The 60,948-nt window shown below is 36.6% G+C and overlaps 4 protein-coding genes, 1 long non-coding RNA gene and 3 other non-coding genes across 8 annotated transcripts; 3 read left to right on the top strand and 5 right to left on the bottom strand.

Moving 5' to 3' along the window:
* Nucleotides 1-12,404: 12,404 nt before the first annotated feature.
* On the bottom strand, nucleotides 12,405-14,316 carry LOC141647098 (uncharacterized). Its single transcript, XM_074455140.1, has one exon. It carries the CDS (start codon nucleotides 14,003-14,005, stop codon nucleotides 12,800-12,802), a length of 1,206 nt encoding a protein of 401 aa, XP_074311241.1. The 5' UTR covers nucleotides 14,006-14,316; the 3' UTR covers nucleotides 12,405-12,799.
* A 9,924-nt stretch (nucleotides 14,317-24,240) lies between these two features.
* Nucleotides 24,241-26,624, top strand: LOC141645890 (uncharacterized). Its single transcript, XR_012545209.1, has 3 exons — nucleotides 24,241-24,382; nucleotides 24,494-24,566; nucleotides 26,501-26,624. It is a non-coding gene; the product is annotated as an uncharacterized LOC141645890 (long non-coding RNA).
* A 6,082-nt stretch (nucleotides 26,625-32,706) lies between these two features.
* On the bottom strand, nucleotides 32,707-36,570 carry LOC141647099 (putative aldo-keto reductase 4). The gene is made up of 5 exons (XM_074455141.1): nucleotides 36,103-36,570; nucleotides 34,325-34,525; nucleotides 33,956-34,128; nucleotides 33,755-33,857; nucleotides 32,707-33,213 (listed from the first exon to the last, which is right to left on the bottom strand). The coding sequence occupies exons 1-5, from the start codon at nucleotides 36,316-36,318 to the stop codon at nucleotides 32,869-32,871; spliced, it is 1,038 nt and encodes a 345-aa protein (XP_074311242.1). The 5' UTR covers nucleotides 36,319-36,570; the 3' UTR covers nucleotides 32,707-32,868.
* Nucleotides 36,571-41,216: 4,646 nt separating this feature from the next.
* On the bottom strand, nucleotides 41,217-41,305 carry LOC141650375 (small nucleolar RNA Z196/R39/R59 family). Its single transcript, XR_012546414.1, has one exon. It is a non-coding gene; the product is annotated as a small nucleolar RNA Z196/R39/R59 family (small nucleolar RNA).
* A 52-nt stretch (nucleotides 41,306-41,357) lies between these two features.
* On the bottom strand, nucleotides 41,358-41,444 carry LOC141650374 (small nucleolar RNA Z195/SNORD33/SNORD32 family). Its single transcript, XR_012546413.1, has one exon. It is a non-coding gene; the product is annotated as a small nucleolar RNA Z195/SNORD33/SNORD32 family (small nucleolar RNA).
* Nucleotides 41,445-41,533: 89 nt separating this feature from the next.
* Nucleotides 41,534-41,620, bottom strand: LOC141650396 (small nucleolar RNA U31b). The gene has a single exon (XR_012546434.1). It is a non-coding gene; the product is annotated as a small nucleolar RNA U31b (small nucleolar RNA).
* A 4,208-nt stretch (nucleotides 41,621-45,828) lies between these two features.
* On the top strand, nucleotides 45,829-52,147 carry LOC141647100 (uncharacterized). Its single transcript, XM_074455142.1, has 4 exons — nucleotides 45,829-46,192; nucleotides 49,502-49,666; nucleotides 50,099-50,151; nucleotides 51,887-52,147. The coding sequence occupies exons 1-3, from the start codon at nucleotides 45,943-45,945 to the stop codon at nucleotides 50,125-50,127; spliced, it is 444 nt and encodes a 147-aa protein (XP_074311243.1). The 5' UTR covers nucleotides 45,829-45,942; the 3' UTR covers nucleotides 50,128-50,151; nucleotides 51,887-52,147.
* Nucleotides 52,148-53,906: 1,759 nt separating this feature from the next.
* Nucleotides 53,907-60,720, top strand: LOC141645891 (SEED MATURATION PROTEIN 1). Its single transcript, XM_074454055.1, has 2 exons — nucleotides 53,907-54,133; nucleotides 60,220-60,720. The coding sequence occupies exons 1-2, from the start codon at nucleotides 54,028-54,030 to the stop codon at nucleotides 60,441-60,443; spliced, it is 330 nt and encodes a 109-aa protein (XP_074310156.1). The 5' UTR covers nucleotides 53,907-54,027; the 3' UTR covers nucleotides 60,444-60,720.
* Nucleotides 60,721-60,948: the final 228 nt, after the last annotated feature.

Below are 60,948 nucleotides of genomic sequence, written 5' to 3' on the forward strand. Positions count from 1 at the left end.
ATCGGGAATCATAGCTGGGTGGTATCGGGTTGGAACTTGATACCTCATACCTTATGTTTGGTTCAATTTTGGGGGTATGGGATTATGAATCAATCAAAGTTAAAAAAATCTTCAAAATACATTTTTTTTAATAATAATTTTTATACTATTAAATCATGTAGATAAAATTTAATCAAATAAAAATATAAAAAGATTTTTTTTACAAATTTTTGTATCACTTTTTAATCAATCAATATCTATCTATATTAATAAAGGAAGCTTTTTTCGAGCGATTAGAGAGAGTCCAACTTTAATGAACTACCTATATAATAAATTAAATAGCTATGCGATTAAGATATACTATCAATGTGTAACTAACATTTAAAATCAAAATAGTTGAGTCTTAGTGGGACTTGGTCACCTGGCCAGAAACAAATACACGAAGAGAAGAGTTTGAGGGTACCAGAATTTAACTAGGATGGAAACACAATCAGCCTATATAAATAGTATTGACTTCTACGTTTAATATTTTCATTGATTGGTTGATTTTATATAATATTTGCATATAACAAGCTTGTGTTATTAACTATTGAGAGCTAATCGTCTATTTTGTTTATTTGCAGGATGCATAGATATGAATTGACAAAAGGCAATAATAACATTAGGTAACAAATTCAGGTTTTTTTTAAATTTCATGTATACCTATTTTCTTTTTACGAAATTTTAGCAATTTATAGGATATGTTTCATGTTATCTTAATGTGAGACGGTTTTTTAGCGGTCTCTTAGATGACCTGCTCCTTTTGTAGAGGCGAATCATCAGCTTATTTCAAGCGTAGCCTTGATTGTTTAATCTGGGTACTTTTCTATTATGTGTTACTCCCTTCGTTCCGGACATTTGTTTACCTTTGGTTTTGACACAAATATCAGAAAAAGGGGAAGGGTCATTTGTGGTGGTTGTTAGTGAATGAAAAGTGGACATAATGAGTGTGTAATCAAATTAACCATAAAAAATCTACCCTAATATTGAAAGATAAACAAATAAATGAAACACCTTAATATGAAATAGATAAACAAATGACCGGGAATAAGGGAGTATAAATTTAGATAAGTTAATCAAGTACTAAACACATTGCCTTGTAGGAAAAATCAGCATACATATTGCTAGAAGGGAAAACGTACAGTTGTACATAATAATATGAATGTATTATTTGCATAACATTTGTAAGTTTGTTTATGGGTTTTTTGTCAAAAACTACCTTATATTTAGGGGTATTTGTAAAAATACTACCTTATATTATTTTTTTTGTTACAGACTACCTTTGTTTTCTCATTTTTTGTCAATAACTACCTACGCTAAGAGTCTAGACATATTTGGTCTGTTTTGCGGCTTTAAACTATCTCACATGACTCTTTTATGTTTTAATCTTACTTAAGCCTGATCTTGGTAAGTCATGATGTACTTAAGCTTAACTTTAGTAGATATTTAAGTTATTATTGAAATGTAAAATTCATAAATTTTTCTTATATGAAGTCAAATTGTGGTTTGAATGCGATTGATCATTGTTGTTTGATGTTAACAAAGACATATGAGATAGGTTAATGTCGCTAAATCGACCAGATCTTGCCATATTTTCGGCATAGGTAGTTATTGACCAAAAAATGAGAAAACAAAGGTAGTCTAAAACAAGAAAAATAATATAAGGTAGTATTTTTACAAATACCCCTAAATATAAGGTAGTTTTTGACAAAAAACCCTTTGTTTATAGAAGAAGATTTCTCTGATTTTGCTTAATTCTGTTCAGGTCTTTTGTTTTGACATGTAGATAAAGTAGATGTTTGTCTTAATTTTCGGTTTAATTTATGTAACAAAATCTGATTGTGGCAGATTTATTTGCAGATTATGCTCAAACTTGATTTTGGTCAGGATTAATCGGTATTGGATGCCATAGCAATGACTAAGATATATAGTGGATTGTTTCGACTTTCGAACTAAAGTATTTCATCCATTTGTATTACCATCCAGCTAGACTCCAAACAAGCATTGACCACCACACATAATGCAATGTTTTTTTTTTGATCGAACACATGATGCAATGTTAATATGACTTTTAATTACATACTCAATATGTTGAAGGACTCCAAAGAATCGTACATATATGATTATATAGCTATATATACATAGATGGAAGCAACTTAACAAAGATATTCAAGTTTGTATATGATACCATATTTTATTCTCCGTATTATAAATGAATATGCATAAAGCCATAAACTGTCTAATAACATGAGTATGACTGTTTTTATAAGTGGTTAGTAATATGACTGTTTTTAAAACTATATACTCTATATCTCGATCATATTATCATATTATCATTTACTCTTCACCTTTTACCCCCTAATATGTATAAACCTAGGTAGTATCGCTCGGCTGGGGAATTAGTCAATAACATGAGTATGACGCTGGCTTTTCCAAGTTTTAAAAAAAAAAAAAAAACCAAAACAATCATCTGTGTAGTTTTTTCATTATACAATTTATTGACAGCTTTAACAAAATTTAAATAAAATGATATTATTTCTAGGCCCGTGCATCGCACGGGCATTAAATCTAGTATATAACTAAAGGAGGCTTTTTTTTCTAATTATACTATTAGCATTAGAATTAGGAGATAATTAATTATTTATAATTTTCCTATTAGAAATAGGTTTTCCTACTTATACTATTAGCATTAGAATTGGGAGATAATTAATTATTTACAATTTTCCTATTAGAAATAGGAAATAAATTAATAATTTATTAAGGCTTTTTTTTTTTCCTAATTTACTATTAGAATTAGGAGATAATAATTATTTAAAATTTTCTATTATAATTAGGAATATGATTTTCCTATTAAAAATAAAAATGAATTAATTATTTTACAATTTTATTATTATTAGAAACAGAAAATAAAATAATTATCTATAATTTATTAATATTAAAAAATTATTCATTAGTATTTGTTCACTTTTTATTAAATTAGAAGGAAAAAAAAACTTTAGATATATTTATAATATCCAATTTTATAACAACTTCCGATTAAAAAAATGAGGGATTATAAAGTTAAAAGGCCTTAGGCCGAACTGGGTTGTGACAAATGTGCGTGCATAATACATACTACATGGAATTTACTCATGTAAAGAGTAAAATGAACGCTGAAATATGTCCCTACGTCTTTTATTATTGCTAATGTCATTTTTAATTATACATAATACGAAGTTTATTTTTCCAATGTCATATGTATTTCTCCTACTAATTTTAAAGTTATTTCCCTCAAAATACACTTCAACTTCTATTGATAATTTATTATATATTATTTACATTCATTTGTCATTATATAAAAGTATATATTAATCAAAATATAAATAAGATATTAACAAATTATTGATAAGTACAAGGTTTGATATCTATTTTTCAAGAAGTATTAAAAGATAAAGAAAGTTGCTGCTAATTTGCGAATCGAAATATCATATTATGACAAATGAGTAAATGTTTTGAAAAACTTTATTGTGCGATTGTTTTACAATTTAAAGTAAAAATGGTACCACGAGTAATAAAATAGATTTGAATGAGGCTTGAAGGTAAATTATATACACTTATTATAGAAATATGTATAAGGTTAAGATTCAATTCACGCAACGATCAACATTAAAAAAAAGTCATGAAAAACACATAAAAGGGTAAGAGTAGTCTTTCCCTAACATAGTGAAGACCGTCTCTCTCAAGCTTTTATTCTAACAAATTTACATGCAGAAAAAACGGTACTATTCAATTATATGGAGCAAACTAATTATTGTTGATGCTAATTTTTTTTGTGTGTGTAAATTGAGTACATCAACAATATAATTTAGGGAGAGATACAAATTGGGAAAGGGCGAGACATTTCGTCATGCATAATAAGATGCTTTAACCACCTTTAGGCAAAAATATAAAAATAAATGAAAAAAATTAAACCTAAAAAGGGGTCACGTACTTGCCAACTCTTCTATAGTTCTCTACCGCATTAATATTCTCATGAAATTTATGACATTCATTTCATATTAATAAAAAAAATGATTATACTGCTTCGTACAATTTGTGATTTATAACTTTTAGCTAACTTATTTGAACTTGCTTAAGTATATATATTTTAAGTGAAGAATATTAATTATAAATATGATAAATATAAAGTTTGATCTTTAATTTCCTCAAAGATAAAAAAAAAACTCAATTTTTATTTTCTTATAATATACTAATTAAAGGTCATAATGTAAAACATGAAATTACATCACAATCTACTATTTCAATATGTCGATGATCAACACTCAAAATAGTACATTTGTTATTTAAATAGTGTAAAAACTCTCAAAATACTAAAAAAATGTTCAATCTGTCGTTATCAAACAAAACCTAAGTTTCTACATTTTTTTGTCATGTTCAACTTAATCTTTACGGGATGTAAAAATGACGAAGTTCAGAAAGTAGCGGTTAGTTTTCTGTTAGTTAGATGGACTTTTCAAGAGAGAGATGAAAGCTTTGCATTTTAGACTGTTTTATGTGTGAACCGAAGGGATTAAGTAGTGGACTAAAGGTTGTTTCGAGTGGGAATGAGGTTGATTGCGACGAGTTGGTTGACTAAAGTTTTTCCTTACTAGATCTAGAAAGGGGATAATAATTATAAGATAATAAAATTTGAAGAAAAAAGGACAATAAAAATGAGATGAGAGTAGTAAGATTTATTTATGCAAAATGAAATAAATAGCAAAGTTCGTGTATATATATATATATATATATATATATATATATATATATATATATATATATATATATATATATATATATATATATATATATATATATAGAGGCAAGTTCTAATGAGTCCACCTAAAATGGTGAGTCCACTAAGTCCTAATCCTAGCCATTGATCTCCAAAATTGATGGTTGAGATTTTACAATTTTAAGATGAAAACTTTAATGTTTTAAAACTGAAACTTTAATTTATTAGTTTAACTTTAATTCTTTACAATTATAAGTTTAACTTTTATGAATGAAATTTTAATGCTAAAAATTAAAACTTTAATTTTTTTGGCCAATTTCTAATATTAAAATTTGAATTTATTTAAATTTATAGATTTATAAATATAACTTTAATGTTTTACGAATGAAACTTTAATGCTAAAAATTGAAACTTTAATTTTTTTTGCCAATTTCTAATATTAAAATTTGAATTTATTTAATTTTATAGATTTATAAATATAACTTTAATGTTTTACGAATGAAACTTTAATGCTAAAAATTGAAACTTTAATTTTTTTTGCTAATTTTTAATATTAAACTTTGAATTTATTTATTTTTACAGATTTATAAATATAACTTTAATGTTTTACGAGTGAAACTTTAATGCTAAAAATTGAAACTTTAATTTTTTTAAACAAATTTTAATATAGAAATTTGAATTTATTTAATTTTACTAATTTTTAAATATAACTTTAATGTTTTACGAATAAAACTTCAATGCCAAAAATTGAAACTTTAATTTTTATTTGCCAATTTCTAATATAAAAATTAAAATTTATTAAATTTTAATAATTTATAAATTTTATGTAAATATTATAATTTGATGAATGTAACTTTAATGTTTTACGATTGTAACTTTAGTCGTAATTTTTGAAACTTTATTTTTTTTATGTAATTTAGGTATTATAATTTGATGAATGTAACTTTAATGTTTTACGATTGTAACTTTAGTCATAATTTTTGAAACTTTAATTTTTTTTATGTAATTTAGGTCCTTGGCAAGTATAATTAATCAGCGAAACTTCAGTCCATATAAACGTAACTTTAGTCCATATGCCTTGTAACTTTAATCCAAGCCCCTAAAACTTGATATTAAAAACCACCCACAACCACCGCTACTTTCACCAACCACCATGACGTAACCCTGCAACCACCTCCACCACGAGCCACCATACGCGGAAGAGGGAAAAAAAAAAGATCTGAAACGAAAATAAAAATAACAAAGCTGGTGAATCTGAAAATGGAAAGAAAAAAAAACACCAAAAAACAACACCCAACATAGCAGCCACAACCGCGAAAAACACCCCCCACACGACCCACCAAAATACCACGACAACCACCAATGAAAACTGAAAAAAAAAAAAAAAGAGAAATGGGGAGGGATAGAGGCGGCGGCACCAACCACCCCCAAACACCCCAGATGCCGCACCACAACACCACCTCACAACCAACAATCAAAAATGAAAAAAAAAAAAAAAAAAAAAAAAAAAAAAAAAAAAGAGAAAGGAAGGTGGCAGCGACCCCACGACTGCTACTTCTCTTCCCTCTCACACCGTCGAACACACCACCACGCACACGCCACGGCCCCGGGGTTGCAGATTAGGAAAAAAAAAAAAAAAAAAAAAAAAGATTTCAACTGCGGTTGAGGAGGTGACGAGGGACGACAAAGGCAACACACACCACAACCTACTTTCTTGAAAAAAAAAAAAAAAGGCGGCAGAAGAGGAGCAGTAGTGGCGTCGGGGTGGTGGCCGAGGGAGGCACCGGAAAACAGGGAGGCCGGCATAGTCAGGAAAAAAAAAAGAGAAAAGAGTTGTGGTGGTGTCGGGGTTGTGGATTAGAGGGGCGGAGGGAGGGGCTACATGGAGTTAGAGAGAGAAGGTGGGGAGGAAGAGGGAGAAGTGAGAAATGTGTTTGTGAGGATTGAAATTGGAAAATTAGGGTTTTGTTGTGCTTTTATATGGGCCATTTATTTTGAGATTTAATCTAAGCCCTTGATTTTATTTAAATCTAATGGACAGAATTAGGACTCATGGACTCACCTAAGGGAGGTGGACTCATTTGATCCTAATTCTATATATATATATATATATATATATATATATAATATTCAAACTTATTCAGTTTACAAACATAGTACCCAAACACTTTGTTTGAGTATCTGGAAAGGAGGTAGGGGAGGGGACGAGAAAAAGACTAGGAAGGGAAATGGAGACAGATAAGAAGGAAGATTGCTTCTTAAACTTTTCTTTGTTGAAGGAGAAATAAATTCTCTTCGATAAGGGAGACGAGGATCCATATCATCTGGAGTAAAGATTGGTGTTTCATGGAGGTGAATGTGATTTATGACTTCTTAGATGTAAAACATGGCAGAAAGGTAGTGATAGTGGTAGTAGATTGGAGGTTGTTTCAAGTAGTAAGAACTAATCACAGTGGCTGATGTTTTATTTTACTGGTAAATTAGTGGGGTGGATGGATGGTGCATTTGTGGAGGTTGATGAGTTTAATGAGGACAGACTGACAGTGATAATAAATAAGGTTATTTATTTGCAAAATATCGCTTATATTAAAACATATAGGTAACATGAATAATAACAAGAAACCTCAAAAGATCATACTGATAAACATAATCTTGACCCCCATCCATCCACAAATTAAAGTAAAATCTTAATTCTAACAACATTGTCGAGAGCAAGGGTTAGTTTCCATTGGGTTGTAAATTTTTCTAGAAGTAGGGGCTTAGTTTTTCACTTGATTGGATAAGTTTGAGAGAAGTTTCGAAGAGAAGGATCGATCTTTTAAGGGATGAGATTGTTTTAGATCATGTGTGTGAACAAGGAAGAAAAATAGGGGTCTGCATGAAGGATTTTGTTTCAAATGAGAAGATGAGGGACAAGACTATTGTTATAAGGGGAGGGTCATAAGCAGCCTCAGCCATGTAGTATTGCATTAGAATTTGGTTCACATTCAAAGGTACGTCTATAGTTTGACCGGGTACATATAACATTTAACTACCTGTAAATGTTTATACGTAACTACCATTTGATCCAATAATGATTAAATTATGGCTGTTATTCTAAAGAAGGAGATTTTTTGCATCATTGAGTTGATTATGCAAAGTAGATATTATTGTTTTCCTTGGCCAATTAAAAAACAAACAGGTATTAATGAACAAAATCTAAAAACTCTCAGTCCAAGTATCATATATATAAACTTCATATTGGTTTTATTTTTCTAAAAAAAAAACAACATTGTCGAGAGGAATGGTTAATTTCCATTGGATGGTAGATTTTTCTAGACTTAAGGGTTTAATTTTTCACTTGGTTGGATAAATTTGAGATAAGTTTTGGAGACAAGGATCGATCTTTCAAGGGATGAGATTGTTTGAGATCATGTTTGTGAATAGGGAAGAAAAATAGGGGTCTGCGTGAAAGATTTTGTTTCAAATAAGAAGATGGGGACCAACACTATTGCTAGAGAGAGAGAGAGAGAGAGGGGTCGTGATAAGCAGCCCTAGCCATGTAATATTGCGTCGGAATTTGGTTTACATTCAAACGTACTTCTATAGTTTGACCGGGAGATATAACATTCTAACTACCTCTAAATGTTTTTTTATATAATTACAATTTGATCCAGCAATGAATAAATTATGGTTGTTATTCGAAAAAAGGGGATTTGTTGCATCATTGAGTTGATTATGCAGAGTAGATATTATTGTTTTCTTTGACCAATTGAAAAACAAACAGACATTAATGAACAAATTCTAAAAACTATCAGTCCAAGTATCATATATATATAAACTTTATATTGGTTTTATTTTCCTAAAAAGAAGTATTTTATTAATCAAACACTTTTTCATTCTTATGTCAATATTATGTTAACGAGAATTATTTATTGGTCATGCGGCATACATAAAATCTTAGACATAAACGATGTACTATATGTCTATATTCCATTATATGTGAAATTTATCACACATTATTTTAATATCCGTGCAACGCACGGGCAAGAAAACTAGTATTTCTAATTTGATACCATAGGTATCAATCTCATACCCACCCCTCTCCATGGGTATGAGAAACCCATACCTCATGGGGTTGAGGTATGGGTATGAAATCTTCATTTCCGTCAAACAAACACATGATATGGGTTTGGTTCATTCCAAACCCATACCTCATACCTATATTGGGTGAACCAAACACCCCCTAAAGATGGAGAGAAATGGAATGAAAGGGATCCATTTTCCCCCTTTAAACTTAGTCAAAATATCTCCAATATAGAAAGATTTGGAGAGAAATTTTATCAAAACACCTACTTTTCATTCCCTCTCCCTCTTTTCTCCTTCCCTCCCTTTCCTTTCCCTCCCCTTTCTCCTCCATTTTTGCTATCTAAAAACATTCTAATAATTTGCTTTACTTGATATTTCGAACAGGTAAAACTACATATGAATTCCTCCTTATACCACAATTTACGAGAGTTATTGAGTCATTAAGGTAATGTTACTATTGTTATCAAATAATCCAAAGGAAGGAAATTGTCGTCCAATCCAACATACACTAAAATGTTACATGATAGAGGTAATTTAAAAAGGGGGAAATAATACTCTAATTGTAAACAACTATTGTTTTCTTTTTACTTTAATATACCATTATGAAATTTTTCTTTTTAATGTTCTTTAAGAGAAAATTCAATAAAAGATACCTTCTCCCTCCGACCTTCTTTCTTTGACCTCTCACAATCGGTTAAACAAATATATATCGTGTGAGATAAAATGACAAGTAAATGAGATAAAATATAATATTTTAATCAATTGTAAGCGAAAAAGTTAAATTTAGTTTAATCTAATTGATTTGTAGACAAAAATGGACAATGTATTAGAGTAATAAAATAGTAATAAAAACATAAATGCAATTGACAAGAAATGAAGGACGTCAAATCCATACTGGGCAAAGGCGCTAGTCTATATGACAGGCATCTAGCTCAGTGGTTGGGCCATCACCTACCTTGACCACTCACTTTTTCGCCCTTAACTTTGATGCACCTCTTTTACCGTTTTCATGATACGTCGACTAATACACATTACACTTTCATTAACTTGTACTTCCTCCATTCAACTCCACTCTACCAAATTTATTTTTGTACACTATTCACGAGTGAGCATTCAATTTCAATTTTCTCTCGATACGTAAGTGAAAATATATTCATGCGGGATCTTGTTTGATTCGTGTTTACGAGTACATTAAAAATATCTAACTTTTATAATTTTTGCAAATACGTAGCTAACGATATTTAGCGCGCAAAACACGCGTTGACAAACGTGAAAAAAGAAAGTGGTAGAGTGGAGTTGAATAGAGGAAGTACTTACAACTAGACCGGGAAAAAAGTGCGGGCTAGTCCGACCGGCACTAGCCCGACCGGCTTCACGGGCTCCCTTCTCACCCACCAAGCTAACCCGCTATTCCAGCCCGCTCCTACATCCGGGTTGGGGTTGGGCTCACTCATTCCCAGCCCACTCTCAAGTGTAAGGTGAGTCTTGAGATTCGATATTTTGATTTAAAAGGCAACTTAAACTCTGAAGACTTTGCTATTGTCCAAAGTACTTACCTCCCAAGAGTTGGTTGCGGTTCAGCCAGATTTGAGGGGAGATCATTAAAAAATCTAAAGATAAAACTAGTCTAAAACTTATGGTTAAGCGGATTCAATAAATTTTATGACAAGCTTTTCCTTCCTAAGAATTTATGTTATGCTCTAATTAGCAATTGCTTTTTCCTCTACTTTGTTTGATTTTCTTTATTATGTATTCCTATTTGTTATTTTGCGGTTGAGTTTGAGTTAAAACTATTTACCGTGCATGAATGAATACATGTATAATTAAAAAAAATTGTTCAAAACAACGAGTATAGTGGATGAAGCTGGCTCAGCGAGTGCCTTAGTACCCTTATGGCGATTTTAGTGTCGATTCTAACTCAATTTTAAAACAATATGGAATAATAAATACTCAAATTGAAAACATTAAAAACAATGAAAATCCAATTCCCAAGGGGACATATATTGAGTAAACCTTTTTTTTTAAGGGTATTCGTCTCGGTGTTAATACAGGTCACTCCATATAAACATATATGACAAATCTTTTACTTTCTTCAACACATTCTGCTTTTATCCTATTCATTTCGATGAGTATATATATATTTGACTCGTTTTAAGTTTAAGACGAAACTTTTCCTCATAAACAAGAATTTGTATTTTTTTTAATAATTTCAAAATTGAACAAATTGTACTAGTTATTTTTCAAAGACGAAAGGAGATGGACAGATGGTGGTAGCGGTGCTGCGGGGTGGCAGGGAAGGTGCGGTAGTGCGTGGTGGTGGTGGTACCGATGGGTTTTGGTCTTTTCTTTTGAATAAACAAAAGAGAGGGAGAGAATAAGTGGGAGATAGAGGGTGTGTTAAGACTCAAGGGTAATGTTGATTTTTTTTAAAAAAAAAGGTCGACGATATTTTGTAATAGCTAGCCTTGCTATATCGTATATCCATCTATAGTTAAAAACGGGTCAAATAGTTTAAAAGTGGTGATATTTTTGGCCTCACCGCTCCACTTGTTGCTTGTCTTATTAAGAATGTGGTATTATATTTGGCCCGTCTTTAATTATAGACGGATATTGCTGTCTATAATGAGATTTTGTGATTTTGTAATCGAGATTTTTTATACCCATGGGTTAATAAAGAAAGAGACATAGTGATAAGAGTTATGAAGGAGCAACACATGGTATGCTCACTCAATTACTGAGAGAGTCACAGCATGACTGCAATTTCAGCAGATATACAGATGCTTCCCCCTCTTCTCTTCCCTTTTCCACTCAGTCCAGTCCCTTTCTTTCTTCCTTTTTCCAGCTTGTTTTTTCTTTTATCTTTTTCTACCCCGCCCCTAAACGTTAAAATTCTTGTCAAATTTCAAAATACTTACTCAAACAAAACATCAATGTTAACCCTACATCAACTAGTACAATAATCTGATTGTATACGTACATAAGGTACACCCTATGTACTAGTACTACCCCTTCACACTAATAATGCTTCTTACACCGTCATCCCGAAATAATCTGGATCGAGTAAAAAATATCCGTACTAATACGATAAAAATATCCCCAAATTATCTTATTTTCTCGTGTATCCGTATTTAACACTACTGTCACAGTTAGGATTTGACATTAGGTTGCAGGACTTGCAGCAGTGGAACTAGGGGCGTTAGCACGAGCGCTCGTCCCGCTGGCAGACGGAATTTTCAAAATTTTTCCTTTTACACTACTAGTTCATTACCCATTCACCCAATTGAGATTTTTTGCCCTAGGGTCAATTCCTTGCTCCCGAGAGAGACAAGGGACGATAAATTTCAGCAATAGTGAGCAGTTAATGTAATAGAGTAAACTAGAAAACAAATCGAGAAATTCAACTAAAAGTTCCAATGCTCAGGCATAATTGCCTGATTCCGCCATTGTCTAATACTCGATTCTCAAACAAATATACGAGCCTTAAATACCAACTTCAAATCAAAAACGCCGAGTTTTTGTAAAAATAATACTTGTAAAAATCTGGCACTTATACATACACCCGTAACACCATCGTAACATAAAAAATTGGATTAATTTAATAAGATAACTAAACTCAATTTCCAACCCAAAAATCTAATAATTCTCAACTTTTTAGCCACCTAAACATGTAGTAGCCTTTTACATTAGCGTTGTTAGCATATCAAATCACAAATCTCAATCAAACTACAAAGGTGACTTTCCGTTACAATAACCAACCAAATTTCAACTACTACCGAGAACGTCAACAATCAAACACCCACTTATTTACAAAAATTAAAACACAAATTACGAAAGAAAAAAAAATAACATTTTGATTTTTCCTTTTTTTTTTAGTATAAACTCCCTCCTAATTAATCTCATTATGCCTAATTAACGTCACTCGGAAATATATTCCGGCAAAAATTAATTAAAATAATGCTCTCACATAACAACCGGCATAGTCCTCCTTTTGTCACCATTGTGGGTATTATTTCCACTTCCCTTGTCTTTTTTCTGAGTCGATGAAGACGAAGAGGTAAACAACTGACCAAACCCAAACCCACCCGATTTAGACGATCCACGAAGCGAAGAACAAACCGGAACATTAAGAACCGGAGTAATCCGAACATTAGCAGAATAAGACCGCTCCATTCCTCTGTGTTTATACCTGGGCCCACCGTTAAAGCTACTCGGACTACTGGAGCTCCGGTTTAAGCTCTGGAACACTATTTTACCCGCGGAATTCATTCTCGGACTATCGGCGGAAACTCCGGTTCCTGCTCCTTGTCGGATCGTTTTTTGTGTGCGACGAACGGGTCGGGTCGAAACCGGGTTGGGTTTGGGATTGGGAGTAGGACGGAGGAGAGTGACTCGTGGACGGGTTTCGTCGAGGGAGAGACGGTGAAGGTCGTCGTGGTCGTGAGTTGATGATGACGTGGAGGATGATAAGCTTGATAACGACAAACGTGACGTGGACGTGGATATCGAGAACATTGAATCGGTCAACGAATCAAACGACGACGAATCTGAGCTTCTGTCGAGTAACGGCAAACTTAGTGACGTGTCACTTGACGGCGTTCTTGTGTTCTTCGTAAGAAACCGCTTGATTGACTTGCTTGACGACGTCGTTTTTGTGTTTTCTTCTGTTGAGAATTTGAGTGATCTACTCGCCGACGACGTCGTTTTGGTGGTTGAATCTTCAGTCGAGAATCTGAGTGATTTACTCGACGACGTCGTAGTTGACAATAACGACGTCGTTTTGGTAGAATCAGGAGTAGATAATTTTTTGTTCTTTAAACCAAGCATCTCTCTCCACCGCGAAGAACACCGTGGCGCCTTAGGAGAGAAAATGTAATTATCAACACCACCGTCGGAAATTTTCCGGCGAGTAGTATCGGCGGCGGTGGTGGTGGTAGTTGCGGCGGTAGTGGTGGTGGAAGTGAGGAGTTTACCGTTGGAGAAGAGCTGGTCAGCGGGGAGGATATTAGAGATAGGATGGTCAACGAGGTTAAACTCGAAATCGGAAGCGGAATCATGGAGATCCGCGGTTCGAGGATCGGGAAGGTTGGGGGAAAGCCAAGGGATGTTGAGAAAGGAAGTGTTGGGGTGAGGTGGGGAAATAGGAATGTTTACGCATGCGGAAGCCATTTTAATTACGGAACGAGGACGAGGACGAGAACGAGAACGAGGAAGGGGAAGTGGATATTGTGGGAGATCTAGAAAGAGAGGGAAGGAATATAAAAGGAGGAGCGGGGGGAGTAAGAGTAGGAGTGAATGATGTGCCGGCGTGAGTTGATGTTGAATGAAGGGAGTGAGGAAGGGTTAAGTGTTGAAGTGATTTGTGTGATGGGGTGGGTAGGGGACCTACTACATTTGGGGTTTTATTCAGGGACATATACAACGGTTCTTTGTTTTTTTAATGATTTAAAAATAGAAAATATATAATGCGATTATTTTAATGAGAGGGTTTTATATGAAGTATGATCGGAGAATAAGTTTATAGTCGGCTTTCGTGGTTACTCTCTCTTATACTCCTAGTTTGATCTCGTTCTTTTGGACGTAAAATTCGTTTTCTTTAGTTCTGTTCAGTTTAGAAAGCTTAGCTCATATAGATTCATTTCAGATAAGTTAAGTTTTTACAAGCTAAATTCAGAATAGTTAAGACTAGTATGATACATGTAGAGGTGGCCATCGTATGAGTTGAAGGGTTGAACTCAAGTTGGGATAGATCAGGCTTGATTTGACCTTAGGAATATGGCCACTCAAATTCTAACCTTTTCAAGTTCAAGCATACATATGGACTATGGAGCAAGTTTGGCTTTGGTCACACGGTCCGGTGAGGTCGAAGCCTATGTTGGCACAAATTGGGGGCGGGTCGAGGCAATGTTTTGTTCGGCTCATACGGGTTTCTAAAAATGAGACTCGACAGGCGAATAGGCAGGTTGAACCGACACTTTGGCTGCTGATGAGTGGTCATTTGGCCTCATTTTCCCCCTTCTTCCCTATACATTTTGTCCTAAATTTAGACGGTTTTGACCTCTTTAGCTTGCATTATGTAGCTTTAGTCCAGCACTACGAGTTTATATCTTTTCATGCAGGTTTGGGACCCGAGAGGACTAAAGAAGCTAGCTAAGAACATCACGGGACAAGTATGGGAAAGAAGATTGAAGAAAGGCGAAAAGGGGCTCCCAGCCGGTTGGCCGGCCAGCCGACTGAGAGTCCCTCCTGACAGTCGGTTCAGAGTCGGTAGCCGGTTGACCGGCTCATTATACCTGGCAACTAAATTTAATTTGAAAGATTACACGGGTTTTGTCGGTCCAGGGCCGCGTGGCGTGACCGCCGAGACCCCTTTTCCCCGCACTTCTATTTCCTTGTAATTTTCGGCCCATTTGTTTGTAAAACTATAAATACCTTTCCCCTAATTCATTTTAACGCACAACCCTAGATCTATATTTTTCCTTACCAAGTTTGAATCTCTCCTAATTAGTTTGCTAATCATTCTTTAATTAGAACAAGTTCTTCAATAATTACTTCATTATTAGTACTAGAAATTGGGTTGTAACAAGGTTGAAGATTTCTCCTTTTTTATTTCAATCCAAGTTCCTTTCTTTACTATTGAATTGTTACAATCTCTCTCCTTAGTTTTATTTGTTTACATTTGCTTACTCTTTAGTTTTGTTGAGTTGTTTATGTTAGAATTCTTCTCCTTGTTGTTTGATTGTTGTTTTTCTCTCTCTTGTTCATCTTTTCATTGTTCTCCATTGTTGTTTTCACCCAAAGATTGAGTCTTTGGGTTTCTTGTGTCCAAAATTGTATCTTTTGGTTTAATCTCTACCCATCTTAGCTTAATTTGTCTATCATTATAGTTTTGTTAAATTATTGCATGATTAATTGCAGAATCCAATTTCACATCATGTTTATACTTAAAGAATCCATCTTTATTCATTGCCTTGCCTTAAAAACCATGATTAGTGAGGAGTACCCTTGCTAGGGTGCGATTGGGCACTTACATGAGTGTTTTACATGTTTGATTCCATTTAAATAGTCATTAAGGGCAAATTGGTGGGGTTTACCTTAGGATTTACTTTGTTGATGTTGTAATTTGGGTTTTTGGTTGATTGTTGACCCTTGTCCACCAATGGGAATTGGTTAGGTCCTTGGTTGACCACCATTTTACTTCCTTGGCCTATTTGGGTTGAACCCGGGAGGGAGAGCCTAAAGAGGGTGCTTTTGGGAACCGGTTTGACCTTCAACTTTGGGAAAAGGGTTGGGAAGGCCGGGAATTTATCGTATGCTTAATGACTCTTAGCAATAATCGACTACCTTGGGGATGGCGCGAGTTCCTAGGGCCTTAGAGTATTGTATAGAAGAGTCCGAGTCTGAGCCCGGGAGGGAGTTGAGTCGGTAGGTCTAGTGTCTTATTGTGAGCCCGGGAGGGAGTCAATAGGCGAATTAGAGGCGTTTTCCCCCGCCTTGTATTTCCAAGATGACTAATTGCCGGAATTAGCGTGATAATTACGAATGTTTGTAGCCTAATCGTGCCCTAATCCGTTCATATCTTGAGTAAAACATTATTCCAATTAGTTTCCTCTGTAAATTTAGTTGTTGCTTAATTTGTTTCATTTGCATGTCATTTAGTATAGCTCACTTAGTCAATTTATCAATCAAACTTATTTTCCTTGACTTAGCTAAACTTAAGAATAATAACAATTGGTAATCTCTCATACTCCTTGTGATTCGACCCTCAAATAGTGCAACTATACACTTCACTTGGGAGGTTAAGCTTGAACCATCAGCTGCCTCTAAGCATATGTAATGTTGTTCATAAGATTTCTCATTCATTGAACCCAATCCGTTAGGCATGCAAAATAAACTTCTACGAATTTTCAAAGGACTTACCTCCTCGTCGACTCGTCATTCTAAACCCCATGACCAGGGAAAAGAAAACTTGAGATCACACTACGTTAGGCTGTATGTCACGGACCGACTTCCCTTTTTCCGATCAATGAGTCGCCATCTGTGACAACTCACTCGCTTTGATAGCTTTTAAATTGAAGTTACATAGTTTGGCTATCTTAATGCCACGTCTCCAATCAATATTTACAAGGATAAGTCTATTATAAAATGGTTTTACAATAAACTTTGTAAAATCATTTATAAGATACTTTAATATTTCTACTAAATAAAACAGTTTTACACGAGGAGTTATAGCTAGACACGCATTTGATAGGCGAGTTAATCTCTAATTCTTTATCCCCCGTAGATTAATATTCCACATTTCCACCTAGAATTTGGGTATTAACTGAAATTTCTTTACTTTCGTAAACGAGATGCATTTGATATTGTAAAACGACAAGGTAAGACGAAACAAGTATAGGATTGGTAGTCAGATCACCTATATTTTGCATACATTTGGTTGTTAGAACTTGTGACAAGTCTAATTGTATTGTCAAGTTAAATACATTCCCTTGATTCATGATCATTTGTTAGAGTTTGAAGTTGCTCCAAAACTTAAGTGTGGTAATAATATTGTCTCATATTGGTAGAATAGTGGGGGGCGTAACATACCACTTTATATATGAAGGTGGGTTAACAAGTGTTATGAGGATAGACTATAGTCTTTCCATGCGCGCGTTGCTGGCTCGGCTCGGCTCGTGTTACGTGCGCACTGTGGTTGGGCCCTTTTTGCTACTAGTCTGAACTTTTTATATGGATTTTTTTCTAGCTGTTGTGAATTTTATTACACAAACAATTCCGCATTCAATGTCCGATATTATGGTCATTACTACCAAAATCAATACAAAACAAGAAAAACACAAAACATCTTCTTCTTATTTCTTTTCTATTATATTCTGTTATATTGAGAACAGTTCTCACTTCCGTCTGTGGAGTGCACCATTGTGCGGAAGGAGGCGTCAGGGGCGGCCATGAGCCCGTCCATTCGGCTCGCCGAACCGGGGCCCAAGCCCGCAAGGGGACTCTTTTGGACCTAAGAAAAGTATAAGAGTAATTGAGGCACTGAATGTGCATTAAGTTTTGCGGTGTTGCATTGGTGGTGAAGTAGCAAGTTAATGAAATAGATAAATTATTACTGTAGGTCAGGTGTTCGAAACCCATAGTTGACAGTTTTTTTTTTTCTCTTCTTATTGGCCACCACTATTTTGACTTTAGTTTAATATTATCATGATAATTTTCATATACTTATTTTCCATGAAAAGTATCAGTTCAAAAAATAACACGTGCTAGGAATATTTTATTATTAAGAATTAAGTTACATTGCTCCATTTAATTCATTTAATCTTATTTATCAATTATTGTTTCGCAAAAAAAAAATGATAATAGCCGAGCTAATTGAACTAACAGAGGAATAATGTGATTTGTTTATACATCCTAAATGCATTATGATGATACATAGTATAATGTTTATGGGTATCTAATAAATTTCGCATTATAAATTTCAAATACTTGGTATTTGATAATACTAAATTACGCCGTCGTCAAATATTCGCATTTGTAAGACTCGAAAAATATGAAATGATTATGACAAGAGTCTTTATATAGTAATACATAAAAAATTAGGTTTGCATATAACTTGAAAAATATGAGACGATTAATGACAGGAGCCTTTATATAACATTTGGAACAGGGCCACGTAATTTTATTGGCCGCCCCTGGGAGGCGTTAACCTTGGAATCGGTGACCACGAAACCCAAGGAGCACCTATGAGGGGATCTAACTGATAGGGCAGTGTCTTACACAACGTCTCGATTAAGGATATTTCTAATCAACTAAGTTCATATTTCTTTCACATCTGTTTACCTTTAAAAAGAAGGAGACCATATACTTATAAATTATAATCATTGTATAACAAGTAAATCGAAATGAGTAACTCATGAAAAATTCCCAAACTAATTAATAAGCTAAGGTATGCAAACAAATGTGAGACACCTAATAAAATAGGTAAACATACGTGTAGGATAAAGGGGGTATTCGATTGTTGATGTTGTATATTAGAATGGGATAGTGATAAGGCGTCACCCGGGTGACGCCTAAATTGGATGTCACTCTCTCACAATCAATCTTAATTGAAGGGGTCCACACTCACCCCATGTGAGAGGGTGGCACCCAAATTGGGTGTCACCCGGTGGCGCCCTTTCATTTTCCATTAGAATATCGAACGAATACTTAAACGTTCAACCTCGCGCTTAAATAGAATTACATTATTTATTATTTAAGATTATCTTAACTTAAGAGTTAAGACGACTCTCACACCTAGAGCCTAGAGGCGGCAAACAATCACACCGACCTGAAAACACGACATGAACACCACGTGAAATTAACGGGTTCATATTGAGGTTTAATGGCTTCATGCTAGTGGGTCGACATGAACACGACACGAGATTTAGTTGAGTTGGGTTTGGGTTGAGCTCTCTAAACACGAACCCGATAAGAATGACCTATTTACTAAATTAATCCTAGTTTTTCTTGATGCTCTATCACATAATATATTTAGATTTCAACATACAAACATGACACGAACCCGACACGGAGTTAACGGGTTAGGGTTGAGGCATGATGATCCGCTTATGTACGTGGGTTGACACGAACACAACATGAGATTTAATTGGGTCGGGTTTGGGATGAAGGGTTCATGACACATATACATGTGACACGGACACGAATCCGACACAATTTGATCATTTTGCTAGGTCATTACTCACAAGATACACCCGATTAAAATAGCGCTGGAAATAAAGAAAGCTATTGTGAGAGGTCCAAGTATAAGATGGTTTTAGATTAAGATTATGTCGAGCGAAAGTTAGTAGTATTGTAATTTGTTTTTGTTTAAACATTTTTATTAAGGACCACAATTTATCGAGTCAATGTTTGCATGTGAAAGTGTAGTTATGTTGTCTATTAATTTAGCTAAAATACAATGAAGAATAAGTTAATAACAAATCCTGCAACTTTTTCATAGAAGAAAATGGTAAAGAATTGATCGCGGTTTACAAATACCCCTACACACTTACTGTTACTCTTGTTCTATTATTGCCAACTACGGAATATCATGCTATACTTTAGGTTTAATCAACTATTTTATATGGTCGGTCCATATTAAACTGTGTTAATAATAATATGGCCATATGGGTATTGTAAGTGTAACACAACGTGGTTATGTGCTTATGTTTGTCTTCAAGGCCAAATTCACACATTGATTGATTAATTAAGGAATGTGAAATGTAGTCACGGTATGGTACTGAATTTCGATATCATTTTTTATATGTATCATGTAGGCACCATTAAATAGATAGGACATATATCAAGCAACGTTAAAGGGCGATACTCGCAGTGACAGAGCTAAAATTTAATGTTAAGGGGTCAGAAAATAGAAATTCAGTAAAGGCGAACTAATAATATAATAGGGCAAAGACGAAATTAAAGAATTCAATTAAAAGTTTTAATTATATGACCTTAACTGATAAGTTTGACTCGAGACCCGACAAATAAGACCCAAACTTGATTCTATAGACCCGGCAAATAAGCCCCAAACTTAACCCGATAAACCCGACCTAAAAGTGAATTAACTCGAATTGACTATACTTGAAGAAAACAAAATGATCTGTTAGACCGGAAATGACCTTATTAAATGGTATATTTAAGGCAAAATCCTGACTCGAAATTACTTAAATAACCCAGAACATCCCAATCCAAAATAACCCGACTCGAGCAAGACGAATCTGAAAGGTCTGACCTGAACTTGACCTGAATAACCCATTTTCTAGGTCTGACGACCATTCCTCCTCCTACTAACCCTCCGGCTCCACCACCATAGTAGGCTAGTAGCAAACTCGGTATCACCGGGTAGCTTCCTAGTATTATCCATTAATTAATATGTAATGAAATTCTTTGTACACGTTTAATAGAGTATGAATTAATAATTAGCATAGACAATTTGTCGACGTCTGGCGTTTCTCTCTTCACGGGTTGGGACAAAGAACGCAGGTAACGACGATTAAACAAACGATGGTACATTGAAGGTGGCTGAAGACTGTCTATAAACCATAAGTAAAAACAATACAAATTTCATATAATCTGACCATATATTCTTGTGTTTTTGTCTTTATTTTGCTTATGTAACTATTCTGTAGATCCCAATTTCATGATAATAATCAATTTTTAATCATTTGCACTGTTTAATTTTTTTGTACTCTCTATAATCTAGACAAATGTACGTTTTTGACCGTATTTGACAATCAATTATTATAGAGTGTATCCACAGTTTCATTAACTACACATTAATAAGTTTTCAATTTATTTGTTTTTTGTGTAAACGGAGCCACGAATGCAAATAATACTCCCTCCTATTCGGAATAACTATCACATTTACACAATGACACGAAAATTAAAAAATTGAGTTAAAATAACGAAAAGTATTGTATAGGGTAGAAAAGTCAAAAAACGTGTCTAAATATGACAAATGGGACAGTTATGTGAATAGACAAAAATGACAAATGAGACAGTTATTCTAAATAGGAGAGAGTATATATTAGTGATGGAATGCGAACTTGGGTTATAAATATAATTTCATATCTATTAAGTGAATAAGGATTCTCAAAAAGTTTTCCCTCCAAATGCTCCAACTTAAATATAGAAACAAGTTAAATTTTCGTTAATTAAACTAATCTTTCATTTAAAAATAATCTTTCATCAGTAAACTTTAAAATATAACCTTTTAACTAAAATAAATTAAAATTGGTATAAAACTATAAATTATACATAACCATAAACTGTTAATATTAATTTCGTGATGAATTTTTTTTTATTAGAAAATTTATAAAATGAAATCATTATATTAAAATATTTTTCTGAATACACACATTTCTTTAAATTACTCAATTCACTTGATTAACTTTATATTAACTGTTAGGGATAAAAAACTACATTTTTTATTACCTATGACGTGGCCGACATTGATTGGAGGAGAGCAATTAAAGAGGACCGGTGACGTGGCATATTGAGAGCCATAGGATCAAGATGCCAAATAAACCTAAGTGGGGTATTTACTTTGTCAAAGCCCACGTGAAGAAATCAACAACCATTTCCTATTCTTGTGGGGTTGGTTGACCAAGACACAAAGAACAAAAGTAGGAGGGAAGTTGGTGGACTTTTAGACCTAAACCTAAGAAAGCCTATATAAAGCCAAGGAAGAGCAAACCAAGGGCATCTCATTCAACGTCAACTTCACACTCTTACTCGCCCAATTCCCTCTGCCATACAACAATACTCCATTAGAAATTTTATCCTTGTATTTCCTTACTTGTTTATTTGACCTCGATTATAGTGCAAATTGGCGGGATTCTGACTCCCCCCGCGGTTGTTCCCACACCGGGTTTTCCGCGTCACCAAAAATCCTCCGTGTCATTCTTTTCACTCGTCTTTATTTCGTTATTCCTATCGTTGCATTTAAACCATAATCGGCATTAGATTAATCACTATCACTCACATAATTAATTCATAATCGGTAAATTTTTACCAAAACAATTTGGCGCCCACCGTGGGGCATAGTGATCATTTTCTATAGCCAAATCGCGCAAGACCGAACCAGCCGTCACAATGTCTGGAACCAGCCAGAATCCTTCCAAGACCCACAAAGATATCCGCCCTTTCCTCGGAGCGGGACCTTCTCCTGCGTCTGCAGGATCAATGAGCGCTCCTCCAAAGATCCGGCCCGGATGGTTTCCACAAGCATGTCACCGTAACCATGCTTCCGCCTCCGCTCCGGAACCGCCGCAGTACCAAAGGAAGCAGCGGCGCGCCCGATCGTGATCCAGATCCAGGAAAGACCAAAGCAGAGGTCAAGTGCGTCGGAGCCCCGACCAGGGGAGGGATCAGTGCGAAGTTCTCGAAGCGAGAGGACCTCCGGTGCTTGACCCGTGCGGTGATGATTCGGGGATGGACACTGCGTCGGGCCGTTGAGGATCCGAGGAAGGACAACGAACCCGATTGCTCGAGATCGTGACAAGTCCGGCCCAAACCAAGACCAAGACACCGAGGCTCGAACCCGACGGTGGAGGATCACGTCGACCAATTCCATCAGAACTAGTCACCAGACTAGACCTTGCAGGAGTAGCATCCAGTGAACCAATTGAGCCCAGAGGATTGGGATGCCTATCATTTGATAACCCGTCCAACCTGCAGCAGACATCAGGTAATGCTTTGTTTAGCACCCCTTCAGGATCTGACCTTCCGCCTTTTACAGGTACCCCCGCACACCAGACATCAGGATGGCAGTCTGGACCTGTCATCAACGCAGCGAGTCCATCCGCACCCGATTCACCGATGGAGCTCGGATCGGAGGACTGCAGCAGACACCAGGATGGCAGCCTGGATCCATAATCAGTGCAAAACCAGTAACCAGTCATCCAGCACCAGGCCAATTTTCTGGAGTACCCTGGCTAGGAGGTACACCTGCTGGTTCTTTTCCGCCAGTTTCTAACCCCCTTGCGAGAGCGGGTAATTTTTGGAGCAAAGAATACCGGGAGCCGAGGGAGCGATGTATAGGATACTGGGCGTAGCCGTCCGTTGGAGAAAGCAGCTAGAGACAGCTACGCAGACTCCCCATTCGTGGATGACATATCCCTAATTGGTGTTCCTAAAAGATGTGTGCCTCCAGCCATGATGCTCTATGATGGAACCACAGATCCACTCGATCATATCAACCACTACAAGCAAAAAATGATGGTGATAACCGCAACTGGATCTGTGAAGGAAGCTTGTATGTGCAAAGGATTTGGGTCAACTTTGTCTGGAGCATCCCTGCAGTGGTTCGTCGGCCTGCCCAACAAGAGTATAGCTAACTTCGCCGACCTAGTTAATGCATTCAACCAAAGATTCGCCACAAAGCGAGAAAGCCGAGAAGCGGACGGTGACCTCTACCGGATAGTGCAAGGGTTTGAGGAGTCTACCCGTGATTACTTAAACAGATTCAACAAAGAGAAAGTGGCAATTTCGAGGTGCGATATAGCATGTAACACCCGCGAATTTTCCACTTTGACATTTATAATTTAATTAACCGTTCTATTGTCTTATTTATATTTTTTAATTATTTAATTTAATTAATTACATTATTAAACATGATTTTTTATAAATATTATATTTTTAAAGCTTAAGTTATACAAAATAAATATTTTGGTCGGATAATAATGATAATAATAATAATATTTCCCGTCTTGAGTTGTAGTGGGCTTGAGACGTAATTTCTAGTGCTTATCGACTCAATCTTGCATGTTGGGCCTAGTATGACTAATGGGCTCACATACTACTCTTTCCTCCTCATAAATATCATGAAGGAAACCCTAGAACACACCGCCCTCCTCAATTTTTCAGCATTCATCTTCAACAACCACCACCATTTTTATACATTTCTCTTACAAATCTTCAAAACTCCATAACTTGCTCAATTCTTGTCCAAATCAAGTGATTTTCGCGCCTATCTCTCCCTCTAATCGCCCTCCATCTTTCTAGGTAAGAAAGAGTCCGACTTTCCTCTTATAAAGAGCTGTCGAACCATTTTACACTTGGTAACCTTTTTCTAGTTTCGATTCTTAGTCTTATTTTGTGTTTTCTTATGTTTAGGAGAAAGTTTAGTTGACCCGGAAGTGGATTCTTGAAAGGTAGACGATTCTATTGTGGATTAAAGAGCTAAAAGGTAACGGTGATGGGTTACTCGACATTATGTCAATTTAATGTGTTTATATGTTGTGGTTTATTCTTGTGTTTGTTAAAGTATGAATCTTTACATGTTTCACATGTTCATTGTTAGATAAATTGGTTTGTGAAACCGTCTTATGGTTGTTTGAGGAATTTCTAGTCTTTTGTCACATGTTTGTTCAATTGGATTAAATGGGTTGTTTACATATGTTAATTAGAGAAAAATCCGTCTTAATCATGCTTAGTTGACATGTTTAATTGTGTCATGAGATTATTTATTGGATTAATATTGTAAATGATGAAGTTGGTAGTATGGTTGTTTTGAAATATGTCTTAAATGGTGAATTAGTATGTGGGTATGTTGAGATCTAAGCTTTTGAGTGAAAAAGATGGAATCTTTATGTTGAGTTTACCTTATTAAGTCTTATTCATGAACATGGAGTAATTTATGAATGTTGTATGTTGTGGATTCTTGTTTTTAATTGTATAATTGTTACTTGGAGGTTGATTATGTGTCCAACAATGATGTTGAAGCAACTTTGGGTAAAATTGGTGGTGTGTTGGTTGAATTCCTTCATTATAATGGTGTTATTTAAATTCCGGTGCAAATGAGCCGAAGCTCATCCTTGACAGTGAAATTTCGGAAAGTGACATTTTAAATGTTGTAAAGTTTGAGCTTGACTCATTGTGGACAACATTCATTTTAAGGTTGTATTCTTATCAAGTGACCATCTACTTGGTTAAGTTAAGTGTTTTTATACGTTATGTTGCACGATTTACTTCATATGCTTCTTACTCTTTGTTCCAATGCTCATAAATGGCGCGGGTTTGGTCCCCACCCTTTGGGAGTTCTCTTATGGTTTCTCTTCACTTATAACTTCTATTAATCATTTATTTAATTACGCATCCTTCTTATGATTGGTAAATGGTCAATTTAGGATTTGTTTATGTTATGATAATGCGAATTATTGTTGTTACTCGTATTTGTGACCGGAGTGTGACGATTTACATTGTGTGACTACTCGACATTCCTTATTTGTTTGCCCTCGGACATTGGGTCACGATTAGGTGCCATTGTTTCCGAGTTGGGCTATCTTCCTTCCGCCTCTTCGGACTTTGGGGTACGGCTAGGTACCATTGTTCCGATTTGGGGTTACTCGACCTTGGGGCACGGCTAGGTGTCATGGATCGAGTCTTGGATACGATTTGGGATTGTATGTCGAATCGGGTGTCGTCCATCCCGAGAGTCCGGCGATTTAGACTAGGACCGTATTATGATCGTCGTCCTACCAGGAGGTTGGAGTCTAGGGGTTTGTCTTGTTTTGAGTCAATCCTTTGTAAATGTCTTGCTTGTTACGGTCATTGGCGTGTTCTTATATACGAGAGTGCACGTCTTCTATGATTGTTTGTGAGAGTCTTGGTCCTATCGGATACTAGTGGTGAGATGCAAGCCCCTAGTTGCGATATGATCGCCGGAATCGATGTTCCCATCCGTTCTTATGGTGAGATGTAAGCCATAAGTATGAATGTGACATTAGTAGCCACGTCCCGTGCTATGGTTGTTAAGAGGTTTTCAAGTAATGGCTATTGGTTTCCATCCATGTATTTTCTATTCAATTGATCCGTTGTTTACCTTCTTCATATGATTCGATGCCTAATCTCATATCCATGTTTTGGTTACCTTGAATGCATGTTTAATATAATGTACCATGCCTATCTCATTAAGAATGCAATGTGCCTATCTCATTAAGAATGCAATGTGCCTATCTCATTATGATTACCGTTTATATTCCCTTGTTCATATTATTCAAGTATGATGCATGATCAATATGTTTAATTAAGTTCTTGCTTATGTGCATTTTGACATATTGTGGTGGGAGAACCCGAGTTACTCCCCACCGACCGTGGCGTTCATGTTTACATGAATGACAGGTTTGTGATGCAGATTATGGGGAAGACGTGTGAGCTAGCGAGAACGTTGAACCTTGGACCTTAGTTATAGTTTGCTTAGACTCACCTATCGTTAGACTTGTGTTTATTCGTGGGATATCTTTTCCCCAACGCACTTCGTTTTTTTTAATTGTAAAACTTATTCATTTTACTTTTCATTTTCGTTTGGTCACTTATGGTGAATTTCACACTTTAAACTTTAAAGGTTTTAAAAATCCCTTATTTTCCGCTTAGATTTAATAGTTCTTTTGATGCCTCATCGAGGGGTGTCACATAGCAACCGCTATACAAGCCTTCCGCCAAGGACTGCACCAGGATTCAGAGCTATACAAGGATATGACCATGCATCCATGCACTTCCTTTGAGGAGGTACAATCAAAGGCGATTGCTGTCATGAGGCTAGAGGAAGACTCTGCACCCATAAGAGGCATTTACGATTCAGAACCAGTATCCAGGAAAGCCCAGTGGAAAAGAGGAGCGAAAGACCAGGACCCTACAGCAGAAGCGAGAATAAGGTGTCTGGAAGCACGGAAGGGAAGGACGACACAGACCTACCCCCAAGAGAAGATTCAAATATTTGAGTGGACAAAGGAACATGAGAAAAGCATTTAAGGAATTGAAACATTATCTCAGCACCCCGTTACTCCTAACAGAGCCAGAGCCAGGGGAACCGTTATTCCTGCATCTGCCAGTCACAGAAGCAACAACAAGTGCAGTGCTAGTACGAGAGCATGAGGGGTCACAACATCCAGTACACTACGTCATTAAGTCTCTGCTTCCTGCAGGGACCAGACCCAGGTAGAGCAGGACATTCTGAATCTGGAGGAAGACAAAGGAGAATAAGTGTGGGAGCTACATGTAGACAAAGCCTCCAACGCAAGAGGAGCAGGAGTAGTAATAGTCCTCAAATCACCCCAGGGAGATCTCATAGTCCAGGCTATACGATGTGAATTCAAGGCCACAAACAACGAAGCAGAATATGAGGCCTTGATCCTGGGTCTGAAGCTAGCTCTGGATCTGGAAATCAGACAACTCCGGGATGATGGCATACCTAGATATAGCAAAGGAGTTGACCCTCAGATTTGCCAAGTTCAACATCAAACAAATCCCCAGAGACCAGAACGCAGAAGCAGATGTGCTAGCCACCTTGGGGGCAACCTTCAAAGCAGGAGCCATCTCCACAATACCAATTGTCCACGTCTTTGGAGCCCGATACTAAAACCTAAGCGGGAAGCGAAGTGTTGTGCGGCACCGAAGTGAAGAAGATACTCAGACCGGAGGAAACCGCACTGGACCGACCGCAGAATGACACCGCCAATGAGATAAAAAAGAGGAAATCCCTCGTTGGACCCTACCTCGGATGCCTGGATCGGGAAGAGTCTCGGTGTTTTGCATGCTTTCCACAAAGTGGAGAATGTGGAAACCATGCGGGCGAGAGCCTGTCCAATAAGTATCGAGGTAGAGATACTTTTAGCCCACAAAGTGCGCAAAGATATCGTAGAATTTGCAAAAGGTGCGACGCCTTTGTCGAGGCACGCACATGTCACCACCAAAGCATGGTCGGCAAGAATCGGGTACTCTCGGCCTACGGATACTGCTCGGCCGGTTCTAGATTTTGCTTTGAACATTTCTCGGCTCGAATATTTTTATGGTTCTGAAAACTTTTTGCATCTATTCTGAATTTAACATTTTCTGGTTCTGAAAATTTTCTGCATATATTCTGAGTTCAACATTTTCTGGTTCTGCAAATTTTCTGCATATATTTCAATCTCAACATTTTCTGGTTCTGAAAAGACCCTACATGTATTCTGACCCTGATATTTCTTGATTCTGAAAGTTTTTCAAGTTAGTAAACCACTTTAATATTTTAAGTGAAGAAGTTCCTTTTTATAAATATCTTTCAAATAAATGGCCAAGTGAATAAAAATGCAAACTAATCTGGCAGGGTCTGTATTCACTACAGAAGGCGTGTGTCCGTGGCTAAGCACGTACAACCGGGACAGTCAGCCTCCCGCGATGCATTAGCACCCACGTAAGCCTGACTCCTCTGAACGAGTGGGCATACTAGACCCCTTAGCCAGCATCCAAACAGCGATGGCCAAACATACAGCGTAAAACGTGCATGCACAAATCAAAAGTACGCCAGAAACGGCAAGATACAAAGCAAACGATAGAACACCTGCGATACTCGCAACACACGCTCAAACATGATCATTCTCACGACACATTGATAAACATTGCATTCCCGACATATAAGTTCATAACGTGTCTACATTGGTTAGATCGCTAGATCATGCATTAGAAGGTCATCGCATACACCTAGGTTGCATTACTAACATTTCTCAGGTACCAGCTGCATATAAACTGCGTAGGCAAGTTTTGACAGAGGTTCTCAGCGCTAGAAGCACCTATGCCGACAAGACGCAGAACAGTAGGCTAAGGAGGAGGCTGGACCTAGCATCCATGAGCTGGATCCATCATTCACCAGCAGCGTGGGATCTAGATGCAGAGTTAGACCCAGAAACGGGAACAAACTCAAAGGCAGTAGTTCGAATACCAGGAGCAGCAGAAGTCACTTATTTCTCAGCATCTGGCGCGTCAACAGGAGCACCTTCCCCCTCCAGACCAGATAGCACATCCAGGTTCAGACCCACAGGAAATTCTGCAGCCATCTTTCTCTCTTCTGCTTCCAAATTCCAGCACCTGCACCTTGAAGGCTAGAGAAGCTTCAGTATCCAGAGCCCGTGAGAGGCGAATCTCAGCATCAAAAGTGCGACCCTCAACATCATAGAAACTTAAATCTCTCGAGAAATCTGAACTTGCCAAAAGCTCCAGGGAAACTCAGCAGCAGAACAAGATGCCAGAGTATATCCAAAAACAGAAGCATTTCCAGAAGCAGAAACACACCCAAATGGTGGAGCAGGCCCACAGATTGGGGGCATGGTTGCAAGTGAAGTAATCTAAATAGAAGTAGACTCTGTCCAAAGCAAAGAGCAACCCTCTTTCGGCGCCGGATCCATATGCGGAACTGCAGACCGCTTTCTCTTCTCGGCAGACCTAGGAGCAGGAAACAAAGATCCGACCAAGCGGACTCGGGTCTCGTGTAGATCTCGACCATCCGAAATCTCCTGGGAATCTGAGTGCTACTTCGGAGGGACCCCCAGGAGCAGGGTTGGACTCAGAAGCAGGGTAAGATTCAGAAGCAGGGCTTGCGTAGAAGCAAAGGCAGGGCCAGCTTTCCTCTTCTCGGCTGGCTTGGAGGCATCTTCAGCACGTTTCTTCTCCCTCAGAGCCAGAACCGCAGCAAGTGTAGCCTTAGGCTTAGCAGATTCTGGAAGAAGGTGAGAAGTCAAGAAACAAAGAAGCAGCAGCAGATCGCAAATAAAGCGACGACGAGCAACATATCAGACGACATAGCATCCGGAACCAGAAAGACTAATTTCCCTCCTCATCTTGAGGCTGGGAAGGAAAATTGGGGGCAATTGTTAGGGATAAAAAACTACATTTTTTATTACCTATGACGTGGCCGACATTGATTGGAGGAGAGCAATTAAAGAGGACCGGTGACGTGGCATATTGAGAGCCATAGGATCAAGATGCCAAATAAACCTAAGTGGGGTATTTACTTTGTCAAAGTCCACGTGAAGAAATCAACAACCATTTCCTATTCTTGTGGGGTTGACCAAGTACACAGCAGCAAAAGTAGGAGGGAAGTTGGTGGACTTTTAGACCTAAACCTAGCAGCTATATAAAGCCAAGGAAGAGCAAACCAAGGGCATCTCATTCAACGTCAACTTCACACTCTTACTCGCCCAATTCCCTCTGCCATACAACAATACTCCATTAGAAATTTTATCCTTGTATTTCCTTACTTGTTTATTTGACCTCGATTATAGTGCAAATTGGCGGGATTCTGACTCCCCCCGCGGTTGTTCCCACACCGGGTTTTCCGCGTCACCAAAAATCCTCCGTGTCATTCTTTTCACTCGTCTTTATTTCGTTATTCCTATCGTTGCATTTAAACCATAATCGGCATTAGATTAATCACTATCACTCACATAATTAATTCATAATCGGTAAATTTTTACCAAAACATTAACAATGAGTGAAACATGAAAATTAAGTAAATATTAATCTCAAATCTAGAAGCAATACCCTAAAAAGTAAAAAGTCTATATTTCATTACGCGGTATTTATACTAATATTTTATTAATTGACATCTGAATAAACTTTAGTGTATGTTTTCCAGAAATCCATTTCTGCTTAATAGTTTTGTGTAAAAGAAGCTTTTGAAATAGAAAGTAACCACAAATCCTAATGCATTTTTCCGAGAAAGACATTCTAATACCCGTACATTTATATTCTCTCAATAAGACCATCCCAAGCAGAAGGTCGCCTTAATCGGGTCACCAAAATTTTTCCTCTTAATCGCATCTTATTAATCTTGACTCACTTTCACTCTTCCAAGCAGAAGGTCGCGACTTAGGTCATCAACCCAATCATTTTTCCACTTTCCAACCACATTAACTACCCCACCAAAACCTCTCTCTTACTTTTACAATTATTACTAACAAATTATAAATAAATTAATTTTTTATATTTAATTTTGTTAATATCTTAATATTAAAAAAATGGCCCGGATAATAAATAAAAAATTAATTTTAAATCCGTATTAAATATTAAAAAAACGTAAAAAAAAATAATTACTTTGATAGACGATTATATCCAATTGAACAGTCAGTTTAATTTATTATGTGTTGAACTTCTTGCTAAACATGAAAATAAGAGTGAGACCAAGTGGCCAGAGCTTTCTTAAACTTTGACAAGATTTTGACCTTTGGCATTATTCTCACGCGAGACATAATACGCTCTTTTAAGCCAAAAAAAAGGGAGTTATTTCTGAAACGTTTCCTGAACGGATAGATATTGATACGATCCGATAACATCAGGACATAAATTCGACACAAAGTCTATGGATTGTGGTTATCAGTTAACACACTAATGGCTACGAGTATAACTGTCTTGGAAACATCTTTGCTTCTCCGGTGGATGAATGTGCTACATACATTCATTGTGTTACGTACATTCATCCTAACTCTCACACAAGATCATGGACCTCTGATATTGTCCACTACATTTCTTTTAAGAGAGATTCAACGTAAGTAGGGGCGAACCTAAAAATAAAATTTTGCAATAACGAATTCTTTTGATGTTTTATATTTATGTTAAGGTGCATATTTAAAAAAATTGGGATAGTAAAAGTTGATGCTCTTAATCATTTTCTCGGAATTTGGGGTAGCGAGTACTACCCTTTGCTACTATGTAGGTTCCCCCTGAACGTAAGTCGTTTGTTTTAATCCTGCATACGAAGCTATACTTATCCGTAAGGTGTCTTAATTATTTGTTTATCGTTTTATTTAGCTTATGTTTTTATCAATGATTAGATCACAACCTTATGATTTGATTAGCTCATTGTTAAATATTACATATAACCATAAAATGATCATATATGTCCGTCTGATCTTTGAAACAAGAATTTGTGATTTACTTGATAACATTGAATATTTCGATTACCTTTTAAATCACTCACTAAGTCCAAAATCCCATTAAACGTTCCAAGTAGTTTGGAGTGGGCTTCTTAAAGGGAAAATCCCATTAAACGTTCCAAGTAGTTTGTAGTCTCAGTCGTTTGTTAACCTTTTTATATTCATAGTGGTGAGTATGTTAATCAAACCTAAATAAATGATTGGAACGGAGTGATAATGTAGTAGTCGTACATTTGACCAATCGATTGGCTCAGTTAATTAAAATGTGATTATGAATAGTTGTACATTTGACCAATCAATTGGCTCAGTTGGTTAAAACATGTGTTCGATGCTTCGATAGTTTATGAGTTGTGTGACTCAACTGGAAAAGCTAAATAGAACATACCTTACAAATTACAATGATCTAACTTGAAAATCGAGCGTGCCGTATAGCTTGTGCGATAATCGGCTCTCACCTGTGACCTATGCTAATTCCGTCTGAACTACGAAGCAAAGAGATGTGCCCACTATTTTGTTTTAAAACCATTTTATTCAAGTATCTGAACTAAATTTCACATGTCTCGAAATTTTTTTTTTTTAAAAAAAAAAAAAAAAAACTAGTCATTATAAATCTACATTTTCTCCTACCATCTCACACTATGGAGTGAAGTAACAAACATTACACAGAAAATTTGTTCAGGAAAGCATACATCAGATATACTCCATACTACTGAGATACATAAACCGAGTAAGAAGTGATACGAGTTTTATTAAGGCGGTAATATATTATCTGAAGGAACAGGGGCAGGATAGTGAGATTGGTATCTATTCAGGTCTCCAGGATGACAAAGGGGGAGTTTCTGTATTCTTCCAGGTCATGGCAAGAGCTGCATTGGAATAGCGATCGCCCTTGACAGTATCTGAAGACACAAGGGATTCTAATTCTGTCATCTCTTCAGGAGTGAGCTTCACCGATAAAGCTCCGATATTTTGATTGAAGTTTTCGATCTTGGTTGTCCCAGGGATGGGGCACACATCCTCACCTTGGTGGTGCACCCATGCTAGGGCTAGCTGCGCTGTGGTGCATCCTTTTTTCGCTGCCATTTCGCTTACTCGCTCAAATACGAGTTTGTTTTGCTCAACATTTTCCGCTTGGAACCTTGGAAATTGCTGATAGGCATTAAATAAGCAGAAATCAATATCGAGTTGTCACAACGCAACCTTTAAGAATTAGGACTATGACCATGTAGAAAAAAAGCCAATATTACATTTACCGTCCTTCAAGGGCCCTCGTAAATGGTAGGGTAAAGGAGGTTCTAACACTGGCGGATATATATTTAGAGACACGGGATCCCGGGACACTGGAAAACTTGACATTTTTTTGCACTCAACTTATTTTGTGAAATTTAAAAAAAAAAAAAAAAAAAAACAGCTTTAAAATCTAACAGAACATTCTAAGCAATTTATTTGGGTCCAACGCTGGGTTCGGATGTACATAGCCTTACTGTTACCAGTGGAGTATTAACAGATCAATTGCACAGAGAGACTGTTTCCCAAAGTTCCATAATGGAAGCGGCGTCAAGAAATGCATTGACAGCTAGTTTAGCGAGTCATTTTCCAAGTATAACAAGAAAAGGTGGACATTTACTTTCAGAGTCAGCATAAATAAGATGTATCGGGAGAGCGGTAGTTTTTTATGACAAAATTAAACCTGTCGATAGTCGTCCTTTGATAAGCTCTCCACCAGCTTAGGTCCTGAAGACAAAAAGCCTCTTCCTAAAGGACTGTAGGCCACAATTCCAATCCCAAGCTCCCTGTTTGAAATGTAATTAAATAGCAAAGGTCAGAACGCTGAGGAACAGATATCGAGAAATTCATTTATTAACTCGTCGATTATAGATGACATTCTTACCTGCAGGTAGGAATTAGCTCTTCCTCAGCATCTCTTGTCCACAAGGACCATTCCAATTGGACTGCAGTAATGGGGTGGACTGCATGCGCTCTTCTGATAGTGGAAGCCGATGCTTCTGACAGGCCTATGTACTTTATTTTACCCTCCTCAACCAGTTTTTTTAGTTCACCCATCTATGATTTACATCGCAGCAAAAAAAAAAAGGCTTACAAGATTGGACTAGCAAAGAAATAGAAGCAAGCAAAAAAATGTCGTAGAAATCAGAAAGTATCAGCACTGTGTATATTAAAGCTGTCTCATTTTAGCATCCAGCCAACATAAACCAAAGGCAAATACTTAATGAAGAAAATGGAAGAAGATTGTACCAACCGTAATTTCAATGGGAACTTTGGGATCAATACGGTGCTGATAATAAAGGTCGATGCATTCAACATCAAGCCGCTTCAAGCTCGCCTCACATGCCTCTCTTACATATTGTGGATCACCGTGAATTTGTCTTTCCCCATTTACAACTTTGATCCCAAACTTCGTAGCCAATTCCACTTTTTCTCTCCAACCTCCTTTTAAAGCCTGCATAATTGATAATAACATCAACATAACCCTAATACCACTTCAGCTATTGGCGGAATGAATGTCCGCTAATAGGGACAATCTCTCCTCCGGAATTTAAGAGGTTTAGAAAGTTCTAGGACTAGAATATCAAAATTTTCAATCTTTTTTCTAATATACCCTACTACATTACTATCCCGTCCTCAATGCCAGAACCAAGCGAACTAGGGACGGGCGCTAGCCACCCTAGTGTACTAGACACGAAAAATATTGAAACTTATAGTTTTAATTTCCAATCTTTTTTCCTAATTTGGCGGAATGAATGCAGTTAATATATTATACAACCTATTTAATGTAGTTGAGCTTTATTATAAAGTTGTCGAGCTATGGTACAAAGTTATTGAGTTTAATAGAATAATTATTAAGCTCAACAACTTAGTAAAATAGTTCAATAACTTGTAAAATAGCTCAACAACTTTGTGTAAGAGCTCAACAACATTGAGACGTTTGTACAATGCTACTATAGAACTGGTTATAGGATAGTATTTATTGAATGAATGTGGGCTACCTGGGATGATTTCTCCTCCGGAGTTTTGAAAGTTTAGAAAGTTATACTCCGGTATTAAAATTTTCAATCTTTTTCTCATATAACCTACAACATTTCTAGCTATCCTCAATGGCGGAACCAAATGGGCTAGCAAGGGCAAACGCCACCACTACAGGATCAAAATTTTGAAATTTTCAGTTAAAATTTCCAATCTTTCTTCCTAATTCACCTAACTAGCTTCCTAGTTCACTCCCCTCTACAATTTTCCGCCCCCTAACTATAAATCCTAGTTCCGCCACTCCTCATCCCCTAAAATTTTTCGCTCTCAACTATAAATCCCGGCTCTAGGTGCATCACTTATACTCCCTCTGTCCCTGTCATTTGTTGTCCTTTTTCATATTGGGGAGTCTCAATCATTTATTGTCATTTCTATTTTAAGAATGAACTTGATGAGTAATCACCGTCAATTTATTCCACTTGTCATTTAGTAATTGGTCTCTTTCCTTGGTATTTGTGTCAAAACTAAAGGACAACAATTATTTTGGCTAGTACTCCATCATTTGTTTACCCATTTTTATTCTTCAAAACGGGATATTTTAATCAAAGGTAAAATTAAACTGGGTACTTCCAAAATATCACAAATTATAAAATGAACTGGGTATTTTAATCAAAGGTACAAATGAACAGGACGGACGGAATAACGAGCCAAAAACTGCATAAAATCGAACTGGGTACTTCCAAAACATCACAAATTATATAATAACAGACAGTCTATCAGTAAATGAGTGGTTTTATATATACATAAGACGGTCTTACACAAGTACTCCCTCCGTCCCGGTCAATTGTTGTCCTTTTGTTTTGGCACAAAGACCAAGGAAAGAGGAATAGGCCAATAACTAAATGACAAGTGAAACAAATTGAATGAGAATGATCAAATTACTCATCAAATTCATTCTTAAAATAGAAAGGACAACAAATGACTGAGACACCCAAAATGGAAAAGGATAACAAATGACCGGGACAGAGGGAGTAATTATCATCGAAATATTACCTTTCCAATTAAGATCTCATTAGTATGAGGTCCATACAAATCAGAAGTATCAAGTAAGGTGATACCAGAATTAACAGCATGATGAATAAGAGCAATCATGTCTTCATCAGGTTTAGGTTGGCCATAAAAAGCAGACATTCCCATGCATCCTAAACCTTGTGCTGATACTTCCATACCCTGTGAACCTAGCTTAATCCTTCTTACTAAAGTTGCCATCTTTTTTGTGTTCTTTCTTTAAATTAATTTAATTTATTTGTGTGATTATGTGACTGTGAAGTGTAAGTATATATACAGGGAAAGAAAATGGGGAATAGGAAGAGAATGTGTGCGTAAGTAGTGAGGTTACTGAGGTTTGAAAACAAGCAGACTTAAGTCATGCGCCTCATGCCAATTGTCAAGAGACAAGAGTTTGCCACCGTCTCGAGATTTGGCAAATGCGGGTAATTGGGTTTGAAATTATTCGGTTGTTTTGGATATGAGTTCTTTCTGGGGTATTTGAATTAGATGTGGACCATGATCGAAAAATTAAGGGTCCTGCTATACGTCGTCGACAAATTACTAAATATCGTCGACAATTAATGTAAATTTCCAAGTTTGCCTTCCATAACATAACTCCATATCCGTCTCATTGAAATGCAATTTCCGTCTCCGTCTCACTAAAATGCAATTTCCGTCTCACTAAAACACAAGTCACCGTCTCACTAAAATTGTTGAATCAAAAAAAAAAAGTCGTTTTTTCAGAAAAAAAAAAAAAAGGAGCGGTATTTGTAATTTACAACATGAACGGGAACGATTTTTACGACGATTCCAACAATGAAGCTAGTAACGAGGTGAGTTTACGATTTTGTTTTGTCAAAAATTTATGTTTTATTATCGATTGAATCCCGAATTAGGATAGATGTCTTGATTGTAGACGGAATTATGATAGAATTTGTGACGGATTTATTTGAAAATGCAAATGAAAAAAAAAAAAATAACACGGACTGGGCCTGGACGAAGAAATTTTTCGTCCAGACCAGGTATTGGACGAAAAATTCCTTCGTCCATAATGGGCCTTGGACGAAGGAATTTTTCGTCCAATACCAGGCCTGGACGAAAAATTCCTTCGTTCAAGGCCCATTATGGACGAAGGAATTTTTCGTCCAGGGCTCCAGGCCTGGTTTTGGAAGAAAAATCCTTTCGTCCAAGGCCCAAACCGTGTATTTTTTTTTTTTTCTTTTTTTTTTTTTGTTTCCGACTCGTTTTGTATAAAACATTTAAAATAATTATTTTCCGTCTTTGTATTATATTTTTTTATTTTTTATAGTTTCCGACAATTCAAATAATTAATTACCGTCTTTATATTATTTTTTTATCTTTAATATTTTCGAGTCGTTTTGTATAAAACAATTGAAATAATTAATTACCGTCTTTTTATTATATTTTTATCTTTAATATTTCCGACTCGTTTTGTATAAAATAATTAAATACCGTCTTTGTATTATAAAACAATTGAAATAATTAACTACCGTCTTTATATTAAATTTTTATCTTTAATATTTCCGACTCGTTTTGTATAAAATCACTAATTAATGTCTTTGTATTATTTTCATATTATTTGTTATTTATTCCGACTCGTTTCGTAGCAAATAATTAATTAATAACTAATTTATCGAAATGTGTGCGCAGGTGATTAACGATGGAGACGGTATTGATTACTCAGTTCATTTTACGACTACCGGATTTTTTGCATCTAGTATTCAAGCGTTTAATTGGGCATATGAGATCGGACTCCGACTCGGGTTTGGTATAAAAAGAGCAAGCAACAAGAAAGTTGGTCGTAACACGAATTTGAGACAAGATTATTTTGTTTGTCGGATGGGTGGAAAAGGTCCCGTAAATAAGGATGCCGATTCTTTAATGAGGAGTAACACGGCTACCGCGTGGTGCAATTGCAAATTTTCAATGAAAGTTGTTGAATTAGAAGAGAATAAGTGGCAGCTTGTGATGAGATCCGGGTTTCATAATCATGCTTTAACGTTGTATTGTGACGGTGACAGATACTTTGCAAAGTTTGAAGAGGAGGAGTTGGCTTATATCGATGCCGAAGTTAGAGCTCACGTTAGACCGGCAATTATTAGTGCGGGTTTGCATCAGCGGAATCCGGAAAAGTCAAGACCTAATCGGCGACAAATCTACAATCGTTCTCAGAAAGTAAGGGCCGAGGAAAGAGATGGGAGAAACCCGGCACAACAGATAAAAAGACAGAAAAATAAGTTTTTAAAAATTTAGAAAATAAAATTAATAATTTTACAACGAGTTCGGCACGGACGAGGTTTATTATTATTAATTTATTAGTTTATAACGATAACAAAACAAGACGGAAAAAATTTTATTTTAAAAAAAAAAGAAACGAGAAATTCAAAAAAAAAAAAAAAAAAAAAAAAAAACGCGAAATCTGGGCTGGACGAAGAACTTTTTCGTGCAGGGCCAGGCCCAGACGAAAAAGTCCTTCGTCCAAGACCCATAATGGACGAAGAACTTTTTCGTCTCGGCCTGGTACTGGACGAAAAAGTTCTTCGTCTGTGCCCAGATTCGTGTTTTTTTTTTTTTCGATTTGTTTGTTCAACGATTCCGTTTGATTTTCGCATAACACGACATAATCCGATTGAAATCAAAGCATCTATCCTAATTCAGTCACAAATTTGGCATCTATCCTAATTCCGTCACAAATTTACAAACTAAGCAAAATACTACAAATTTTTTTTTAATACAAATCACATTACCTTGTTGAATGTTTGAATTCGTGACGGAAATGATGCGGTCGATACGTTTGAGTCGGGTTTTTTTCCTTCAAAATCTGAGTCGGGTTTTTTTTTTCAAAATTTGGAATGTGATAGGTAGTTTTTGAATAAAAAAGGAAAATATTAGGGGGAGTGTGAGGGAGGGCCAAATTTGGAAGTTCATTAAAATTGTCGACGATATTTAGTAATTTGTCGACGACCTTTAGCAGCTAGGTTGTGAATTGGGATGGGATCGTTAGTTACGAAAGCCCAACTCTTTTAAGTGCAAATTTATCAGCAACACAAAGCCCAATACGAAAGAAACCAAAGCTCCACCTTCGGTAACCTTGATGGTGGTTATTCCTAGGGCAGAGCAAAAAATCCGATTATCCAAATTCATTCGATATCCGATCCGTATCGGATCCGAATGTTTGGATATCCGATCCGAAAGTTAAGTTTGGTTTGGATATCTGATCCGAAATCTTTGGTTTTGGTTTGAATATGGATATTAGAATTAAAACATTTGGATATCCGATCCGATCCGAAACAATAGTTTTCTAGTATAATTTCGAGAAAATAAAATTTTATTTGATATAACAACTTAATTATTATTTAAAATATTAGAGAAATATCTAGGTGGTACTTAAATTTTATGTCGAGAATATTGGAATAAGAATAATAAAGAAAATTATCATGTAAAACTATGAATATAATCGTGTTTCAAACTTAATTTTAAAGTAAATTCAAAAGTATGGATATTCGATGGATATCCGCATGCGATCCGATTATTTTGGATACCCGAACAATTGATATCCGAAACATTTGGTTTGGATATTGGATATCTAATTTCAGGATTTTTAATATGGATATCCGATCCGAACTAGCACTTTGGATCAAATACCCGATTCGTACTCTGCCCTAGTTATTCCTTCCTAGTTCCTCCTACTCAGTACTCCCTAGTTCATGCATAATTCACCTCCATTCTCGAACGATAATTTGGCCTCGCCTATCTCCACCACCGACGCTAATTTGTTAAAAAAGCTTATAATGAAAAAAAAGCTATCTTTCATTATAAGCTATTGTTTCAGGTTTCAATTAGCATTTCAGCATTCAGGTCTCTTTTCTTGTCAAAGATAGCTTTAGGCCTTGTTTACTTACCCCTCTCAAAGTGGTAGGGTGAGGAAAATGTGCAGAGGGTGGATATTGGATAAGCTCAACTAAAATAATCGCCAAAATTACACCGAAAAGAACATGGCCAATCTGTTGAGTATCTTTTTTCTGATTCAGTTTAACAAATAGCTTGTAAGTTTTGATGACTTTCACATTTAGACCAGGCAAACGAGTCAATCAGTTCAACTCATTATTTCAAGTTTAGTTCATTTTCAGGTAACTATTATCAAGTTATTATTTGTGAATTACAATCAGCTTTCAACAATAAACAATTGAATACGGTTAGATCGGGTTATGACTCATGAGTCATGACGAGTTCTATTCAACCATGCTCGGAACTTTTGCTCAAGTATATTATGTCCACTGTCACACAATCCGTATTTAGTTACTTGTATTTCAATTCTCGTACTTTCAAGTCATGTTCCGGCTTCATCAAATTTAATCCGTCATAAGCCAGTGTTTTACCATATGCTTCCGTAACAATCTATACTCCCTCGATCTCAATCATTTTTTTCATTTACATACTCACTCAATCTCAATCATTTTATTTAAAGGAATTAAATTAAAATACACCAGTTTTAAATATATGAAAATGCTTAATTCCTTAAACATGATTTATTAAAAACTATGTATCCAACTCATAAAATCTGCAAAATGAGAACCAAAAAGCAGAAAATAATTAAAAAGCTGGATTATTATTTGATTTAGGGTTCTGCATTCATCTCTAAGGCACTCTTTAATTTTCGCCTAAGAGCCAAACTCCAGACCCTTTTCATTTCACAAATTCTTATTTAAAACAGAAATAAATAATTATAAATTGTAAACAGAGATATAAGTAACAGCAAGCTTATTAAATTTAAAGCAAACTGTGTCGCAAGATCTGTAATGATTTATTTTTTGCCCTGCATACGAAGTGCCCAGCTACTCTTAATGATTTAATTCTAGGCACCAGATACCTTCAGGCAATATATAAGACCATCGTATAACGTAAAAAGAATTCTTGTTCAAGACGGACATATCCTTTTTAAAGGTAAAACGTGGCAAAGAGGGACATATCCTTTTTAAAGGTAAAACGTGGCAAAGAGAGAAATAACGTTTGCGACGTTAAATTTCTCTCTTTGCCACGTTTAACCCTGAAAAAGGATATAACCGTCTTAAGAAAAACCTACTAATAATAATTTAAGCAATCTCAGTCGAAAGATGGTGATTAAATTTATTTAATCATTGAATAAACTCATGATTAATTGGGATATTTTGCATCATTGATTGCTACACAATTAATAAAAACTCTAAAATTATTGAAATTTGTGGGAAAAAAAGCAAGAGAGATCAGATGGTAGTGCATGTAAATAAGAATTCATCATGGAATTCAGAGATGATTTATGGATGTTGTTTATCATCATTTCTCTTTGCTAATTACTTTCAAAAAAAAAATTAAAAAAAAGATTGAATTTTGATGAAAATAAATAAAACAAGAATTTGTAAAAATAAAAAGGTGAGAATCAGATAAATAAAGGGTCAATCAGCATATAACATCAATAAGATGTTAATAAGACTGGGGCGACAAACAAATATCATCACTTTTCTCACCTTAGTTATAAAATATGAACGAATTAGAATAAGACGGTTTCATGAGACGGAAAAACAATTACTAGACATAAGAAAGGTGAAGGGAGGAGAGGAAGATTAGGGTTTGTGGGATAGAAGAGGAGATTGATTGATGGAATTGAAAAGGTTTAGGAGATGAATATATAGGTATGGAGAAGTGTAAGGTGTTGCGGCTGACCTAGGTTTTCATAGGATTGTGGGTTTTTATATTAACAGCCCATGTTACTGTTGTTGTATTCGGCCCATTTGTGAGCTGTGTCGTCTTCTCAGTGGGTCCAATAGATTGTATTTGATTGATCCAACTATGCATCTCTTAGGGACACGAAAGAGATTACCTCAGTTGTCGGTAGAAATACTCTTGTTCTATACCAACAAACTATCTATCTGATGTAAATATGCAATATTATATATAATCAATATCAATACTAAATCCAGAAACCAAGAGACTTCAATATAATTAAAGAAAGTTATACAAATTAATTATACTATATAGTTTTAAATCAATAGCACGTGTAATGGATCTGATTAAGGGATCTCAATGCAAATATTATATAGTTTGGCTTAAAATTAAATTATATAGAAGCTTGTTAATTTTCCTAAATATTTGTAAGAGAATAAAATATGGTCAATTTCCTTAAAATAAAATAATTAATTAAGGTCAATTTCTTTAAAATAAAATAATTAATTAAGATGGTAAATTTTAAGGAGACTAAAAGGATAAAAAGGAACATACATCGGATGTACTACCTCCAACATTTTGTTTTTTGAGCATATATGTATTTTTTTTTTTTTTGTTTATTACCTCAAACTTTATTTGTTTTTTAGCATATTAAAATTTATAAGTTAGATTTTAATATTTTTTCCGTCAAAATTAAAAGTTAACTAAACTTATATGTAATGTTTTTGTGTTTTATTGTAATTTTTTAGAGCTTAATGTTTAAGTGAATAAACTCAAAAACTTTATAGTGAAACTCACAAAATTTAAAATAAAACTCAAAAATTTTATTATAATGCTCATAAACTATAGAATTAGAGGTAGTACATCAGATGTATAATCCTCTTCTTGGACTAAAAGAAAGAAGATGCTTGATAATTTTCCTAAATATTTATAGAAGATTAGAAGATGGTCAATTTCCTTAAAATAAAATAATTTTTATAAACATGCACACTTATGGTATTAATTATTATCATCATTAAATTATGTATTAAATTTAAAATCTATGCAATTTTATTAAACTTTATAGTTTTTTAGATGTATAGATGTTAATTATTTAACATACAAAAATATAATAAATAGGTTATAAATAATTAAAGTTAGTTTCCATAATATATAATATTGCATAATTTTTTCCATTTGATTTAATGCATAATCCTCTTAAAATTGCATGCCTAAGTAATAAAAGTAATTTCGTCAGTAAATAAAAGAATTGTAGTAACATTGGATATAGTTATATGATGGTAATCACTCATTTGGATAGTAAAAGTAACAATATTATCAGCGAGATTAGTGAAAATGGTAGAAATAACAACGGGAGTAGTGAAATAATCAATATTAATGCGGCAATAGTGAAAGTAACAATAATTACGGCGGGAGTAGTGAAATTATCAATATTAATGCGGTAGTAGTGAAATTAACAATAATTACGTCGGGAGTGGTGAAAGTAACAATGATTACGGGCAAGTAGTGAAATGTTATTACTATTGTTTCATTAATAAGAGTAAAGTATTAATAGCGGGTGTAGTGAATTGTCTTAAAATTTATTTCCGTAATGGATATGTCATAGAAAAATATATTAATGATAAATTTATGGGTTATACAACTTGAAGTAATTTTATTAACGAAAAAAAAAATTAATGATAGGTAAAGGTAGCCCGGGCAAAGCCGGACACCAATACTAATATGTATATAAACTGGCAGTAAATAAACGTGTTATAAATGATAAATGTGTGGATTAGACTAGTTAACACAATTTCTTTTCGTAAAAAATAACCGGTAGTGAATATATGTATCACAAATGTATCATTTGTCTCAACATTAACTTAATCCATTTAATTTTTTTATAATCCAGTCAAACATGTTTAAATTGTTTATTGTTAAGCAATTTATTTCAAACCCACTTAATTTATTTAACCCGGTAAATTTATTATCCCTACCAAACTTGGTAACTTAGCATCGAGTTTCTGTAAGAGCAAGTCCAATGGTGTAGCTTAGAGACTTGCTTGCAATTTCCTAAAATTGCAAGCTAGTTGCTACACCATTGGAGAATGATGTAGATATTAGCTTGGCTTAAGCTAGTAGCTTCATTAAGCTACTTGCTTAGATGGCCCCACATTAACCAAACAACCAATAGGAAATTAGCTCTATTAATTTTTTTATTTATTCTTATTATTTGATTTGCATTTTAATCAAAATCTACGTATAACTCAAATTGCTTGGTTAAATAATGTATCGAATTGTATCGCCGACTCTAAATGCTTAGTTCGAGCATACTATATCCGAATGCTACATTAAGTGGTGGTAAAAGAATTTGGAAGAAGGTAGAAAACAGAAAGTTGGCTTACTTTGCTGATGATCCAAATGCTATATCCGAATGCTACATTAAGTGGTGGTAAAAGAATTACGAATTTAATCATTGTGGATTTTCGGAAATTTTAATCATTGTGGATTTTCGGAAACCAATACTATTGATGTTCAACAAGGGCCTGTTGGAGATTTTCGAAATTTTCTTTCTAGGGATGCAAACATCCGAGATAGAAATTTGCATCACCAACTAAAAGCTGATTTAGTGGAACACATTTGGAAGTCAACCCATTTGATCGATTAATTGGAGGTGCTGTTCGACCGCAACAACTCCGCTAAGCGCTAATCAATTTTCTCGTATTTATTACATGTATTTTTAATTTGCAAAATAAAATTCATCAAGTCTTTTTATGTTTAGGAAAAAATTAATTTGACATGCGGGTCCCATCAAGCTAGTATAAAAGCTAATAAACCATTGGAATAGTTTATTAGCTTAGAATGTTAGTAGCTTAGAAGATGAGGTGGAATTGCCAAGCTAGTTCATTGTCGCTTACCACTGTACTTGCTCTAATGCGTCTTAAATCACCAATGGATGTCTGGCCGCGGGGCTCGTGTGGATTGTGTAGGAGCTAGGCTGGTTTGGAAGGGTGGGGCAATTACCCTTATGTTTGGCCCGAGCCGGCCAAATATATACTTAATTTATTTATTTTTATTTATATTATGGTGGATTGGTTAAAAGACTTTGGTCGGACCTGGTATGGGTTGGAGGCAGGTTGTGTGAGACAACCACGCAGGCTAGTGAAAACTCGGCCAATAGTTGTGCCGAGTTGTCTGACCATGCTTTCTTTATTCTACCTTTTTTTTACGTGAATAACTTTGAGTGATGTTATAACCACCATATTTGGTGCCTTGACATTTTTTCAATCCCTTTCCCCTCTCCTTATTCCAAAACTCCTTTACCCTCATTCTTCTCACCTTCAAAAGTATCTCCTCCTCTTTGTGAGGGACAACTAACATTCACCACCAACGCCACTACCACCGACCTCCACCCTGCAACCCCATCAACGTCACCCCACCCTGTCACCCACGTAGTCTTAGGATGGGAGATATAATGTTTTGTGGGGTTGGTTTTTGTTGAAGAAACTGTAATCGGAAGTTTAGGTAACGAAATAGTTTTAAAATCCATAATCACGACAGGGCTCCTAGGACTTGCATGACAACCTTAATCCATCTCAATATTCAACAAATGCACTCTATTGCAAGTGGTTTCGACCACTTTATTAACGGTCTTTAACTTAGTATCCGATCAACATTAAGAAGAGGTTTTTTACCTTTTCATCGGGTTTAGAGAAAGACAGTTAACAACAGAATTGAATTCACGATTAACTTCCTTATCATTTGGTTCAAACTTCAAGGCATGTTCAAAGTCGTAAAGGGTCTCCACGAAGAAATTCAATTTTCGTAGGGATTTCCACTTTACTTCAATCCAATTCAATTCCAAAAATTCAATTTGATCCGGTTTAAATCAGGCTCGTGTTTGAGTTTATATAATCTCAGTCCAAAAGTACGGATCTTTAGTTATATATCATTAATAATTATAAAAATTTGATATTCATAATGCACTCACATGACTATCTTTTATGTTATGCATTAGAAGTTGTGAATAATGCCCAAAAACCAAACGTAAACAATTCAATGGAACTGAGCAAGTAACTTCTAATTAATCTCTCCCACATTACAGCCACGATTACCAGACCGTGTAGATGTCAATCAAATTCAATGGCGGAAGAACTTCCCAACCACACCTCCCGTGATCATCCAACTGAGCACACCATTAATGGCGATACCAGTGTAATTGATGCCAATATCGATAAAATTACCGATACGAATACGAATACTAGCACTCGTATAATCGCCAATGGAATTTCGTCGATAATTTCCTCCGTTATTACGGATTTTGACTCCGCAGCTGCGTCTACTTCTAATAGTCAACACCATCTCTCGTCTTCGCTTGATCGCCTCACCTCTGGTTTGATTTCTTTCTTGTGCTTTTAATTTCTGATGCATTTTGAATTGTTTAATTTAGTGGCGGAACCAGGATTTGTAGTTAGGGGCGGAAATTTTGAGGGAAAGTATAAATGGAATGAGTTCAAGTTGTGAAATATCGAGAATTTTCACGGTCTTGCTTCATCTTGGGTTATTCTGAAATAGCCTCTCATGTTTTTAATTTCTGATGCATTGTGAATTGTTCAATTTAGTGGCGGAACCAGGATTTGTAGCTAAGGGCAGAAAATTTGAGAGGAAAAATTAATGGAATGAGGTCAAGTTGTAAAAATAGGGAATTCTCAGTTTTGCTTCATCTTGGAGTTATTTGGAAAAAGCCTGTCTGTTCTCTGATGATTTGTGAATTGTTCAATTTAGTAGCGGAACCACGATTTATAGTTAGGGCCCAGGGGTGGAAATTTTGAGGGGAAGTATTAGTGGAATAAGCTTAAGGTGTAAAAAGTAGAGAATTATAACTAAAAGTTCAAAAATTGTCGGCCTTGCTTCATCTTGGGTCATCCGGAACTAACCTTTTTGGGTTGCTAGTAAGGTGTGTACATCTGACCCCACCTTACCCCGCAATTTGCAGGTGCCCTTGAGGCACTGGGTGACTTGCTCTCGAGCCTTGATAGCTCCATAGTTTATTGCCCTTCAATTGATTGGCCTTGAAGGGGGGTTCTATGTGTTTGTTTTTAAATTTCATATTACATCAGGAATTAACTTGAAAGGATCCATTGATTGAGCAGCTAGTAATGATTGAGCTGTTGGAGTTAGATATGATTGAGCTGTTGGAGTTAGATATGATGCATGCTGATATTAGATTTTCAGGGTGGTATGCACTAATTGCAGTTTTGTAATTGAGCTTCCGGATTGGTTAACATAGGTTTGTGCTGTAAATAATGATTGCTTTGTGAATGTATTGGGGATGTCTTCTTTGATTTACACTGTTTAGGGCTTGCTCAGATTGGGTGTAATCAGTTGGAGTAACGGAGGAAAAATACAAAAGTAGGAGGTAGTGGTGATGATCTTGGAAGGAGAACCATGATCAAGATAGACTAATAGCTACTCATATCATATTAGACGGGAAATATAACTAACATCTCCCCTAGTTTATGGAGTAATATTACCCTATGAGAGTACTCATGCTCCCACAAGGCCACCAGATTTTCATTCTCCTTGCACCAGACATGATTTTCACTTCACAACCACCAGTTTCCTGCTTTGTTTTTGAGTTCCATTAGGCATAAACCCCGTATTAACTACCTCAATTCAAATAACCCCTTAATAGTTGCTGTCTTACTTGTCACGCTTCGTTGCTGATGACCGTGTTCAGATTTGCTTGTTGGGCTAGGAGAGTGTTGATAGTTTGCTAGCAGTTGTTGATTTGTTGTTCTTATGTATTGCAATTTTAGACCACAATCTAAGTCCTGAATATCGCTGGATGACTTCATACATCAAATGTTTTCAAATTGTAGAGCTTGACCAGCTATTGGAGGATGCACCATTTGGAAATGCCTCTTGTATGTTTTTAATTTCTGATGCATTGTGAATTGTTCAACTTAGTTGCGGAACCAGGATTTGTTGCTAGGTGCAGAAACTTTGAGGGGAAGTATTAATGGAATGAGGTCAAGTTTTAAAAATAGGGATTTTTCACAGTTTTTCTTCATCTTGGGTTATTCGGAAAAAGCCTGTCTGTGTTTTTAGTCTCTGATGCATTGTGAATTGTTCAATTTAGTAGCGGAACCAGGATTTGTAGTTAGGGGCAGAAATTTTGAAGGAAAGTATAGATGCAACGAGCACAAATTGTAAAAATAGAGAATTTTTACGGTCTTGCTTAGCCTCTCTGTGTTTTTTTTGATGCATTGTGAATTGTTCTATAGCGGCAAACCAGGATTTGTAGTTAGGGGCGGAGTTTTGAAGGAAAGTATTGATGGGATGAGCTCAAGCTGTAAAAATAGAGAATTTTCACTATCTTGATTTATCTTGGGTTATTCGGAAATAGCCTCTTTGTGTTTTTAATTTTTGATGTATTGTGAATTGTTCAATTTAGTAGCGGAACTAGGATTTGTAGTTATGTAGTGGAAATTTTGAGGGGAAGTATGAAATATGAATGGAATGTGCTCAAGCTGTAAAAATAGGGAATTTTCACAGTTTTGCTTCATCTTGGGTTATTCGGAAAACGCCTGCTTGTGTTTTTAGTCTCTGATGCATTGTGAATTGTTCAATGTAGTAGCGGAACCAGGATTTGTAGTTAGGGGTGAAAATTTCGAGGGGAAGTATTAAATGGAATGAGCTCAAGGTTTAAAAGGTAGAGAATTATAACTAAAAGTTTCAAAATTTGACGGCCTTGCTTCATCTTAGGTCATCCGGAAATAACCTCTTTGTGTTGCTAGCAAGGTGTGTACATCTGACCCCACCTTACCCCGCAATTTCCTGGTGCCCTTGAGGCACTGGGCGACTTGCTCTTGAGTCATGATAGCTTCATAGTTTATTGTCCTTCAATTGCTTAGCCTTGAAGGGGGTTCTATGTGTTTGTTTTATGTTTCATATATCGGGAATTAACCTGAAAGGATCCATTGATTGAGCAGCTAGTAACGAGTGAGCTGATGGAGTTAGTTATGATGCATGTTGATTTTAGATTTTCAGGGTGGTATGCGCTATGCAGTTTTGTAATTGAGCTTCCGTATTGGTTAATGTTTGTGCTGTAAATAATGATCACTGTGTGAATTTATTGGGGATGTCTTCTCTGGTTTACCCTGTTGAGGGCTTGCTCAGATTGGGTGTAATCAGTCCGAGTAATGGAGAAAAAATACAAAAGTAGGAGGTACTGGTGGCGATCGTGGAAGGAGAAACATGATCAACATAGACAATAGCAACTCGTATCATATTAGACGGGAAATAGTAACTAACATCTCCCGTAGTTTATGCAGTAATATTACCCTCATGAGAGTACTGATGTTCCCACAAGGCCTCCAGATTTTCATCCTCCTTTCACCAGACATGATTTTCACTTCACCACCACCAGTTTCCTCCTTTGTTTTTGAGCTCCATTAGGCATAAACCTCGTAATAATTACCTCAATTCAAATAACCCCTTAATAGTTGCTGTCTTACTTGTCACATTTCGTTGCTGATGACCGTGTGCAGAATTGCTTGTTGGGCTAGGAGAGTGTTGATAGTTTTCTAGCAGCTGTTGACTTGTTGTTTATTGTTCTTGTGCATTGCAATTTTAGACCACAATCTAAGTCCTGAATATCAGTTGAGGACTTCATACATCAAATGTTTTCAAATTGTAGAGCTTGACCAGCTATTGGAGGATGCACCATTGCCGTTCATCATGCAGCATGCTGCTAAACTATCCAATGTGAGAAAAAGAGTGTCCTCACTTAACTCTGTCTTAAGATCCATACAACGCCGTCTAGATAATATAGACAGGATGCTGTCTGTTGGTGTACCAATTGGTATGTATTCAGCTTCCCATGTCCCCTTTCAAATATTATTGTTGTGGCTAGAAGAATAAGATGTATAGAAGACTTCCATTCCTCTGTGTATTTTTAAAGTGTTTTTCTTCCGTTTTATTTAGGGCTTATACCTTTTGGCTCTTATGCTTTAAATTTTAGCAAAACTACCAACTACAAATTGCAATATAGTTGTTCATTTGAAAAAAAAAAGGTTCGAAGTTGTTAACTGTTCTAAAGTTAACAAATACATATAATTCTTATCAAACATGGCAAATGCCGCCATTAAAACATTCCTTGATGTTGAAAAGAAAGGCTAAAGTCAAGAAGATCAATGATAGTGATACACTGAGCTTATGAGTTCTTTCATTTGTCTTCCTATCAGCCTTGGTAAGTTGTGTAGCAATTGATTTCATATCGTTCACATTGTGGCAGATCAAACAAATGCAGGAGCTCTGGAGTAACTTAATAATGTCTCCTGATAACAGGTACTGTTCTATTGTTTTCTCTTGCCTAATACTCAAGGCTATTAGTACCAAACAAATTAAAATGAATGGACATTTCACTTGCCTGTGACTACGTGGTCTTGATTTGGTTGGTCTAATACCTTTATTTTTTTGGATCTAATAAATTTTTGGATATTCTCTGGTGTACTCCTCAACCTTTTCATTTTCTAAGATGTACCCCTTTTTTCTTGCAAAAAAACTTTTGACCGGCAATAACTCTTGGCTACAAGTTCAGAATACGATATATTTTTTTTTTTCAAATTGACCGTCTTTAAGAGGTCTTCAGTTTGAAAAAGAATTCACCAACGTCTCAACTCGTAGTCGGGAATTATGGTCGGTCAAAGTTTATTCGTTAAAAAAGTTTTGACCAACCATAACTACCGGCTATGAGTTCAAAAAGCGGTGGTTATTTTTTTTCAAAAAAATTACCGTTTTCTGAACTCGTAACATAGAATTATTGTCGGTCAAAAAACGAGGGGTACACCTTAGAAACGAAAAAGTTCAAGGGTACATGAGAGAATATCCCTAAATTTTTTCACTTGTATATAATGTACAAGCGGACTGTTAGGAGTTAGGACGGCAAGGCTGCATAATTCCAAGTATAAAAAGCCACTATTTGTTCCTGGTTCACTAATCCTTAGTTTAGGGCTTACTTATATCATGTTAGGATTGTATCGTGTGATTTACTGTTTCCCTGTATGTTCCTTAATTAAGGTCCAATGATTGGCTTCATATCAAACTACCAATACAAGGCCTTTAGAAAACTTTTAATGAGTTCATCCTTGAAAGTTGAAACCTTCCGTAGATTGGTTTGCGAGGGGGCCCTATTGCTCTCAAACAAAGGTGTTAGGCCATTCATTATGGAAGTAAATGGCGTGGTCAGTGAAAAGTCAAATCGTACAGTGGGAAAAGGGGAGAGGACAGTAATAAATGACTGCTTGTATGTTTTTTGTAGGACTCGTGGCTTCAGACATGTGGTATGCCTTGGAGTTTGTTTATAATAGAGAGTTAGACTACTAATATGATGAATCAATGAGATTTAGACAGACTCATTTCATAAAAGTCCTCGTGTTCATGGCAGTATTTGTGAAGTAGTGATTTGTGAAGGACTGTATGCTTTCTATTGAAAAAATTGAATGATCGTGCCACCAATAGACAAATGATCAGACTCAGATCAGCTTAAATGAGCAGCAAAAATTCATTCTTCAATTTCATTTATGTGGCCTAGTTGTTTCACAACCGTTATTATGTAGTGTTAGTTCGTGAAGTTTGTCAGCATAGATGTTTGTGATTCATATAGATCAGTTCTATTTGCATTGTCCTTGACCTCTGTCTCATCGCAATTTAAAAAGTTAAATGGTCTGGGTATTACTGTCCCTTTGAAGTTCAAGTTGAACTTCTGTTACAGACTTCTCACTTATAGTCATTTGGAAGCCTCTTCATTAAATGGCTACTTCGAGTGAGCTTGTCGTGACTTGTAACCTTTGTTACCTTAAATCTGGTGAATATAGGAATTAAGAAAAAAATGAAAATAAAGTAAATAGAGAAAGAACACACTGGAAGAACAATTGTGGAAATGAAGAGTCAAACAAATTGGCGAGCAGCGTTATAGTTTAATGCCGAGTCATTACAGAGCATCAAGCTTGGTTTAATTTTAGTTTCTTATTGATGTCACTATGAAATACTATTAACAAGATGCTGGTGACTGATGTTCCAGGCTGCCACTGCATGTACAGAGACTGTCTAGGAACGAGATCGTACACATAGCATCAGCATACACTGAAATTTGACTCTAATTGCAGTTCTCTGTTGAGCAAAACTATACTCCTCGAGTATGGCTTATTTTTAACCTAATTCTGTTTATATGCATTTAAGTGTATGTCAATTCAAGAACCTCTTTTGTTGTCGCCATTCTAATACTCGTATGTATTGCAATACCTTTGGAATTGATAATCGAAGTTACTAGTTTTCATCTAAAGAGTTCAGAATGTGAAGTTTATGGTTGAAGTCCTTGTAAGTGCAGGGTGACAGATTAATGCAAATGTTTCACTCATTATCGCCCCTCGCAGGCAATAGAGTAAAGACACTAAGTGGAGGGCAACACATTAATGCATATGTTTCACTTGTTTTCGCCCTCGCAGGCAGTAAAGTAATGACAGTAAGTGCAGGGCTACACATTAATGCATATGTTTCACTTGTTTTCACCCCTCGCAGGCAGTAGAGTAATGACAGTAAGCTCATGGCGAAACATTAATGCATATGTTTCACCTGTTTTCATCCCTCGCAGGCTGTAGGGTAATGATGAGTAATGACAGTAAGTGGCTCGTTAACACAACTTGCAGCCCCATAGTCTTAAGTCTGTTGTTCTCTGGTTGGTCGGCAAGTTGCGAGTAAAAACGGCGGTAAATCTTAATGTGGTTGATGTACTGATGTACAGATTTCAGAAGAAAAATGGTGAAAGTAGTTAGTCTTGGGGTACTTACTACTTAGGTAGAAACACTGTTTGAAGTTCCAACCACCTATTTACCAAGTTTCAGATTATTCCATAGTATTTAATCTCGGTTCAGTCAGGATCAAGGGTATCGGGCTATCAGCTGTTGGCCTGTTGCGATCTAATATCGTTAAATGCAGCTAATATTACCTTAATTGCGGTAAAATGTCGACACAGTAAACTCCGAAACCTCCGGTGACTTCTTCTTTTTTTTTTTTTTTTTTTTTTTTTTTTTTTTTTAAGGTATGATCGGTGACTTATTGGTGTAGTGGCAGAAATCTGATATTTAAATCTATGGGGGTCATAAGATTTTCTTAGACCAGATCGGGTCGTGTCGGATTCAGATTGGTGTCACATGTAAATGGGTCATGAACCCTTCATTTCAAACCCGACCCAATCGACCCACTTACATAAATGGGTTATTAAGCCTTAACCCAACCCATTAATTTCGTATCGTGTTTTCGTGTCGTCAGGGCCGTCTCAAGAAAAGTGGAGACCCGGTGCAAAAAAAAAAATTGAGGCCTTAAACTTACAAAATTAGAGAACGTTTATATAATATATTAATGCAAATCACAAATTATTTGAAACCCGATTCTTTTGCGTAGCTTTTTTTAGGCGAATTCTACTATCAAACATTCAAAATCTAGTTTTTCCCACAATATTGACAAGAAATTAAGTTTACCCATTCACAAAAAATAAAGCAAATAAACAATTACTATTAAGAAGAAACATTACCAATTTTGATCTATTTGAAATTCAAGTGTAAATCAGAGATTTTTAGTGACAATAATGCAAAGTTTTGATTCTAATATATCTCTCTAATTGTAAATTTAGAATGATTTGTAAGTAATTGATTTGAGATAAATATGCTTAAAGATAAATTACAAAAGAAACACTAGATAAATCTCTAGGAAAATTAAAGAGAAAAATTATTAATTTTTTTTTTTGGGAAAGAAATTACTTATTTGGGGAAGGAGAATGTTAAAGATTGGAATAGCCATGATTGAGGAATGAGAATGCAGTGTTAGACGTCAATTACTCAATTCTAATTTCCTTATTTAACTTTTTTTTTTTCCTAATTCCAAGGGTAATGTTAAGATTTGGGCCCCAAAATTTTGAGGCCCAGTGCCAATGCACATAGAGCACCATGCTCTAGACGGGCCTGCGTGTCGTGTCATTATTTGCCTAGCTCTAGATTTTCTCATAGGAACACGTTAGTTAATCGAAACAATACGTGCGAAACTGATATGAAAGCAAGTGTTCTACAAAACAGGAATACTGAGTCTCTGGTTTACACCACACTTCTTGCCGCATCATAAATACTACTCTGGTGCGAAAAAAAAACTGAGGTTATCTAAGAAAAAACAATGGCGAAGAGCAAAGACGACATCAAATACGCAACAGCGAGAACCAGACTAACTGAAGACGACGCAGTACGAGTTGCGTACAAGGCCGGTACCCCGCTTGAAGGAGGCAATGTTATTCGAAAGATGCAGAAACAGAAGGAGAATAGAAATACCAGTCGCAGACGGAAAAATACAAGCGATGAGAAATAAACCCGAATGCAGTGTCGTGGCATAAACCACTGCCTTGAAAACTATTTCTCCGGTACGACCGTGGTGGCGATCAGCTAGTGCCGGTAGTTCCCAAGGTTAACACTACAAGTCTCACACGCAGATTCCGCCCACTCGGAGCTGTGAGACTTGGAACGAAGAAAATATCAGTACCCAGAATTTTATGAGAGAGCATAGAAGACGAGAGAGAAGAGAGTTGAGTTTCTGTGTGATTTAGAAGCTGCTGAAGACTCGAATTTATAGCAAACCAGGAGCAGTTACAGGAGCCAAAACCGACTCCTGAAACTGTGCCTCAAATCCGAGTTAGTGGGAGAAAGACTCTCCCCACTAATGTCAACAAAGGTTGATGACTTATTCAACACAACTAACAACAAAAAAACAGCCCAATTCATAACTCGGCTCCGGCTCAAAAAGATAGGCACAGCCCGCCGCAGGCGATTGCCAAATCCCAAATCCCAAATCCCAAATCACGGATCCGGATCCGGGCCGGGCCGGGCACGCGCGCGCGCGCGTGTGCGAGCTGAATTAAGCACCTCGCAAAGCTTCCACAAAAGCCTCCCATGACCCACTAGTGATATGGTAAGGAGGGTGGGTATATATAAACCCATAAAACTTCCTTTTCCTCACCAATGTGGGACAATTGGAAACACTCCAAAGGCAATAAAAGCCCCTATATTTCCAACAATCCCCCACTAGGGGCGCCAGAGACAGAGAAAGAAATTCCTGGGTAAAGGAAGGATTGGATACTTAGGTATCAATATCTTTCGATTTGAATTGACACTTTAGTGAAATGAGGAAACAACTTACTTACAGCGAGAGAATATCTTGCGATTTGAATTCCTAGCTGAGCTTCAGTCGATACCCCCCACAACACATATCATACCTTCAGATTAAGATCGTTCCGCGAAAGTGCAACGCGCTCTTTTAGAGTAATGCGTTTAACTTGGTATTGGCAGACATGTTCACATGACTTCTCATAGTCTTGTGATCATCACACCTGCATAGGTGGCTCAAGTGCTTCTCAACAGCACTTCTCACGTGAGTCATTAAGGACCTAAGTCCAACCTGGTGTATGATCCATCAAGTGCGTCTCAAAAGCACCACCATTAAGGCTATGAATCATACAACGCCATAGGAATAGAAGCTTTAGACTTAGTCAAGTCTCACTCTTGACCTAAGGACTTAAGCCCCATTCCCCTCGACGTATCAACGACTAGTCTCCTAGCCAGCCCTTTAGTAAAGGGATCAGCAAGATTGTTTTCGGACTTCACATAGTCCAAAGCAATCACTCCATTGTCTTGGAGTTGTCTAACTGCAGCGTGCCTTATTCGAATATGTCTCTTTTTCGAATTATAGACACTATTCTTTGCAACACCAATAGCGACTGCGAGTCACGGTGTAGAGAGACCGGTGTTAGCCGTCCGCCCCCACACCGGTATATCTAAAAGGTTTCTCAACCATTCAGCCTCTTGTCCCGCCAACTCAAGAGCTATGAACTCAGATTCCATGGTAGAGCGTGCGATACAAGTCTATTTAGAGGACTTCCACGATATAGCACCTCCACCCATGGTAAAGACATAACCACTAGTAGAACAGATCTCATCGTTACAACCGCAACCCGATTCGCATCACAATATCCCTCTAACACAAAGCAGAAATTTACTATAATGCAAACATAAGTCAACTGTTCCTTTTAGGTATTTTAGTAAACGACGAAGAGCATTCCAGTGTTCATTACTAGGGTTATGTGTATAACGACTCGATCTACTAACCGCATAAGCAATATCCGGTCGAGTACAGTTCATTAAAAACATCACACTACCTAGGATTTTAGCATACTCTTCTTGGGAAACACTCTTGCCCAAGTTTTTACACAAGTGTACACTAGGATCATAGGGTGTTCTAGCAGGCACATCATCAAAGCAGTTAAACTTTTTCAACACTTTTTCAACATAATGAGATTGACTTAGACAGATTCCATTGGGGTTTCGGATAACCTTAACTCCTAGGATAACATCAGCTTCTCCTAAGTCCTTCATCTCAAAATGTGATGACAAAAATTCTTTGGTTCTAATTATCACCTCTAAATTATTACCAAGTATTAACATGTCATCAACATAAAGGCATATAAGCACACAATCGGATTCTATTACCTTTGAATAAACACATGAATCAGAATTGTTAACCACATAGCCATTACTTATCAAAGTGTTGTTAAATTTCTCATACCCTTTGTTTAGGTGCTTGTTTTGATCCATAAAGTGACTTGTTCGGTTTACACACTTTACTCTCTTGACCCTCAATCACAAAACCTTCAGGTTGAGACATATAGATCTCTTCCCTTAGTTCACCATTCAAAAGGCGTTTTAACATCCATCCGATGTATAACAAGGTTATGAATAGCAGCTAAGGCGACAAGAGTCCTAATAGTCGAAATTTTGGTCACAGGAGAGTAAGTATCAAAATAATCAATACCCTTCTTTTGTGTAAAGCCTCTAACTACAAGTCTAGCTTTGAACCTCTCTATTGTACCGTCAGGTCTCATTTTCTTTTTAAAGATCCATTTACTCGTAATGGGTTTATTACCTTTAGGTAAATCAGTCAACTCCCAAGTCTGATTTGACACAATAGAGTCAAGTTCACTTTTAATAGCATCTTTCCAAAAATTAGCATCAATGGATTTCATTGCCTCACTATAAGTTTTTGGGTCATCTTCTATTAAAAAGGCTGAAACAAACTCATCACTAGCACAAACAGTGTATCCAAGTTCAGACAACATAGTTGTATCATAATCATCACCAAAGTTCTTTGGGCATCTAGGTCTTTTACTTCTTCTAGGTTCAACAGGAACATCAATAGAAGTGCTACTACTACTAGCATGTGAAGACAAATCATGAGATGCAACAGATAAACTAGGAGATGGTACAAATGAGTTTTTCGAAAGGGAAAAACATGCTCAAAGAATTCGGCATCTCTAGCCTCAGATATAGAACGGTCACTCAAAGACATAAATCTATAAGCAGAGCTATTTTGAGCATAACCTATAAACACACAATCATAGGTCTTAGGTCCAACGGTAGGTCTCCTAAAATCAGGTAAGCCCACTTTAGCCAAACACCCCCACACTCTAAGGTAACTTAGGTTAGGAGGATAGCCCTTCCAAATCTCATAGGGGGTCTTGTCAATTTTCTTATGAGGTACACGGTTAAGAATGTGACAAGCAGAAAGTATTGCTTCCCCCCACATATCGTCAGATAGGCCAGAACTTAAAAGCATAGCATTCATCATTTCTTTTAAGGTTCTATTTTTACGTTCAGCTACACCATTGGATTGGGGCAAATAAGGTGGACTAGTCTCATGTATTAAACCGTTTGCAGCACAAAAGTCAGCTAGATAACTGGATTTATACTCACCACCTCTATCAGATCTTACCCTTTTAATTTTTCTGTCAAGTTGGTTCTCAACTTCATTCTTAAAGTTTATAAAAGAGTGTTCAGCTTTATCTTTAGTTTTAAGCAAATAGACACGGGTGTATCTAGAACAGTCATCTATAAACGTAACATAATAATTCTTGCCACCTCTACTTGCAACATTTTTGAAGTCAGCTAGGTCGGTGTGAATTAATTCAAGAAGACTCGTGTTCCTAGTAGTCACGGGTTTACTAGGCTTCTTTGTAAACTTAGCCTCAACACAGCTAGCACATTTAGAGAATTCTTGACTCGTCAAACTCGGAATTAAACTCATAGTTCTAAGTTTTTTAATATAATCCACATTCACATGACCTAACCTACCATGCCAAATATCAATAGACTCAGCGATATAAGCAGAAGAAGATGCAATATTATTAATAGCGAGAATCGAGTTCAATACAAAAAGACCCCAGAAAGATAACCCTTGCCCACAAATTCCCCATTACGCGACATTACCACCTTGTCAGCCTCAAAAACAAGTTTCAAACCAGCTTTGTTTAATAAGGCACCAGACACAAGGTTTCGACGCAATGAGGGAACAAATAAAACATTACTGAGAGCAAGTGTTTTCCCCGAGGTGAGTTTGAGAAAGATCTTGCCTTTGCTCGTAATCTTTGCGGATGAAGAATTACCCATGTAGACACATTCCCCATCAAAGAACTTCCTCGAACTCAAATAAACCCCTATCAAGACAGAGGTGTCTCGAAGCTCCAGATCAAGACCCATTCAAAGAACATTACCCACCAGGTTAGCTTCCACAACCACACTGCAATAACATCATCAGTCAAGCAACATTGGCCTCAAGCAGATTTCTTCTCGAGCATTGGTAGGCTTTGTGCCCAGGTTTTCCATGCAGACATAGCAGACAATAGGACCCTTAGCGACTTTTTTCGAATCTTAGGAACTGGTTTGGTATGCTTCCCTGGACCATTCTTCTTAGCAGGACCCTGGTTCTTACCCTGACCAACCTTGGCCTTACCCTTACCCTTATAATTCTCAGCATTAGACGGACCACCAGACTCAACCAAATTAGCTTTAACAGCGGCAACAGCAGGAACAGTCACAGATTGACTAGCAGGAAGGTCTTTAAGGCGATTAGCCTCCTCGGTCCTCATATGTCCTATAAGTTCTTTAAGGGACAGGTCTTTCTTTTTATGCTTAAGTTGGTTTCGGTAATCAGACCAGGAGGGAGGGAATTTTTCTAGCAGAACATTAGCTACGAAAATATCATCAAGTTTCATGCCCTCATTCACTACATCAGCACATAAATTTTCATAGACATGGACTTGATCCATGATAGGTTTCCCGTCAGCCATCTGAAATCCCAACCATTTTCCCACAACATACTTCTTTTTCCCAGCATCATCAGCCCCATACTTAGTTTCTAAAGACTCCCAAATAAACTTAGCAGACTTATTCACAGCAAATAAGTCGAATAGGGTGTTTGTCATATTATTCAGAATATGCCACCTAGCAGTTTTGTTATCCTTTACAAATTTCGCAATGTCCTCTTCATTAGACTTAACATCTTTTGCAGCAGGAGGGGTCGTCTCAACATCAGTAGGGGTGATAGGTTTAGGCAGGTCATTAAATAAAACATATTCAATTTCTAACTGCTCAAAATACATCAAAAGTTTCTGGGACCAACGCTTATAATTGTGACCGTCTAACGACTCCAATTTCGCCAATTCAGGAGCAATTTTCGACATAACAGACATAGTTACAGCAACTAAATAGTTTTCAAATTGTTATTCGAAAGATGCAGAAACAGAAGGAGAATAGAAATACCAGTCGCAGACGGAAAAATACAAGCGATGAGAAATAAACCCGAATGCAGTGTCGTGGCATAAACCACTGCCTTGAAAACTATTTCTCCGGTACGACCGTGGTGGCGATCAGCTAGTGCCGGTAGTTCCCCAAGGTTAACACTACAGTCTCCACGCAGTTCCGCCCACTCGGAACTGTGAGACTTGGAACGAAGAAAATATCAGTACCCAGAATTTTATGAGAGAGCAGAGAAGACGAGAGAGAAGAGAGTTGAGTTTCTGTGTGATTTAGAAGCTGCTGAAGACTCGAATTTATAGCAAACCAGGAGCAGTTACAGGAGCCAAAACCGACTCCTGAAACTGTGCCTCAAATCCGAGTTAGTGGGAGAAAGACTCTCCCCACTAACAGTCAGGTTGACTGACTTATTCAACACAACTAACAACAAAAAAACAGCCCAATTCATAATTCGGCTCCGGCCCAAAAAGATAGGCACAGCCCGCCGCAGGTGATTCCCGAATCCCGAATCCGGATCCGGGCCGGGCCGGGGCCCGGGCCCGGGCACGCGCGCGCGCGCGTGTGCGAGCTGAATTAAGCACCTCGCAAAGCTTCCACAAAAGCCTCCCATGACCCACTAGTGATATGGTAAGGAGGGTGGGTATATATAAACCCATAAAACTTCCTTTTCCTCACCAATGTGGGACAATTGGAAACACTCCAAAGGCAATAAAAGCCCCTATATTTCCAACAGGCAAGATAGCCGACTCTGACCCGGTAGACTTCTTCTCCAGTGCCCACAACATTGAACAGGCTCAACGTAGCGGTGCTGCTGATCTTGAGTCGGCTCAGCCTCAGATGAATCGAGACGATAATGAAGCAGAACAAGGTGGTGCTGGAACTGGTTCTGATAATGTCAGCTCCAGGCGTTTGCCTAAGAAAAATGTTATTCCTGGCCCTGCTGCCCCTGCACCCTAGTTACCCCCTTTCGAGTTTCGACTGTTTTAGCTCGTTTTATGTTTTTCTTTCTTAAGCTTTGTCAACTTTTAGGTTAATGTTTGTTTCACAGTGTACGCAATCCTAACAGTATGAATTGATCAGTTACGAATCTTTTGGTTTCATGAGACACTTCCAAGTTCCAATCGTTGTTTATCTCAACAAGTCGAGGACTTGTTGATAGAGCGTCATCAAGTGTTACTGGGTTAGTGAGTTTTACTCACGAATGTACTTATTTAGAATCAACCGTTTTACATACGTTTTGAAAATAACCTAAAGCATACGATTTAAGTAAAAATGATACTTCCTAGTTCATTCGGGGCTGGTGATTTCCGTTTGGATCATTCTGGGCTGCCGTGAGTCGGGTAACTTTGGGTTAGGTCACTTTCAGGTTAGTTCACCTCAGATCTATCGGGTCAATTTCGGTTTCGTGACATGGATGATGGATCAGCCTTATAAAGTCAGGTCATTCGAGTAGGGTCAATTT

Source organism: Silene latifolia, chromosome 3 (genome assembly GCF_048544455.1).
Source record: "Silene latifolia isolate original U9 population chromosome 3, ASM4854445v1, whole genome shotgun sequence".
Lineage (NCBI taxonomy): Eukaryota > Viridiplantae > Streptophyta > Magnoliopsida > Caryophyllales > Caryophyllaceae > Silene > Silene latifolia.

Coding starts and splice junctions, on each gene's coding strand:
- LOC141647098 (XM_074455140.1), bottom strand. CDS start 14,005: ATGGCTTCCGCATGCGTAAACATTCCTATTTCCCCACCTCACCCCAAC.
- LOC141647099 (XM_074455141.1), bottom strand. CDS start 36,318: ATGGCAACTTTAGTAAGAAGGATTAAGCTAGGTTCACAGGGTATGGAA. Junction 34,526..36,102: donor ATGAGATCTTAATTGGAAAG/GTAATATTTCGA, acceptor TCAATTATGCAG/GCTTTAAAAGGAGGTTGGAG. Junction 33,214..33,754: donor CAAAGGACGACTATCGACAG/GTTTAATTTTGT, acceptor AATGCCTATCAG/CAATTTCCAAGGTTCCAAGC.
- LOC141647100 (XM_074455142.1), top strand. CDS start 45,943: ATGGCGGAAGAACTTCCCAACCACACCTCCCGTGATCATCCAACTGAG. Junction 46,193..49,501: donor GCTTGATCGCCTCACCTCTG/GTTTGATTTCTT, acceptor TTCAAATTGTAG/AGCTTGACCAGCTATTGGAG. Junction 49,667..50,098: donor GTCTGTTGGTGTACCAATTG/GTATGTATTCAG, acceptor ACATTGTGGCAG/ATCAAACAAATGCAGGAGCT.
- LOC141645891 (XM_074454055.1), top strand. CDS start 54,028: ATGGCGAAGAGCAAAGACGACATCAAATACGCAACAGCGAGAACCAGA. Junction 54,134..60,219: donor CGGTACCCCGCTTGAAGGAG/GCAATGTTATTC, acceptor TATTTCCAACAG/GCAAGATAGCCGACTCTGAC.